Below are 71,331 nucleotides of genomic sequence, written 5' to 3'. Positions count from 1 at the left end.
AATGACCAGGCTCTGCAGCCAGAAAACTGGCTGTGGGGTCCCAGACATGCCACTGTGATCCAACTTTTGTGGGGGTGGGGGGCAGGACATCCCAGGAAGGGAGGCAGCTGGCTGGGGAGTCAGAAGACCAGAGTCTTGGGGCCCAAGCCAGCTGCTGGCTGCAGAAGAAAAGACAGGTGAGTGGCCAGGTGCACTCCTCAGATCTGTGCACAGGAAGGATCCCACTGGAGGGGCCAGAGCTGAGCACCTAACCCAGGCTGCAGGAATCTGCCTCCAGGAGGGCAAGTGGGACATCTCAGTGAAGAATAAACGCCCCTGACACTCCAGAATGATGGCCCCTGAGCTGTGGAAATCCCCTTGGCCTCCTTTCTCCGACTTACCCTCAGGGTCAATACCTCTGAGACCGGAAGACACGGAAAATCCCTGACAACCGGGAAAAGGGGAGGATGCAGGGAGAGGTGAGGCGGGGACGGTGTACCCAAGGGCTGCCTACCTGGGCATCATTTCGTGCTGATATAAGGACAGGCCCACCCAGAGAGAAGGAGCATCCCATCTGGGGAGGAAAGGAAGGGCTGGGAACAACACCCCTCCAACAAGGCAGGAAAGGAGAAGGAGAGCCCCTCCGGCTGGGTGAAGGATGCCAGGGAGGGGCTGAACCACGGCCTGCTGGGAATCATGGCCCTTCCTTTCCTGGGACAATCTTGCGGTCTGGCACTGGAGCTGGTGCTGACAGGGATGCTGGCCAACAGAGTGGTATTTTTCACCCAGGTGATCTGAGCTGCTGGCAGGTAGGGGGTGGGCTGGGGGAGGTGGGTGGGGACTGGTGGTAGAGGAATGCAGCCCAGAAGGGACTGAGCATTTGCCCATCCTTGCTGGCTTTCAAAAAATAAACAGTAAAAATAAAAGTCCCATGAACCTTATGGCTCCTGTACTTCTGTGAAAGGAACGAACGGCAGGAAACTGGCTGTGAGGTCCCAGACTTCCCAGCTGTGGGGCCTTCCCCGAGGGCCGTTGTCTAGTCTCCTGGGGACATTCGTGCTCTGACAGGTTGCACAACACAGGTTATTTGAAACCTCACTGGTAGATGCCAGACACTGTCCCCAGGTGCTGAGAAACCCAAGATGAATTTTATGGGGTCCCTGATCTCCAGGAATTTATAGCCTAGTGGGGAAAATGATCTGTGTGGAGAATTGGGTATCATAAGAAAAATAAGGAGGGAGAGACTAGAAGAGCTAACTTTAACAGAACACCTGCTAATTTCTCCCCTGTAGAATGTCTGGATTATCGCTGACCCCACAAGAAAACTAGGCAGTAGATATCATCTTCAATGCATGGTGGAGAAAACCAAATCTCAGAAAGTTCCTAAACCAAGTCACAGAAGTGGGAAGAGGCAACCTCAGAGTAGATCCCAAGGCCCTTTCAGCCACTTCCTTGGGTTGTGAAGGGCACCCTTCAAAGCCTTTTCTGTCAAATGAGAGGCTAGAACCAAAAGTAGTTTAAGGCCCTCCAACTTCAACAATCTATGCAACTAGCAACTAGGCTTGACCCCTTTGCTCTCCCAAGAAGTCCATCGTCCATCCTTGGACCCCCAGGACAGGTGAACCTGGCTCTGGAACCAGCCTGAGAGGGGATGAGGGTGGAGGAAGACCCTAGCTAGGAGCATCTCAGAAAAGTGGCGCACCCACCTTTCCTAAGACCCTTAGTGGAACTGGAGGACAGTGGGGAACATGACCAGAAAATGCAGAATGTGTGCAAACTTCCACCCTCCATCTGTGAAGATGCCCAAGCTCAGGTGTCAGTCTCTTCCCTTGGAAAGCGGAAAGGAGAAAAGAAGGGAATTGAGCCCAATCTCTGTGTGCACACTGAGAAGCTGTGCTCTGTCATGGGTGTCCTGAGTGGGTCCTACAGTGGCTACAGCAGGAGAGGACCCTAGAATTCAGCACAGGCTTCAAAGAAGAAAAGTCTCTGTGTCCCTGGGAGGCTCGCGATTCACTGAGTGCTGCAGGCAGGAAAAGGCTATCACACAGCCCAGGTGCGAAGTCACCAAGCAGGTGTGGAGGAAGATGCCAGTGACATAAAAACTGTGTTTACTTATCTTTTTCTGAAGCATGCTGTAATCTTAACTGCTCTATTGTAGCTGTAATTCCGGCATGTCTGATTCAAGTCGTTTGGGGTCAATATGAAATCAAGCCTGGGGAAAGTTTTTCCCAGGAGACATTTGCTGAGCTAAACAAGACCTCCTTCGACCTCAAAGTTCTGGGTCACCTGCCACTGGAACCTTTAGCTAAAAGACGCCAGCTTTCCAGGCCGTTTCTTCTAACTCTACGCTGCCTTTCAGGTACTGCCTGGACATAAGGCCAAGCACAGGAGAGGCACTGCCTCTCATTTCCCTAACGATCATGCTGAAGCATATTCAAAAGACTAGATTTGGAGTTCAAAGGAGGAGAAAACTCAAAGGTGGATGATCCAGATTCCCAAGGGTGATTCGAGATAAGTCTGGCCCTCTGCAGATATACACACGTGTGAATGCATGTGCATGCCTGTGTGTGCACACGTGTGTGTGTGTATTACTTGAGAGAACACAAGGCTATTTCACTTCGTCCATCATAAAGAAATCATAAGCCGGCCGGGTGTGGTGGCTCACACCTGTAATCCCAGTACTTTGGGAGGCTGAGACGGGTAGATCACTTGAGGCCAGGAGTTCAAGACCAGCCTAGCCAACATGGTGAAACCTTGTCTCTACTAAAAATACAAAAATTAGCTGGGTGTGGTGGTGAGTGCTTGTAGTCCCAGCTACTCAGGAGGTTGAGGTGGGAGAATCCCTTGAACCTGGGAGGTGGAGGTTGCAGTGAGCTAAGATTGCACCACTGCACTCCAGCCTGGGTGACAGAGTGAAACTGTCTCAAAAAAAGAAAAGAAAAAGAAAAAAAAATCATAAGCCATAGGCTCCACTTTTATCCCTGCTCATAAATAGAACTTCTTGTATATTCTGGGTTGAATTAACAAACATACAAAAAGCAACAGAACTTTGGAAATGCATGCTCCCTGCAGCTCCTCTCTTACCACATTACAAACTTTTCAGAGACAAAAGGAAAGAAATTAAGTCCCATGTCCATGACAGCTGTGGCGTCTGCTCTGACAGGTGGCTCCATGGGCTCCACCAAGTAGGGACTGATTCTGCCATAGCTGTCATCTTTGTGGCTTCTGCTATCAGCAGGACCTGGGATATGTCTTCAGCAGGTTGGGGGGTGAGGGTGGATGGATGTCCATGCCTTACCAGGCTCACAGTGGCCATATGCTGATTGTAACAATCAGAAAGAAGACAAAGAGGCCAGGTGCGGTGGCTCACGCCTATAATCCCAGCACTTTAGGAGGCCAAGGTGGGCAGATCACCTGAGATCAGGAGTTGGAGACCGGCCTGGGCAACGTGGTGAAACCTCTCTTTACTAAAAATACAAAAATTAGCTGGGCATGATGGTGGGCACCTATAATCCCAGCTACTGGGGAGGCTGAGGCAGGAGAATCGCTTGAACCCAGGAGGCGGAGGTTGCAGTGAGCCGAGATGACTCTACTGCACTCCAGTCTGGGCAACAGGGCAAGACTCCATCTCAAAAAAAAAAAAAAAAAAAAAAAAGGCGACAAGGTGCTGAAGTCCCACTTCTGGTAACCCCTCCTCATCCTCAGGTCACCCCTAGGTTTTGACCCCTGAAACTGGCTGTCCCTGCAGCATGGGTTAGGGGAATGGAGTCAGTTAGATAGGGGCTTAAACCACAGCTCCACCACTCTTCGTATCATTGGGCCAGTTACTTAACCTCTGAACCTCAGTTTACTCATCTGTAAGATGGGAATAATTCCACACACCTTGCAAGGTTTCTGTGCTATTAGAACTAACGCATGAGCCGGGCATACACAGACAGTAAACAGTAGCCCTGTATTATTCAGAGAGGGCTTTGGTGTGAGTGTCGGTGTCCCCTCCAAAATTTACATGTCAAAACTTAATTCCCAAGGTGATAGTATTGAAAGGTAAGGCCTTTGTGAGATGATAAGGCCATCAGGGCTTCATCCTCATGGATCAGATTCCTGCCCTTATAAAGGGGCTTGAGGAAGTTAGTTCGACCCTTTTTGCTCTTCCATCCCTTCCACCATGTGAAGACATAGCACCTTGGAAGCACAGACCAGGCCCTTGCCAGACACTGAACCTACCAGCACCTTGATTTTGGACTTCCCAACCTCCAGAACTGTGAGAAATAAATGTCTATCATTTATAAATTACCCAGTCTCAGATATTCTGTTAAAATGCCACAGATGGACTAAGATGAAGGCTGGCAGTCCTGAGTTTGAATCCCCACTTCACAAAGTAGTAACTGGGCTGCCAGGACTGGTTAGTTAAGCTCTTCAACTCCACTGTTCTCACCTGTAAAATGAAGGAGATAAACCACTTCTGTAAGACAGATGAGACGATTCAAATGGAATCATGCACAAAGCATAGAATGGTGCAGGCACTTAAACATTGGCACACTCACACTCTCTCCTTCCTCTCAAATTCATGCCACCAGTAAGCGGCAGAGCCAGTTCTAATCTGGTCTTCTCAACAATGGGACAAGCTGGTCCAAAATCACAGCTACCCACTCCTGTAACAGTCCTGGCAAGTCAACTACTAGCTGGGAAGCTACGGAAGGACTCAATGAGTGACCAGATTAGTTTATCTGCAAGCCCCTGAGATCTGAACTCTAGAGTAGGGGTCTGAACAAGGTGCCCAGGGCTGAATTCAGCATGCAGATGTGTTTATTCATGGACCAGTGCTTTTATAGAAACCGTAGCTTGCCAGGTGCGGTGGCTCATGCCTATAATCCCAGCACTTTGGGAGGCCGAGGCAGATGGATCACCTGAGGTCAGGAGGTCGAGATCAGCTTGGCCAGCATAGCGAAACCCTGTCTCTACCAAAAATACAAAAATTAGCCAGGCATGGTAGCACACGTCTGTAATCCCAGCTACTTGGGAGGTTGAGGCAGGAGAATCACTTAAACCTGGGAGGCAGAGGTTGCAGTGAGCCAAGGTCGCACCACTGCACCCCAGCTTGGGTGACAGAGCAAGACCCTGTCTCAAAAAACAAAGAAAGAAACTGTAGCTTGCCTCTAGGCAGGATGAGCCTGGCCCAGTAAGTGACCCACCATTTCCCATGTCCCACACCTGGGTTCCACAGCAACATCACCTGTCTGGCTCAGGCAGGTGTTTGAGTCTGTGCACCTGCTATAAACCTCACTATGCAAAGAAGTGGTCCATGCACAGAAGCAGCAGCCTCCCTTGGGAAATTTTAGAAATGTGGTGTTTCGGGCCTTATTTCAGACCTCCTGAATCAGAATCTGCATTTCAACAAATTCCCTGCTGGTGTGAGGAGATCCAGAGCAGACATGTCTGTGTGCACATGTGTGGACAGCACCCCTCTTCTCAGACACAGTGCCTGGATGCTATCGTTTGGATATTTGTCCCCGCCATCTCCAATGTTGAGACGTGATCCCCAGTGTTGGAGGTGAGACCTAATGGGAGGTGTTTGAGTCGTAGGGGTGGACACCCTCACCAGATGCTCAGTCTCCCAGCCAGCAGAATAATGAGCCAAAGAAATCTCTTTTCTTGGCCAGGTGCGGTGGCTCACACCTGCAATCCCAGCATTTTGGGAAGCCAAGGTGGGCAGATCACCTGAGGTCAGGAGTTCAAGACCAGCCTGACCAACATGGCAAAACCCTGTCTTTACTAAAAAATACAAAAATTAGCTGAGTGTGGTGGTGGGCACCTGTAATCCCAGCTATCAGGGGGCTGAGGCAGGGAGAATTGCTTGAACCCGGGAGGCGAATGTTGCAGCAAGCTGAGATTGTGCCACTGCATGTCAGCCTGGGTGACAGAGTGAGACTCCATCTCAAAAGAAAAGAAAAGAAAAGAAACCTCTTTTCTTTATAAATTACCCCACCTTAAGGTATGTCTTTATAGCAATGCAAATGGACTAAGACACTGGCCCAAATTGGAGGCTCAATGAAAAAATCGTTAAACAAGTACAGATAGGTATGCGCAGATGAGCATGGGCAACACAGCTGGAACTCGACTGTGAGCAGAATAAGGAAAAGCTTCTGAGGACCAGAGGGCAGCTGCCATAGAGTCCATGCAATGCTCTCCCAGGTAAGGCCAGGAGATTCAACAGGTGCAAGACTAGACTCCGAGGGTCCCATCAGTGAAGACACAGGGAAGCAAACCACTAGCAGAGGCTGAAGGAGGCAGAAGGAGGAAGCCCAGGAGTTCAGCCTCTGATAGCACTGAAAACCCAATCCAAAGTCAGAGGACATCACAGGGCTCCTGTTTAGAATGAGGCTCCACAGTAATTGAGATTAGCTCTGTTTTTTTTTTTTTTTATCTTCTGCTTCAAATGGCCAGGACAGCATAATATTCTAGAAGATTTTCATTGGAACATTATCTTGCTTAGAACAATTCATTCACCCTTGATAACGTGCAGATAAACAAAATGGTACCAAATACATACAAATCCTGTAATCACTGTTGGATCACATCATTTCAGCTTGGTTCTGAGATTGGGCTGGGAGTTTATGGAGGAATCTAACACAGGCTTCTGCTTGAAAGGATTTCCCATCATCCCAAGGCAGAGGTCCTGGGAACGAGGCTAAGAGGTTCCCTGTGGTCATCTTGTCCCCAGGGCCTGGAGCTCTGACAGGACCCATCTGGCATCAGACCAGGCTGCTGAAGAGGTGCTTGTGTGTTCCCTATAATGCAGAAGGCCCAGGTGCAGGGGAGACTCCAGCACCTTCTAAGAAATGGGCTCGACTGGGTGCGGTGGCTCACGCCTGTAATCCCAGAATTTTGGGAGGCCGAGGTGGGTGGATCACCTGAGGTCAGGAGTTTGAGAACAGCCTAGCCAACATGGCGAAATCCCATTTCTACTAAAATTACAAAAATTAGCTGGGCGTGGTGGCGAGCACCTGTAATCCCAGCTACTGCGAAGGCTGAGGCAGGAGAATCGCTTGAACCCGGGGGCGGAGGTTGCAGTGAGCTGAGATCGTACCACTTCACTCCATTCTGGGGGACAGAGTGAGACTCCATCTAAAAAAAAAAAAGAAAAAGAAAGAAAAAAGAAATGGGATATTTCTATTAATAAATGCCTCACATTCACGCTTTTATCCTCCAACAGCTGTGCATGATTAACACCCCCATTTTCCAGATGAAGAAGCTGAAGCAGGCAGGTTCACTGGAGTGCCCCAGGCCCATGGCTTCTCAGTGGTGATTCAGCTCCACTCCAAAGCACATGCTTTGTGCCCTCACCACACTGCAACGGAACAGCCAAGCCTGCCCCACTCCTGCTGCTACTTTCTGCAGACATTTATTAAACATTCACTATGTGCTAGGCACCGTTCTAGGTGCTTTACTTAGCTCGTGTAATTTTCAAAAATCCGTATCAAATAGGCACTACTATTACACCCACTGTCTTGCCAGGACATGGCACGGAGAAGTTAAGTAAACTGTCCTAAGTCACACAACTTAATCCCGGAAGACAAACCCTGAAGCTCCCGCTCTTAACCACCATAAAAACACCATAAAAAGGGAGAGGAGAGAAGGCCTGTTTGAATTAAGGCTGGGCTATTGAACTGTTTAAAAGAAAATGAAGGTCATATGTGCTGTAAATGAAAATCTATGCAATCAACATTTGAGGTCTGCCTTTTGCCTTGCTCTGTGCTTAGAGCTGGGGATAGTGACAAGGGCGAGCTCCCTACCTTGCTGACCTCACAGTCTAGAGGACTGCACCAAGAAACGAAGGGAATGCAGCTGCTAGTGCTCTGAGGAATGCCTTCACCAGGCACAGAGGGACCTGTGGGAGGCAGTGGTTAAGAAGCAAGAACATTAAGTAATGTACACTAGCAATAACGCGACTCACAATCGATCCACACAGCACCATTCTCACCAAAAGCATTATATCCTTTAACATATAAGGATTACTAAACATATTCTTTAACATATAAGGAGTACTAAAATAAAGGTAAGTGTTTCAGTAAGAATCATCGTGTCTACATTACCTAAAATTAAGAACTCATAGAATTTCAATGAGACTATATAGTATATGAAAAGCCATGACCAAATTCCCATTTTTAACAACATACTAATATAACTCACTAACATACTAACAATATACTCACTATTACAAGCTGAAGTTTTTCAAGACACTTCCTTATACATTATTATTTTTTTGAGACAGAGTCTTACTCTGTGCCCAGGCTGGAGTACAGTTTCACAATCATGGCTCACTGCATCCTCTACCTCCTGGGCTCAAGCAATCCTCCCATCTCAGCCTCTCCAGTAGCTGGGACCACAGGTGCGTGCCACCACGCCCAGCTAATTTTTTGTATTTTTTGTAGAGACAGGGTCTCATATGTTTCCCAGAATGGTCTCGAACTGCTGGGCTTAAGTCGTCTATCTGCCTCAGCCTCCCAAAATGCTGGGATTACAGATGTGAGCCATTGTGCCTGGCTGTCTTGTACATTATTTTTTGTTTTATTAAAATGTTAATTATAAATTGATGGTTTATAATTGTGTATATCTTGGGGGTTTAAAGTGATGCTATGTTTATGAATAGAAAGTGGAATAATTAAATTAGGCTAATTAACAGATCCATCACCTCAAATAATTATTATTTTTTGTGATGAGAGCATAGAAATTTAGTCTCTTTGCAGTTTTGAAATGTACAATACACTATTATTAACTATATTCACTACACTGTGCAATAGAGCTCAAATAAAACCTCACTCCTGGCCTGGCGCGGTGGCTCACGCCTGTAATCTCAGCACTTTGGGAGGCAGATCACGAGGTTAGGAGATTGAGACCATCCTGGCTAACACGGTGAAACCTCATCTTTACTAAAAACACAAACAATTAGCTGGGCGTGGTAGTGCGCACCTGTAATCCCAGCTACTCAGGAGGCTGAGGCAGGAGAATTGCTTGAACCTGGGAGGTGGAGGTTGCAGTGAGCTGAGACCATGCCACTGCACTCCAGCCTGGTGACAAAAGTGAGACTCTGTGTCAAAAACGAACAAACAACCAACCTCATTTTTCTTGTCTAATTGTGTGGGAGACCATCATCTCCCCACTCTCCCAACCCCTGGTCTCTGTAATTATCACTCTACTCCCTGCTACTGTGAATTCAATTGTCTGAGACTCCACATATGAGTGAGAACATGTGGTATTTGTCCTGTGATTGATTTATTTTACTTAGCATAATGTTCTTCAATTCCATCCATGACGTCGCAAATGACAGGATTTCCTTCTTTTTTAAGGCTGAATAATATTCCATCGTGACATATACCACATTTTCCTTATCTACTCGTCTATGATGGATGGACACAGGTTGATTCCAAATCTTGGCCATTGTGAATAGTGCTGCAATAAACGTGGGAGTGCAGGCATCTCTTTGATATATTGATTTCCTTTCCTAATAGGCGACTGCTGGATCATATGGGAGCTCTGGTTTTAGTTTTAGGAATGAATCTCCATGCTGTTTTCCATAATACCTAATCTAATTTACATTCCCACCAAGAGCAGATAAGGGTTTTCTTTACTTTACATCCTCAATAACACTTGTATTTTTGATAATAGTCATTCTGACAGGTGTGAGGCGATAGCTCATTGTTGTTTTAATTTGCATTCCCTAATGATTAGTGAGGCGGAGCATTGTTTTTTTCATGTCTCTTGGCCATTTATATGTCTTATTTTCAGAAATGTCTATTCAGGTCCTGTGTCCATTTTTTAATCGTGTTGTTTGTTTTCTTGCTATCAAAGTGTTTGATTTGTTTCGGGGGGTTTTGTTTTGTTTTGTTTCCTGAGACAGAGTCTTGCTCTGTCACCCAGGCCAGAGTGCAGTGGTGCAAACTCGGCTCACTGCAACCTCTGCCTCCCAGGCTCAAGCAATTCTCCTGCTTCAGCCTCCTGAGTAGCTGAGAATACAGGCACCTGCCACCACGCCCAGCTAATTTTTGTATTTTTAGTAGAGATGGGATTTTACCATATTGGTCAGGCTGGTCTCAAACTCCTGACCTCAGGTGATCCACCTGCCTCAGCCTCCCAAAGTGCTGGTATTACAGGCGTGAACCACCACGCCCGGCCTATTTGCAATTTTTTTGTCCCAGTCTATAAGTTGGCTTCTTACTCTCGTCATCATTTCCTTTGCTATGCAGAAGCTTTTTCATTTGATATGACCCCATGTATCTATTTTTGCTTTTGTTGCCTGTGCTTTTGGGGTCAAAGCCAAAATATCATTGTTCAGACCAATGTTGTGCAGTTTTTCCCTTATGTTTTCTTTTAGAAGTTTTACAGTTTCTGGTTTTACATTTAAGCCTTTAATTCAGTGTGAGTTGATTTTTGTATGTGATGAGAGATAAGAGTCTTATTTCACTCTTCTGTATGTGGATATCCAGTTTTCCCAACACCATTTATTGGAGAGGTTATACTTCCCCCATTGTGTGTTCTTGGCATCTTTGTCAAAAATCAGGCTGGGCACAATGACTCACGCCTGTAATCCCAGAACTTTGGGAGGCCGAAGTGGGCAGATCACTTGAGGTCAGGAGTTTGAGACCAACCTGGCCAACATGGCAAAGTCTTGTCTCTACTAAAAATACAAATATTAGCTGGGCATGGTGGTGGGCACCTGTATTCCCAGCTACTCGGGAGGCTGAGGCAGGAGAATTGCTTGAACCTGGGAGGTGGAGGTTGTGGTGAGCCAAGATTGTGCCACTGCACTTCAGCCTGGGTGACAGAGTGAAACTGTGTCTCAAAAAAAAAAAAAAGAGTAATTGCCCATACGTGTGTGGGATCATATCTGGACTCTACTCAGTTCCATTGTTTGGTGCTTCTATTTTTATGCCAGTACCATGCTGTTTTAATTACTACAGCTTTGTAGTATGGTTTGAAGTCTGGTAGTGTGATGCCTCCAGCTTTGTTCCTTTTGCTCGTGATTGCCTTGGCTATTGAGGATTTTTTGTGGTTCCATGTGAATTTTAGGATTTTTTTTTATTTCTATGAAAAATGACATTGGAATTTTGATAGGGATTGCATTCTTGAACATTATTTCATAATTCTCAGACCAGCCATCCAGTTTTATTCCTGATTTGCAGATGAGAACACTGAGGCATGCAGTGCTGAGAAGACTTTTCTGAGGTCAGAACTCTAGTAAGTGTGAGGTCTGGGGCTGATACCCTGCCCTCCAGCTCTCATCTAGATCTGTGTCCACTCCCCAGGTGTATAAAGGCCTGAAGTTCCAAGCTACAGTGAACACAAGAGGATGAGAGGAAGTCTTCTAACCAAAGGCACGCTGATCAAATGTGTTCCAGTTCATTTTCACAGCAAGCATCATATTTAGTGGAGTGGTTCCTGCTGCTTTGTAGCTGGCTGCCAGTATTCCTGGATGGAGCAGATACCCCTCAGCCAGCAATGTTCATGTAGGCAGCTTCCCAACCCGCCTGATGACCAGACTAGTCAGACACAAAGACCCCATAGCCAGCAGGGATATTCAGACTCAGTGGGAGGTGGGAGGGGAAGGGAGGGGCAGCCTAGGAAACTACCCGGTTAACAAGCGCCCCAGGGACTTGCGACGGAGGCATTTCGGAAAGTGATTTAAAAAAAAAAAAAATTAAAGTTCTGGGATACATGTGCTGAACGCGCAGGTTTGTTACATAGGTATACATGTGCCATGGTGGTTTGCTGCACCCATCAATCTGTCATCTAGGTTTTAAGCCCTGCATGCATTAGGTATGTGTCCTAATGCTCTCCCTCCTGGGAAAGAGTGATTTTTAAAGCCCAATTTGATTTCAATCCATATGTTTTGGTTCTCCCTGCCCCCTATGGAGTTGTCCATATATGATCTAAGTTGATTTCTGTAGTTTTTCCTTCTTCCCCAGATGATAAAGATACGAATGACCCGGAAAGGTGGCAAGGGTGAAAGAGCAGGGACAGGCCCAGGCGTCCTGCTGCTCAATGCCCGCGGAAAGTCTTACGGAAGAAAACCTTCGTAGGCTCTTGGGGTTTAAGATCGTGTTTATTTATTTTCTCAAGAGACCCTGCTTTAGCAGAATTTGCTAAATTGCTGCTGCTCAGTGCTGGAAAGAAAGCAACGCCAGCCTTACAATTCTAGCATGGCTCTGCCTGAGAGCTGGCACTTCTGTTTGGTGGAGGCCTGCTGTGTCTGGCTGCTTGTGGCATGGCCTTGTCTGCCTCCCACCTGGTGAGGGGGTCCTCAGGAGATCCTGGCAGTCCCTGGATCTGGAACAGCCTGCGACTGGGGCGACTCCACCCCTGCACCCGCTTTCATGATCTGCCACCGGCTGTTCTGCTGAGAAGAGAGGCTGTAGGGCTTCTTCTTGCCCTATTCAAGCTGTGCTAAACCTACAAAGTCACAAGGCAGAAACGGCTCTGATCCAATCTTATTGCTACATCACTCACAGGCCCAGGAGTCCCCTCCCTTTAGGTCAAGGGCATCCTTCGTGGCCCTGATGCTCCTCTGCCAGCTGTCCCACCTCCGAAGCCCCAGCTTGTTCTCTCCAATGCTATCGTTTACTCTTCAGAGCCATAAAGCAAAGACTGATCCCACATTTGACCTTGGCCTTGGGCACAAATGGAGGGAGGATCTGGTTTGCACGGGTGGGAGGAGAGTTTCCGGTGACTGGCAGGGGCAGGGGTAGGGGCAGGGGTAGAGGTAGGGGCAGACTGACTAGGGACCCCATTTGCAGGTCTGTTGAGAAGTTCTCCTTGTCAGAAATAACCCCAGGGGCAGGACACAAAAAGCCCACATTCTTTATCCAATAACTCCTTGATTCTGTTGCTGCTAGGGAAAGGTACCAGCGCCCAAGGAGGAGCCGTGGCGTTGGAAGCAGAGTGGGGAGGCTGCTTCTCCTCCCACGTCCAGCAGCCTGCAGCCTCCTTCCCTCCTCCAGCCCAGAAGGCATGTGTTCCAAAGCCCCTCATTAGGCCGCTCTTAGCAAGCAAACAAGTATCATTAATCTTGGTAAAGTTAGTGAAAGCACATTCACCTGTCCAAGCAAGAGAATTAATGTTGTGTCAATAGGAAATCAGTGTTTACCCCTGGCCTTTCTCTCTTCCCTTTACTACAAAAAGCCCAGGCAGGGTGGAACAGCCCCAATGCCAGACCACAGCCAGACGAGGGAAAAACAAAAAGCCAAAATGCAGGGGTCGGGGTGTGATGGAGCTGGGAGGACAGGGGCAGGAAAGGCCCTCCTGAGGGTGAGCTCTTGGGGGCAGAGGACAAAAGCCCTCAACCTCAGACAAGGCGGCGGGGGGTGGCGACCACAGGGCCTCGGGGTCAGAGGCTGACATTGGATTGTGGGTCCCTAGGAGGACATGATCCCCCCAGCCCAGTCCTACAAACAGAGGTGTCAGCAGGAGATTCCGCCTTTCCAATGCACATGCCTGTGGCTCTCTCTCTCCATGCCTGCAGTCACATGGAACGGTTACAGGAAACAGGTCCTGATCCAGACCCCAAGAGAGGGCTCTTGGATCTCTCACAAGAAAGAATTCAGGGTGAGTCTACAGAGTAAAGTGAAAGCAAGTTTGTTAAGAAAGTAGAGGATTAAGGCCAGGTCCGGTGGCTCACGCCTGTAATCTCAGCACTTCGGGAGGCCGAGGCAGGTGGATCACTTGAGGTCAGGAATTCAGGACCAGCCTGGCCAAAAGGTGAAACCCCATCTCTACTAAAAATACAAAAATTAGCTGGGTGTCATGGTGGGCGCCTATTATCCCAGCTGCTCAGGAGGCTGAGGCATGAGAATCGCTTGAACCCAGGAGGCAGATGTTACAGTGAGCCGAAATCACACCACTGCACCCCAGCCTGGTGACAGAGTGAGACTCTGTCTCAAAAAAAAAAAAAAAGTAGAGGAATAACAGAATGGCTACTCCATGGACAGAGCAGCCCTGACAGCTACCGGTTGCCCGTTTTTATGGTTTTTTTTTGATGATGCGCTAAACAAGAGATGGATTATTCATGCCTCCCCTTTTAGACCATATAGGGTAACTCCCTGACGTTGACATGGCATTCGTAAACCATCATGGCACTGGTGGGAGTACAACAGTGAGGACGACCGGAGGTCACTCTCGTCACCATCTTGGTTTTGGTGGGATTTGGCCGGCTTCCTTACCACAACTTGTTTTATCAGCAAGGACTTTATGACCTGTATCTTGTGCTGACCTCCGATCTCATCCTGTAACTAAGAATGCCTTAACCTCCTGGGAATGCAGCCCAGAGGTCTCAGCCTCATTTTACCCAGCCCCTATTCAAGATGGAGTTGCTGTGGTTCACAGGCCTCTGACAGAGCTGCATGGGCTGAGTGGGACCAGGCAAATGACAAAGGAGCTGCTGCTCGTTCCACCTACCAAGTGCCAGGTGCTGTGTGGGGCCTGAAAGCAAATCTCCAGGAGTCCTACAGGGCGGGTATCCACTCTACCTTTCTCTCAGATAAGGAAGAGATATTACTGTGCTGAGACACTAAATAGGCTAGCCACGAAGACATACATGGAGGAAGCAGGTATGAACCCAGGCCCCACCCAAAGCCAGTGTTCTCCAGTGATCATCCCAGACGCACACACATTCACTCCGGGAAGGATCGGCCCCAGCTCAGGAGGTCAAGTGTAAAGCAAGCCCCCCCGGTCATTCCCTGCTGCCCCCTTAAGCCCGGGCAGGCCTGGCTGTGGGAGGCTCCGGCAGAGGCAGGGTTGGGACTGTGCATGCCTGTGTGCCCCAGGAAAAGAAACCCAGCAGGCCGATAAGATCTCCGTTTCCAGAGCAAAGCACCAATTAAACACAAGGCAGATGTGAGCAAATAAAGCTGTGGCGTCCAGAGAGAAAATCAATACTAGATTATATGTCCCGGCCCAATCATATACCAATTAATACCAAGCGGGTGGGGCGAGGGAGATAAGTCCAGGGCCAGAACCAGGGCTGGCTGTGCCGGCCCCCGAGGCCCACACCCTCCAACTTTCCAGAATGTGGGGCGGGGGGCAGCCGGCAGCCCTTCTCAGCAGGGACTGGGACCCCTGAGTCTCGAGGGCCTGGACCTTAGCTCTCTGGGGAGCCCCGTGAGTGGGAAGCACATGGGAGGGCAGGAAATGTTGTCTGCCTGCATGGGGCCCACTGGGCCTGGACACAGGGGCAGGGGAGCAAGGGCTGCTGTGAGAGGGTGGTGCCCCTGGGAAGCAGCGGGCGACCCAGACCCTGTGGACAGTTTGCAGGATGGTTAATGCACCCCGGAAGAAATAAGGGACTTGCTCTTGGGAAGTGATAGGAAACTAGGCAAACATGGAAAAACTAGAAAACACAGTTCTCACCCCAAGAAGTGAGGCTGAAGTCTCTGGTTGTTCCGTCCATATTTTATTGAATGAGAAGTACAGTCAAGCAGTTAATAAATCATTTTCCAGAGGGGTGACAAAAGACAGGCAGTGAAGGCTTGCAGCACAGGAGCCAGTGACAGTTACGGTGGGTGTGGAGTGGCACTGCCCAGGACATTCTGTGGAAGGGCTTCAGGCCCATCACTGAGTGCCGGGGAAGAGGCAGCATGACACCCCGTCGCCCGCCGGCAGATGGAGTGTACCCAGCACAGGGGGCCCCTGCCCCAGGGAGGTGGTTTCGGCATCGTCAGATGGACAAGCCAAAAGTGCTGGTGTCCCAGGGAGGGGAAATCTGGCTGTGGGCTCGGGGGCCAGACGTTGGGAGGTTTTGTGGAAAGAGACGCTTGCTCTAGACCCTCTGTCCTGGCCCCACAGAGCAGTCATAGACCGTCAAATCCCCTTCCACAAAATCTCCCAAAGTCCTTGGGGAAAGCAGACCCCGGATGTGCAAGAAACAGAACAAAGTGGAAGGAAAGGTGGCGAATGACTGATGAGCCAGGCACCTGCGTCCAGTGTTGCCCTACCGGAAGCCCCTGCCCGGAGCTCCTGCAGTGGCCTGAATACTCCCCGCACACGAGTCCCGGAGGTAGAGGCCCTTCCTGAGCGGGAGTTTCATGGGCCGTGGGCTGCTGCATGCGAAAGAAAAGGGAAATTTGCTAGCTGAATATTTTTTAGACATTTTGCAAGATGCACGGCCTCCCTGACAATTTTTAATGTACTAACTGCCTGGTCCAGTGAGCTGATTAATTGTTGCTGGAGAGATCAATAAAAAACAGAAAATTAAAACAATTTTAAAGTGATTAAGTAGTTTAACACCTGTCTCCCGTCACGTCAGCGCAGGAAGAAAAATAAAGCAGGTGTCGAAGGGGCCTCCTGAACCAAGAGAAAACAGCGCCTGCCTGGGAGAAATGACAAATCACAGCTGGCGGATCAATCTGCGTACGCGCAGCCCTTCCCCAAGCCCACGCCGAGCAGCAGGAACCGGGACCCCGGCCCGGGGCTGGGCCCTCCCAGCCTCTGTTTCCAGCCTCTCCTGCAGAGGCTGAGCAGGGCCTCTATGCCCCCCACCCAGTCCTGACTCCTTAGCAGGGAGAGGCAAGGTGTTCGTTTGTATTTGGAACACAGGGCAAGAGGGAACAGAGGGAGCCTCCGAACATCTGCCTAGAACTCTAGATGGATCAGAAGGGAAGGCACCAGTTAACCTCTTGATCTCACATCCAGCCATCCACAGCTGAGTCTGTGCGTATGGAGGAGTTCGAATGCACTGAAAGTACATTTTGGTTGCCCAGGCAAGGTGTGTCACACCTGTAATCCCAGCACTTTGGGAGGCCAAGAAAGGAGGATTGCTTAAGGCCAGGAGTTCAACATCAACCTGGGCGGCATGGTGAGACCCTACCTCTACAAAAAATTTAAAACATTAGCTCAGTGTGGTGGTGTGCGCCTGTAGTCCCAGCTACTTGGGAGGCTGAGGCAGGAGGATTGCTTGAACCCAGGAGCCCAAGCTGTAGTGAGTCATGAACATGATCACACCACTGTACTCCAGCCTGGGCAACAAAGTGAGATCTAGTCTCAAAATAACAACTGGGCTGGGTGCAGTGGCTCATGCCTGTAATCCCAGCACTTTGGGAGGCTGAGGCGGGTGGATCACCTGAGGTCAGGAGTTCAAGACCAGCCTGACAAACATGGTGAAGCCCTGTCTCTTCTAAAAACTACAAAAATTAGCGGGGCACGGTGGCACGTGCCTGTAATCCCAGCTACTCGGGAGGATGAGGCAGGAGAATCACTTGAACCTGGGAGGCAGAGGTTGCAGTGAGTCGAGATCATGCCACTGCACTCAGCTTGGGCAACAGAGCAAGACTCTGTCTCAAAAACAAACAAACAAAACAACCAATAAATGCATTTTGGGACCCGTGGGTTCAAGGGAAGGGAGTGCAGTCATGGCTACTCTTGGAATTACCAGGTCTCCTCTTTTGCTCTCGAGGGAGACAGAGCCTCCTGACATCCGCCTTGCTGTGGCTTCCCGCTGGTGACATCAACAGGTGGTGCAGGTACCTGCCGGGTGATGGCCCAAATCCCCTTATCCCATCTTTAGCCAACCTCACTCCTCTGGCCCCCATTAGCAACTGTAATGGCAGCTGCCAAGCAAGAGTCATTCCTTTCCCAGTTTAATGTATTTGACTCCTGCATAGGAAGTAACCTCACGGAGTACGAGAAAGCCTGAGATCATTCTTTAGCCTCCCCAGCAAAGTGCTCCTAACAGTGCAGTGGGATGGGTGTGGGCACGGGAAGTGAGGTGTCGGGGAGCCAGCGCACTGAAGCCCTCACTGAAACGTTTCAGAAGTGTCCTGCTTAACCCCGAAAGTGGACTTGAAGTCTGTACGTGTTAACATGCAAGGTGCGCTGGGAATCCACATTCATGGTGTCCCCCGGCTTCACTGGCCAGCCTGGCACATTCCTGGGGGCAGGGCTGGAAGTCTTTGGAAGAGAAACTAGGTCCTTGACCAGCCTCCTGCACGTGGGCACAGCCTGGACCACACTCCTGAAAACCACTCTATTAGCATTCGCCTGCTCTGCGGGACACTCAGACCTGTTTTCTGCCGTCCAGTTTCCTAACCACCTTCAAGGTCCCCTGAGACCAGAAGAGAAAAGGAAATCCTAACAATCCCAGAGAAGGCCCACAGCCTCACTTCTTTTTTTTTTTTTTTTTTTGAGACGGAGTCTCGCTGTGTCGCCCAGGCTGGAGTGCAGTGGCCGGATCTCAGCTCACTGCAAGCTCCGCCTCCCGGGTTTTTACGCCATTCTCCTGCCTCAGCCTCCCGAGTAGCCGGGACTACAGGCGCCTGCCACCTCGCCCGGCTAGTTTTTCGTATTTTTTAGTAGAGACGGGGTTTCACCGTGTTAGCCAGGATGGTCTCGAACTCCTGACCTCGTGATCCGCCCGTCTCGGCCTCCCAAAGTGCTGGGATTACAGGCTTGAGCCACCGCGCCCGGCCACAGCCTCACTTCTTACCGAGAGTCCTGCTGTCAAAAGCCCTTGTGTGTTCCCATCCGCTCCACTAAGCATGAATGGGAGGGAAGTCCGCAGCAGCAGCCTGAACGAGGGAGGGTCAAGAAGGTGTTCCAACTATTCGCCTTAATAAAAACGTTTATTAGAAACACTAGAATAGAAAGTGTTTTCCCTTTCCTACAACCTCCCCCTGGGTGAGAATTCTGGTCGCATCGTCAGTGGTTGGGTTACTCTACGTAAGACCATCTGTTTGGGGCCATATTCGTCTCGATGAAAAGTGCCAAACTCTTTACAGCAAACTCTATGCCAATGAAAATCTCACAAAATGGCATTTCCAGTCTTCAGCTATTGGCCCACACTTAAAAAAATAATCCACACAGCCTGACTGCTGCAAAAGACTGTCTCCTGGCACATCTTCCTGCCACAGGTGACTCTGGTGGCAATTTGGCCAGGAAGCTAAAGGGTCCTGCCATACGAGCTTCTCTTGTTGATGCCAGATGTCTGCTGGCAAAGGGTGCCTGCCCCAGGGTGCATCCCCAGCTGGGAGAGGGCCAGTAGGTGCCACCCCAGAATGCAGCCCAGCAGGGGCATCCAGCCCTGGCACCTGGGCACTCTTGGAGACCAACACAAAGTTCTCAACTCGGCGCCCTCCGGCCTGCGGCTGATCCCTGCAGAGTAAGCCTCAGGCTGACGGAGATAAAGTTTCCCTGGGCCCAAGTTCCAAACTCGGCCGTTTTGTTTCTGTTAAAATGCAATTGTTTTTCTCTGGAGTGTGTGGTGACTGCTCTGCGTCAGGAAGATGTATGAAAACCTCCACTTCAATTCGGCATCCCTTTTCTCCCAGACAAACGCGGTCGGATTTTAATAAATCAAAGAGCCACACTGTTTAATAAAAATTTATTGACTTACAAGTGATTATTTATCAAAAGACCATTAATAGCAGGTACTGAAATGATGTGTTACTGGGTGGTGCTGGGAGACTAATAGGAAATCAATGCAGCTGGCCGGCCAGAATGCATATGAGAAGCCCACCCCCCGGCAGCCAGTGCAATCACCCCCACAACACACGCCAGGCGCCACCCCCGGCGCAATGAAAAGTTCCCCCTTTTTATTTATCGTTTACAAATGAAATGATCAATACTTTTAATCTAGAGCAAAATTTATTAACTTTCCCATCGGAGAGAGACATATTGACTGGGGGGGGGAGCGGGGTGTGTGTGCTGTAGAAGACGGATGGCCGCGTGCCCGTCTCTTAACCTGTCTGCGAGGCAGTGCGCCTGCAGCTGCCCTTCCAGCCCACGGGCCGGGCCACCCAGGACAAGTGCACCTGGAGAAGCCAAGTCTGGCTACCCGGGATGCACAGCAGGCGGGTGGGACCTATGACACGGGGGGATCCTTCATGCATCAGGGGACAGCAGCAAGCACTAGCCCAGACAATCAAGTTCCTGGCCAATTCCAGGAAGGAAACGGCAGGATTCAGGGACCCAGATTTCCACAGGACAACAGGGTTAGTGCCCACTGTTTGTTCTGCCGTGAAGGACACATGATGGCGCCCAAAACTGCCTGTCACTGGTCTGGGATGGACATTCAGGGATCTGGAGCACTCCCCTGACCCCTCACACATCAAGCCTCTTCTATCTCTGAAAGGCAGCAGCAGGGACTGGATTCTGACACAGTGAAGCATCAAGTCCCAAAGCTGGTTCTGCTGTCAAGGGAATCCCACTAGCTTTATTAAAAAATTCCCTCTTGGCTGGGTGCGGTGGCTCATGCCTGTAATCCCAGAACTTTGGGAGACTGAGGAGAATCACCTGAGATCAGGAGTTTGAGACCAGCCTGACCAACACGGTGAAACCCAGTCTACTAAATACAACAAATTAGCTGGGTGTGCTGGTGCATGCCCGTAATCTCAGCTACTCGGAGGCTGAGGCATAAGAATCACTTGATGGTGGAGGTTGCAGTGAACTGAGATTGTGCCATTGCACTCCAGCATGGGCAACAAGAGTGAAACTCCGTGTTAAAAAAAAAAAAAAGAAACAAAAAGTTCCCTTTCTAACTGGTGGGTGGAAGGTCTCCTGTTTGAGTAAAAAAGGCTGTCCGAGATCCACAGAGGACACTGCCCAGCCTGAGAGCAGTGTGGCACCAGCCCCACGGCTGCCTAAAGCCCTTGAGGTCACCCTCAAGTGGGTTAGTTCCTCTAGCCCCGATGTTTTAGAGAAGCAATGGATTCAGAGCTGACCTCCCATATTTCCAAACCCAGAAGGCTTCAGAGATCAAAACCAAAGTTTGAACTATGGGCTTCAAAATAGAAAATTCAGATGTGGACGGGGTCTCTGAGGTCATCTAGCCAAGTCCCTAGTTATGACTCAGGAGACAGACGCAGAGAAGTGAAGATGCAGCAGGCTTGGAGGGGGGTTAGCAGCTGGCCAGCACTTGTTGCACTCATTACACTACTGGGTGTCATTCCCAGCTCAGCCCCACCCTCACTGGGGTAACAGGAGGGAACACATTCTTTTGTACTTTGCATATTTCTAAGTGTCTTGAGGTTTTGTCCCATAAGACCAACTCAAGTCATCTCAAACCAGATACTCTATGGGTCACTTGGGGCCTGCAGGACCCCTAATTTAAAAGGATGGAGCAGTCACCTGGATGACGATAGAAGGCATACACAGAAAGGGGAGGCTTTGTTTCTGCAGGCGTGAGAGTCAGTCCTCTCCTCACTGCTTGTCCTGCACAGGACTTCCCTCCACAGCGCTGACTCCACGTGACTTCACACCAGGTGTGGCCATACCTGCCGGCAGGGGCTGCAGACAGCTGTGCTGAATGTGAGACAAACAAAAGCAAAACCTGTGTGTGTATACATAAATACCTATGCAAACCACGAAAGTAACAAATCATAGTTTCAGATGAACCTTTTAAAAGAGAACCTGATCTTTAAGACCAATTACTGATCCCTCCAGTTAGTTTACAAACACTGTAAACATCACCTATAGAAGCTGAAAATCACTTTTTATTCTTAAGCATTCTGTAAAACAGTTCCTAAGAGACTGTTACTAGTCATAACACTGACTTTATTTTTTCAGTCTTCATTTCAGAGCAAAAAGAGGATTTCCCCTGGGCTGGCAACAAGGTAGGTGAGGAAATGGGAGGCTTTCCCGGGGAGGTCACAGGTAGGCGCAGAGAAAGGGAGACTGCAGGGCCAACCCAGCAGGTCCCCACATGACAAAGTGGATCCGTCTGCAGCCCCACGAACACGGCTTCACTCCCACCCCTCTCTGAACCGCAGGACAGAGGGCAACCTTAGGGACATGACACTTGGCACCGTGGCACAAAATCCTGAGAGGCGTCATGACTGTGCCACAAGGGAGCGTGGGTCCCAAGTGAGGGCTAGTGGCACATGAATGGGGGGGCTGAGGGGCATGAAATTGGTGAAATCCCAGAACCCAGAGGGGCTGTTTGGCCTTGGCTCTGCCTCCACTGTGACTGTACAGCAGGCACCAGTGGCCGAGTCTTTTCCCTGTGGTGCCTGCTCTGGCTGTGTGGAAGCCACCATGCAGCACACGCCCTGCCCACCCTGCCCCTCTGCAGCCCTCCCAGGGCCCCTGCTCCTCCCCCGCCCTGGAGTTTACTCATTGCTTCTCCTAGGCCTCACATCAGCACCTCGTGTACCCCCAATCTCTGGAGAAATTCACGTCTGTGCTGGAAATTCTAAATTACCCAAAGATCTGCAAGCATCTGAGACGAGCCCGTTCACCTTCTCAGCTGCAGGCTTCCTCGCTCCAGCAGTCAGGCAGCTTCTCCGCAGCCCCAGGGCCATGCTCCCAGAAGAGAACGGGAATTCTCACGAGAAGCCCGCTACTCAGGGCCACAGCCAGGGGAGAAAGTAAAGGGAGAAGTCCCCCAGTTCATTCACCAGCCAGTTTTATTTACTCACAAGAACAAATCCAAAGCCCAGGGCAGCAGCTCTGAGCTCAGGCCTGCCCTGCCCCGTTTTGTGGGCCTGTACTTGAAACACTGAACGTGACGTGTCCTTCACTCACCCGCAGCACTTTAATCCCCACAACAGCCCTGTGAGGTAGGAATCACCACGCTTCCCCCCGACTCAGGTTACAGATGGGGAAACTGAGACACACATTCAACAGAGCGCGCATCACATGGGGAGTTCAGGGTTAGCCTGGAGTATGAACACATGTTCTCCCCACGGCCCAGTCAGCGGCCCACCTGGCCTCTTCCCCTTCCTTTGGTGACCCCATCAGCAGCAGCATAAAAATCTAACCCTTCATTTTGCTGAAAGCCCCTGCAGATGACAGTTTCCTTTCTATCATGTCTGCAGAGCTCCAAGGCTGGGGGCAATGTTGAGGCCGAAGCCAGCCACAGTGCCTCAGCTGTGCCTTTCCTGGAGAGCGGGTGGCCACCCCCAGCACATCCCTGGCACACAGGCTTGCATAACAGACTCTTGTCCCGCCATCCCTAGCACAAGAACATGGCCACATCTCCCCAACCGCTCAGCCCGCACAGCGTGCACAGGTGGGGAGTTCACTTTAATGGCATTCCTCCAACGACTTATTGTAAAAGAAACAAGGCATCTCGTCCTGGGTCATGACACCCAGCAGCATCCGTTCAGACCACCAAGGGCAGGCTGCGCCGGGTGCACAGGGATCCCGCTGTGGCTCGGCGAAAGCCGGAGTCCTGGGATGCAGAGCAGCCCGGGGAGCCCTGGAGTCTGGAAAGGACACAGCAGTGGGGGCCGCGGCGGCAACTCCAGCTCCGAGCCCGTCGGCACTCCGCACGGTGGCCCCAGCCAGCTGGAGGCAGGCTCAGGAGCGGCTCCTGTCCTCGTGGTTCCCCACGATCATCTTGCTGTACAGCTTCTGCTGCTCCTCCTTGAATGTGTCCTTCACCTTCTCCCTCTTCAGGCCCCCATCCCTGGAGAGACAAAGGCTGGATGTAGTAACAGCCAAGAGGATTCCCAGGCACCCTCACACCATGGGAGATGCACCGTGCTGCCCAAATACCAAGAAAAACCTGCCAGAAACAGGGTACCCCGTGGCACTCTCACCAAGACAACCTCAGGGGATCTGGGGCTCTGGGCTCCCAATATTCACCCTATCTCAGAAGGTCCACTCTTGCCCTGGAGTAAGAATTTACTACTCACATTGAAAGTACTTGGTAACTGCTTAAACCTACCAAGGAGTTTACAATTCTTTCTACTCTAACATTCATCTTCACCTCACAAAGGAAAAGGGAATTCTGGCATTACGGAAGGCAGACATGCTTCCAAAATATCGACTCATAACATATCTGTAATATCGATCTGTAAAATGTCATTTGTTTAATTCAGACCCAGGGATACTCCGAATTCATGCAGAGAGCTAACACAAGGGGTAACGCGCGTTCTGACTTCTTTCATGCTCAAAAAAGAGTGCCGTCAGGAATGGAGGTTTATCTCTGGGGCTGCCTCTCAGAGTCCCAACGTCACTGCCCCAGTGCCTCCCTGCAGCAGCCCCAAACCAACCCACCAGACTTGGGGTTGTTTCGTTACAGTCCCATTCCCTCTTGCCTGCTGGTCCCCTCTGTGCCTACACTCTAGAATTATCACCACCTTCAACAACTTATAAAAATCCAAGCCCGCTTTCAGTCTCTCCACTACACCCTTTAAAATCCATAGCAAAGGCATGGTTTTTAAAAGCAGCCACTCTGTCTTTCTTAGAGATGGGAAGATGGGGCAGAAGTTAAACCTTGAAGCTCTAAAAGTCTGTTAGATGTGGATGCAAAATCTAGCTCCAGTGCTAATGTTATGACTTTGGAAAAAAGTGATTTAACCTGAGTATCAGTTTCTCATCTGTAAAATGGGAACACTGTTTACAGGGCTGCAGCTACTGTGAGGGTGAAAGAGATGATCACACAGGGCCCCAGAAGCTCGGTGGCTGGCACACAGTGAGTGCACAATCCACGCTAGCATTTTTTAAAAGGCCATGATCTGAAAGCCAATCTAATCCCTGAGACTATACAGTTGGGTTTACAATGTGAATTTCTACCCTTTCTTTTCTCATAGATAATGCCCATCTAAGTCAAATGCTCTCCCCAGTTGACCCTTGGCTCTTAAACCTAAGTGACCCACAGAGTGGAAAAGTTTCTCTGAACCAGCATTCACCTCTGGTCACTCTCCTACTGTTTGGGATAAAACTATCTTATACTCTAGTATAAGGGCTGGTCAAATGCAGCCCATGGGCCACATCCAGCTGATACCTGTTTTTGTAAATAAAGTTTTATTGGAACACAGCCATGCTCATTGGTTTATAGACTATCTGTTTTCACACTACAATGGCAGAGATCAGTAGCTCCAACAGACACCATATGGCCTGCAAACCCTAAAATATTTACTGACTACAGAAAAAGTATGTCAATCCTGCTCTATTAGGTAATAAGCTGAATACAACAAACACAACCTTTGCCTTTCTAAGGATGGTTCAATTTTGCCAGATACACTGGGACCAGGGAAAGTCACCCTGCCTTCTTGAGGTTTTCAGATCATAGCAGGTCATGCCCACCCAGAGAAGGACACTGTCCAGGTGTCCTGGAAGACGGGTTCAAACCCCAGAAAGGTACACAGAATCAACTGCTTCAGTCCAGGTGTCCCTGATCCAGGTTCCCCAAGGTCAAGGAAGCACAGGGCACTTCTGGGTTGGAATTCAGGGAGAGTCAAACTGCTCTCTCTAGAGCTGACAAGTTGAATTCTCCACAGCAGGGGGAATGACATGTAAGTGAAGTCAATGACACAGCATCTGCTGCAGGAACTCAGCTGATAAGGCCTGGCTCTAAACTTACCACAGCAGGTCCACCAGTCCTCCCTGCCTGGCAATGGCAGATTTCACCCTATTCGCAAACTGGACAGCATCTTCATCTGCCTGTAAGAAAGAACAAATGAGACCAGTCAGCCCCGGCTTGACGTTACACAGAGCAGGTGCAGATCTGTCTGGGGCAGGCACTCACCTCTCTAGTCATGGGAGGCAGGTACCACACACTGCAGACAATGGCCCAGCTGGTCATCATTCGTAGCAGGTACGTCACCATCCCATACTTGCTGCTGTTCCAGAAGGCATCACCGAATTGAGGGTCATACTGAAAACAATGGAAAACTGAAGGTAAGACGTGAGTAGTTCTCACGTGTGCGAGTCCACAGTGATTGCTCTGAGTGACTCCACTGGGCCGTGCTGGTACTGGGGCGCTGCTCCCTGACCCTGCATGAGTACTGCGGAAGCCCCTCTCCATGTGGCCGGTTCTGACTGCGAGCAACACTGCTCTCCCCCGAGGGACCTGGCCTCTGCTGCAGATCAGTAAGGAAGGCTCCCCTGACAGCCTGCCTCACGCAAATGTCTCCCTCGTTGGTTAGTTTCAGGTCTTACTCATAGGTACATAAAGTTTTCAAACATCTTCAAAACCAGGGAGAAAAGGATCATGCACTCCCATGTACCCATTCCCTGATTCAACCACCGCCAACGTTTCCCACTTGCTCCATCTCTCCCCTCCCAGCATCCTGTCATTCATCTAGTGTACCTCCCCCAAATAAAGATATTTTCTTACACAAACACCAAGTTTTAAATATGATTTCTGGTGCCCAGACCAGGGAGGAAAGGTGGCTCAAGCCTGTAATCCCAGCACTTTGGGAGGCCGAGACGGGCGGATCACGAGGTCAGGAGATCGAGACCATCCTGGCTAACACAGTGAAACCCCGTCTCTACTAAAAATACAAAAACTTAGCTGGGCGAGGTGGCGGGCGCCTGTAGTCCCAGCTACTCGGGAGGCTGAGGCAGGAGAATGGCGTAAACCCGGGAGGCGGAGCTTGCAGTGAGCTGAGATCCGGCCACTGCACTCCAGCCTGGGTGACAGAGCGAGACTCCGTCTCAAAAAAAAAAAAAAAAAAAAAAAAAAAAAAAAAAAGAAAGCTTTTGCATTTACACTTTCAACAAAGTCAGTCGTCTGTTCAGGACACGGCTCTGTGCTCACGCTGACAGCCCCGGGAGGTCTCAACCACATAGGCTGCTTCTACCATGAAGCAGGTATCAGATCCTTTCATTTGCCAGTGGCTCTAATGGAGGCAAAAGGCAGCACTTCAGTGGCGTTTTGCGGAAAATGTGGCTGCAGCTGTGACCCCCATTCTCACCAAACCAGCAGCTGGAGGGGCAGGTGATCAGGGTGGGTAAGCTCCGGAGGAAGTTGCGCAAGGAGCAACAGGAGGACCTGGGCGCTTGAGAACGCCTGGACAAAGTGCCTGGTGCTGCTAGCAAATGTCTGAAGGGATCCTGTACACAAGGCAGTAGGCTGACCTTGTGCAAACACCCAGGACCAGAGTGGAAAAATAAAGGAGCCAGAATTTCAAGAGTTATGCCACACGGCCATGCTGCCAACAACATCAAAAATGCCCTTTTCCTGGGAAAGCCTGAGAAGAAGCCCAGGGCAGGGTCCTGCATGTGAGCATGGGCTGGGGTGGGGTTGAACTCTATGATCTTTTAGGCCTTTCCAGCCTAACTTTTATGATCCACAGTATAAAAATTGGATAATTTTGACAAGACTGTGGCCCTAACTACAAAAATGAAGGTAATTTAGGCTTAATTATAGAAGCTAAGAAATTTAGATTTAACCACAGAAGGCTTAATGAGTTATTATAATACCAACAGAAACAAGGGAAAATAATAAGTTTTTAAAACTAAGCTAATGTGTATGATCAGAAAGAATTTTTTTATTTTATTTTTTTTAATTATTATTATATATATTTTTTTTTGAGCTAAGAGTCTCGCACTGTTGCCCAGGCTGGAGTGCAGTGGCACTATCTCGGCTCACTGCAAGCTCCGCCTCTTGGATTTATGCCATTCTCCTGCCTCAGCCTCCTGAGTAGCTGGGGCTACAGGCGCCTGCCACTATGCCCGGCTAATTTTTTTGTATTTTTAGTAGAGACGGGGTTTCACCATATTGGCCAGGCTTGTCTCAAACTCCTGGCCTTAAGTGATCCACCTGCCTCAGCCTCCCAAAGTGCTGGGATTACGTGCATGAACCACTGCACCTGGTCATGTCGTTACATTTCATAAAGCCTGATGTGGACAGAAGTTCTGATGTCACAAGAGTGTGAGAACCCTTTGTTTCGGGCTGATTCTCTATTCCACACTGGGCAGTGTGTGTGGACAGAGAAACAAGGCAGAAGCTCAACACAGTGACACACTCCTCACATCAGGTCATGGCGGAATTCCGGTGGGAATATAAGAAGAGCCTGGAAATCACTAAGGTTATCCAAGTTTGGTTACCAATAAAGGGTTCACAAAAACCAGTAATCTGTAGACCAGATGTTCTTAGCCATACATGGGCTCTACCCTGTGGACTGAATGGAAATGTATCTAAAATTTATAAGCATTTTACTTTGGAGAGGAGCGGAAACTCCTCAGGGTTCGTGTTTCAACAGCAGCTAAGAGCACTGCTTCAGAACTGTGGCTGCCACAGTGTGGTCCCAATAGGCACCATCAGTGCCACCCAGAACATGTTAGAATAGAAATTCAGAAGACCCAGAGGGGTGGCTCAGGCCTGTAATCCCAGCACTTTGAGAGGCCAAGGCAGGCAGATCACTGGAGCCCAGGAGTTCTAGACCAGTCTGGGGTGAAACTCCGTCTCTACAAAAATTAAAAAATTAGCTGGGTGTGGTGGCGTGCACCTATAATCCCAGCTACCTGGGAGGCTGAGACACGAGAATCACCTGAATGTGGGAGGTCGAGGTTGCAGTGAGTCATGATTGTGCCACTGCACTCCAGCCTGGGTGACAGACTGAGACCCTGCCTCAAAAGAAAAAGAACGGGAAGTTCAGGGTGTGGGGCCCAGCAATCTGCATTTTAACAATCCCTCCAGGCAATGCTAATGCAGCCTAAGTTCAAGAGACACTGTTCTGGAGGGAGCGGTAACGGCTTCCATTCAGCAGCTTCACGGTCACACTGCAAAGCACCTGTCCTCGTTTTGCCAGAATATAGGATGCAGATGCCACTCCCCACTCCCACACCCAAGGCAGACTCTGCTACCAGACTATGTTCCTCTTTCTTGCTATACCCAGACACTGCATTCTCAGGCTCTGGTGAGTCCTAACCTGTCAATCAGAGTCCCCTGCAGGCAATATTCATCTGCCATCCCTGGCCTGGTCCTCTGCCTAAATGATGAACAGTGAGTGGCTGGTAAGCATCTGTCTCACCAGGAACAACACCTCTCCAGTGGCACTGGCAAGGTGAAAAGAAAGTCAGAACCAACTCTACAGAGTGCTCTGCAGACAACCCACAGTCCCCTATAAAAGAAATTCTAAGCGTGAGCCTGACTCATATCTGCTCACCATTTTACCGAGCTCTCAGGCTGCAGTCTAAATACTTTAACCACACTGAGGATGGCCTGTGTTTTGTAGGTGTCATGATGTGAGGCCTCGTGGATGTGGAGAGGGTAAGAGCAGGGAGGAACAAAGTGCAGATGACTGGCTAATCACATCCTATAGCTCTGGGTGTCTGAAGGGTTAGAGCAGCAGTTCCTAAAGCGTTGACGTAGATTAGATAAACTCCCAGGGTCCATCTCATTGTTAGGAGCTGCTGTAGGTCTAAAAGATGACACGACTAAAAGCAGTGAAGCCGTTTCTCCCACTGCGCTGGAATAAGGACCCCCCCATTCTCGCAGCTCCCCCAAAATGCAAAAATCCAGCTTGAAACTACACCTCTGTGCCCTGCAATCAGTCACCTTTCCAGGTGGAGGGGCCTACATTCCAGCTAGGTTTATGAAGGTAAGAAGTGAAGGGCTTGCCATTTCCTGAATAGTGGCGGCAGCAGCATGCAGGCAGGAATCTGGCTGTCCCCCATCCCACACTCCCCAGGCCCTTCTAAGGGGGTGCTGAGTGCTCAGCATCCTCCTCTGGCAGCACTTGATCCACATCAGCCCAGTCCCATGTCACTCTGCTGAGGGCATCAACCACAGACTGGTGACCCCGGCTCCTTCCTCCACCTCCTCCTGCTGCGCTCCACTCACAGCAGCTCCAATAATGACACTGTGTACCATCGGAGGTCTTGTACCTTGATAGCAACAGGGTAAACTGTGGCTCCAATTTCAAAACTTCCCTTTTTGAACATCATCACCGATGTATTATTGATGCAGGTTCCTAAAATGCAGGAGACAATAAAATGCTATTTCTGTTGGCCCTTTACCCCAGATATTAGGTGTTTCTTAAAGACTAAGCACAATAGTCAAAATTCTTCTAATGGTTCCTCCAATAAGATACATCTGTCATCTCCCTAACTTAAAAACAAACACTTAACGAGACAGGCAAGATGGTGCCTCCAATTCTCCTGCTACAGGACCACTTTCCCTGATTCACGCACACAGCCTGGATAAAGCAGAGATGCACAGTGGTCTTAGGAGGACTCCACGAGCTCCATGAGGAGCTGAAACATTACAGAAGAAATTCCTGCATTTGGGGAGTTTACACTATGGCATTCTTAGTTCAAATTCTGAACTTGCCTGAGTTTTTAGTCCTATTTCCAGTCTAAAGGGGACCTAACATTATTCAGTGAAAACAGATAACCCCAACAAGGGCTGAGGGCCTTGGTTCCCACGAAACATCAGCATCACACTCTTGCACTCCTCACAGAAGCGCTTTATGGCAACCAACCCCTTCTTACCTTCTGGGAAGATGAGGATAGGTAGCTTGCTTTTATCTTGCACATGTTCAGTCAGTCTTTCAAAGAGGAAAATAAAATGAAGGATCAGACAACCTTATACACATCATTGTCAAAATATGTTTATAAATAACTTATTTATTTGTGACACTAGTTTCGATTATAAGAAGTTAACAAGCATGATCGTATCCTTTTAAACCCATAATCTAATGCTCATCAAGAAAAAATGTATATGGATAGAGAAAATCAGGTTACTATTTCATTCACAGAACTGTTCAATTCTGTGTGAACATCAGAGCACCAACGATGCCACTCAACCTGGGGGCCACTTGAAGGAGACGCCTGCCACAAGGCCTGGGCATGGCCCCCTCAATAAACCTGTGGCACTAGACTGTGTAACAGTTGTGAGGCTGGGCCCAGCCCTGCTGGCTCAACGCTCTGTCCCTGAGATGTAGCAAAGGGAGTTAGGAGAGGGTTCATCTGTCTCTATGGAAGATAATCTCAACTGTCTTATTTGTTATTTTTTGAGACAGGGTATCCCTGTGTTGCCCAGGCTGGAATACAGTGGTGCAATCACAGCTCACTGCAGTCTCACCCTTCCTGGCTCAAGTGATCCTCCTATGTCAGCCTCCCAAGTAGCTGGGACTACAGGAGCGTACCACCATGCTTGGCTAATTTTAAATTTTTTGTAGAGACGAGCTCTCCCTATGTTGCTCAGGCTGGTCTTGAACTCCCGGGCTCTCAAAGCACTGGGATTATACGCCTGAGCCGCCATGTGTGGCTTGGTCTCAACTGTCTTGATGTCTCTTTCTGCTGCAAATCTCTTTGCATTACTTACACCAGATTCACCATGTGTGGCTTGGTCTCAACTGTCTTGATGTCTCTTTCTGCTGCAAATCTCTTTGCATTACTTACACCAGATTCACCTTCTTAAAGTTTGAAAACAGAGCAGTACTTTGTTCCACTGCCCTAGGTTTCTTTTTATTTGTGATAAATGAATTCATTTTGAGGTTTCAAATAGCAGTGAAAGTTCGTATTTTGTTTATTATGATGGGTACAATGAATAAAAAAAGGTTAAGAAACATTATTAACTTGGTAAATAATACTAGGGTTTCTATACTTTTTTAAAATTTTAAGACAGAGTCTCACTCTGTCGCCCAGGCTGGAGTGCAATGGCACGATCTCGGCTCACTGCAACCTCTGCCTCCCTGGTTCAAGCGATTCTCCTGCCTCAGTCTCCCTAGTAGCTGGGATTACAGATGCCCATTACCACACTCAGCTAATTTTTGTATTTTTAGTATTTTGTATTTTTACCATGTTGGTCAGGCTAGTCTCGAACTCCTGACCTCAAGTGATCTGCCCACCTCGGCCTCCCACAGTGCTGGGATTACAGGCATGAGCCACCACACCCAGCCACTTTTAAAATCTCATGTTTTAGGAAAATATTATTATGAAAGCAGTATAGGCTTATGATAGAAGGCACATAACTACACTGTGGAGGGATAACTCCCTGAAACCTTTTCAGCATTCTAACCGGCCAAGCAGAACAGCAGTGTTCTGTCCATTACCTCTTAGCCACCAGGTGGCGATCCTTCACTTCCGAGCGCTCAAACCAGACGTGTGGGCAGGCCTTCACCATGGCTCTCTGAATCACACCCATGAGTCCCCCGTGCACTTGACCCACCTAAGCGCAGGCACAGGACCCATTAGTAGTGAAGCCATCCTCACACAAATCTCCCCACTCTAGGAAGCCCTAGATCTCACAAAATAAGCAATCCAACCTCTCACCTCTAACGCTTGCTGGTCCAACCTCTTACCTCTAACACTTGCTGGCTGGAGGTTGCTCACTGCCAAGAAACCACTACCAAGACTCCCCAAATCTTAAACTTCTCCTTTTAATCAGTAATACTAGAAATAGGTAATTAAAAACATTAACTGAAACCCCTAAGACAAAATACTAAAGTAGTGCAAATCCCTGTGTAAAAGTGCCCCTCCCTGGGCAGATTCTCAGATGCTCTGGACACAGTCCTTGCCAGCTCCTCCCTCTCCCCATGCTGGTCTGCCTGACTGCCCTCAGCATCCTCTCCAACCACATTCACCACTCACTCTACCCAGGGTATCTCCTATCACAGTCCCACAGAGCCCCCACAGTGACAGTAAGGTGGTGGCCCACGCATAAAAGTGTTTATGTGAAGGGTCCAGGAGCCTCCTAGACCCTCCTAGACCCTCCTGGCCCTGACCAGTCTAAAGCAGGAAGTCTTGCCTCAAGAATGCACCGGAAAGAGCTCTTACCATGGCATAATAGCCATCGCTGGCCAAGATGATCACATCGATCGGTGAGGTATGATTGGCCACACAGATGCCACCATTTCTTGGTCTATTTTCCCTGGGTTTAAATGTATGCAAAACAACCAAAATTAGTGTGAAACAGCTCATGTAACACACCTCTCACCTCACACGCTTCATCTGCTCTAACTAAAAGCTCAGAAGTGTCTTCCCATTTGGCCAAGTATAGGTGGGTGGTGTTTCCTGCAGTGCCATTTCCCTTCCTATTGATACAAAGCACTCTCACCTGTCATGGTAGGTGATGATGGCTGTCAGTGCTCGCACGCAGATCCGGTAACACATTAAGTGAACATGTTTACTCATGAACTCCTTAAACCTGCAACAACAGGACAAGGATTCTGGGTTTTATTTTACATACAGGAAGACAGAAACAGTTGCTGACTTGAACAGTTCAGCAGTCCTTTATGACGGCAAAGTGCTTTTATAGACATGAGCACGTACAGGAAAGCCCTGTGATGCATGACCACCTTTATGTTCACACATGAGGAAAGAAAGAGGGGACACGGAGACTCGCTTACATCCACCCAAATCAGTGGGTGGAGAATTCACAGCCTAGAATTCAGCATCAGCAGACCACCGGCGGGCTGAATTCCGTTCCCCCAGTCAACACCCAGTGGCAGGCCCAAGGCCAGAGGCCAACCTCCTCACCTGCCCAGGCAGAAGAAAGGTTTCCAAGCCCCAGAATTTCCTGAAGGGAGCAAAATATTCTTCACAAACAGACAAAACCTCCCTACATCTCGTATCATTTTAAAAACTGTATTGTCTCACCACTTTATCCACACAGTCAACTGCTCAAAACTAAACAACAAGCTGTAAAATCTGTTAACATCTGAGTCTCGGACTCTACATGTTTGTGGCTTCTCCCTTTTGTCTTTAAAATGGGAAGAACGCGAGGGCTAAAGGACAAAAAGAATAGTCATAGATCAAAATAAAAAAAAGTAAAGACTTTACTGCTGATGCCATTGTTACCATTGGGTTGTTGTTGTTATGATTATTATTATTATTCTTATTATTATTAGAAACAGAGTCTCGCTCTGTCACCCAGGCTGGAGTGCAGTGGTGTGGTGTTGGCTCACTGCAACCTCTGCCTACCGGATTCAAGGATTCTCCTGCCTCAGCTTCCCAAGTAGCTGGGATTACAGGCAGCCGCCACCACACCCGGCTAATTTTTGTATTTTTAGTAGAGACAGGGTTTCGCCAAGCTGGCCAGGCTGGTCTCGAACTCCTGACCTCAGGTGATCGGCCCACCTCAGCCTCCCAAAGTGCTGGGATTACAGGCATGAGCCACCACACCTGGCCACCACTGGGTTATTTAATCCATCTAAGATTCCATGGCTTTGGTTGTGTCCAAAGAAGGGGCCTGGCCTTCGATATCTGAGCACCATTCCCAGAACTAATTGCCCTTTAGGCGTGGACTGCCACATTATACTCACCTCCCATTTGGCAAGTATCCCACCACAGTTGTGCCCACCACCAGAAGGCTAATTCCTGTGAAAGCCAGCGCTATCCTGTAAGAAGAAGAAAAGTTAGAGCACAGCCAGCAAATCCTTGTACCAAGTACAGAACTGAAGGTGTGAAAATCCCACTGGGCATCACAAAAACCACCCCCAAGACCTGCTCATCTGGGATCTGGACCAGAGTTCACCTAGAAATGTGAGCAGGCCTATCAGAACCAGAGATCCTTTTGATTCCAACTGACAGTGAGCCATGGGTCTGGCTCTCAGCCGCCAGCATCTCCTGAGGCCTCGGCAGCTGGAAGGCTGGAAAACCCTAAGCAGGCTGTTCTGCCGCAGGGCTGCTCCCTGCTGCCCACCCCTTCCCTATGGCTGAAAACCCCGGTGGAAGCACAGCTTCCGTCTGAAGCAACAGGAGGTGGAGCTTGAAGGGTATTAGCATCTGGCAAGGCACACTCAGAGTAGCACACGGTGCAGAGAAGCTGAAAGATCAATACTGCCTCTGTACCTGAGAGGCAAGCTTCAGGAAAGAATAAGCCATGTCCAGGGAGGAGTGGCAGAAAGCACACAATGTTCCCTATCCCCGTGTTTGCTGTGATCTAGACAAGCAAGCTGTCTTTAAGAAATCCAACTATTTCTGTCTGATATGCAGAAAATCCAAGGGCCTCTAAAAGAGAATCACCAGTGTACCCCTCCAAAGAGTCACATGGCCTGGCTAGTGACAGTCATTCCCTTCTCCTTTCTAAAACGGGAACACACAGCGGAGCAGGCAGGTGGGCCGTGCACCAAGTGGGGTGGCAGCAGCGAGCCCCACTCCCCACAGGCCCTGCCTCACCTGAGCGGCAGCAGGAAGCAGTACCGAATCAGCACTCCTAACCCCCACAGGACCGTGAGCCGAAGGCTGATGTACTGGAAGTTATAATTGGTTCTGCTCAGCAGGTTCCAGGATTCCAGTTCTTCTGCTGAGAATCTCTTTGTCACCTCATCGTCCATAATGGTCTCCATTCCTTTCCGGCAAAAGTAGAAAATGTCAGAGAGCTCGAACTCTGGAGTGTTGTCCAGAGCCTTACTACTGCCACTTCGACGAATCTCTTTGATCTCTTCTTCTAGTGAAGTGGGATCCTTTGCAATGATTCCTGCAAAAGAGTGTGTCCCTGTCAAGCAGCATGCTGCGGGAGAGCACGTGAGACACACTCAGAGCACACATCCTGCACTAATGCAGGGAAGAGCGTGTGTGGCACCAGAAGCATTGGGGAACACTGTTCTAATGGACCTCTCAGGACAAGGACCACGCCCCCATCTTACCGTTGGTGTAGGGCTTGTAAAGCTGGTGGTTCTTCTCCTTGGCTCCTCGCTCCATTCTCAAGGTAGCCCACTGGGAGGGGAAGGAAGCAAGATACAAGAGCGAGAATGAGATCTGTTTTCAATCAGTGAACACCTCCATTTCTGTTCTGTGAAAGCCTCAGTCCCAGTCACTTAAGACCGTAGCCAAGAAGCACAGAGTCTAGAAGGAAACTCAAACCACCTCTCCCTCGAGAAGCCCCTTCCTTGACACCTGGGACCAAGAGTTAAGTCACCTTAAGCAAAACACTGGGAACTTCAAGAAGCTGGGGTGAGTTCCTCAGGCCTGGTTCCTCACTGCCTACGTCTCTTTGTCTGCGGGCTGTAGGGAGCTCACTTGCTGACAACACAGACCTCACAATTCCTCCTGCACTGCCCCATGGCAGCTACTCAAAACAGCGAAGCCAGACATCCTGTAAACTACTGCCTGCCACCAAATTACTCCAAGAAAGCAGCAATTTTCATTTTCGAGGAGACAAAGAACTTGAGCAATACATATGTTTGGACCGTCCAGTAACAGGAGTAACATTTTAATGATAGAATCCCACAACTTAACATTGAAAGGCCTGGGAGTGGCTTAATAGTGTTAAAGGAGAAAAAGAACACTATCAGGAAACCGAAAAAAAACCAGATTCAATTCCCAAGTTTACACTCACCAGCTGTGTTCATTAAGTAACCCATTCCAAGTCTCTGAATATTGATCTCTTTATCTGCAAAACAGGATTGATACTACCTCAACCTCCTACTTCACGGGGTCACTTAGGATCAAATGAGATCCTGTATGGGACAAAACTGGGGAAATGCAAAGCACTCTGTCCTCATTATTACTGAAATAACACAGATTCTGGAACAGACCTAGGAAAAAGACGCTTTTCCTAGAACCCCTCTTCATTAAAACCGGTTTCGCTGGTATAAGACAGCTGGTATAAGAGGCTGGTTCTCTTCCACTATCAAATGAGAGGTGAAAATGTGGGTGCACTTATCCCCTCTTGGATATGGTATCACTAGAGAGAAAGCTATGTCATGTCCACAGCGAGTCAGAGAAACAGAACAGACATTTCAAAAGCCTCAAACTTCAGCTTCCACGGTTATGCATGGTGGGCACGAGCCTATCAACCCACAGCACAGGAAGATGCACATGGCCCAGGGCACATGGTGCAGATTCTTCTGGCAAAGCCCAAAGGGTCAGCAAGACTGCACCACGTGGTCCAGCAAAGCCGAATGCTGCACACGAGTTTAATCAGTGATCTGACCTCATCTGGAAATCTCAAACCCCATAGTCTAGAAAGGAAGGTGGCTCACAAAGTCACCACGCAAAGAAAGTTCAAAGGCAAGAAAACTCACATGAGTTTCTCTGTTTCAGATATTTGGCCATTGATGTCTTTTGGCTCTAAGCACAGATGAGCTTTCCTTTAAAAATGTTAATACCTAAAATGGAGGAAAGTAAATCTCATCTGGTTTCCTGGAACTAGAGAAGAGGTGAAAAGGGGCAAGAGAGTTCACAAGAATCCTGGCATGCAGAAACACAGGTCGCTCAACCAGAATTTAGGGTTCTACATTTTGGCCAGGCTCTGTTTTGACACCGCAAGAATAATCAGAAGTGAACAACTTGGGGTCAGATGCAGTGGGGCTCACGCCTGTAATCCGAACACTTTGGGAGGCCAAGACAGGAAGATTGGTTGAGCCCAGGAGTTTGAGACCAGCCTGGGCAACATGGCAAAATCCCGTATCTAAAAAATACAAAAAAATTAGCTAGGCATAGTGGTGTGTGCCTGTAGTCCCAGCTACTCCAGAGGCTGAGATGGGAGCCAGGGGAAGTTGAGGCTGCAGTGAGCGGAGATCGCACCGCTGCACTCTAGCCTGGGAGACAGAGCGAGATCCTGTCTCCAAAAAAAAAAAAAAAAAAAAGAGAGAGAGAGAAACTTGATTCTGTACTGACAATTCTGAGACTCCATGAGACTGCAACAGACGGCGAATATATGACATCAGGCCTCTTGTGGATGACTATTTCAGTCTGAGGACTGTTTCAATGTGCAAAATTCAAGATGCCTACAGTCTCTGTCATCACAGGAAAGGGATCTGCTAATTGAGATTCTACATCTCCTAGTTCTGTGGCAGTTCAGTAATAAACATCCCTTTGGCCTCACACTTTTTAACTTCAGGAACATGACAAAACATGTCTGTGTTTAGGAAAGAATTGTCCAAAGTCACAAGGGCAGGGGAAATGAGGAGAGGGCTGAACAGCCTGTTAAGAAATGGCTGATCAGGTGGCTGAGTGCAGTGGCTCACACCTGTAATCACAGCATCACAGGCAGGAGGATCATTTAAGCCCAGGAGTTTGAGAAATGGCTGATCAATGAACTGGATCCTTTTGGCTGAAAGAAACCAAAATATTTCATCCCGAAATATATTTCTTTGTCATATTTCAAGATGACTGTTCAGAAGGACTGGAAATGCAAGAATAACGGAGAAGCTGTCTTTTGCAGGAGGAATTTGCATCTGTAGAGGAGACAAAGTGAAGTAAACAACAGATGCCAATGGGCTTTCTCTGAAGCACCTCCCTCCTTGTCCGAATCTAGAAAGAACTGAGAGACACCTTTAAAGGTCTGAAAGAAACTTAGCATCTACACTCTTGAAGGGCTGCTATCTGTGAGGCTTCGTCTTATCTGTGAGGCTTCATCTACACAAGACCACCTGTGCCAGCCAGGCCTCCTCTTCTCTCCCTCTTGTTACCTACTGCCACCTGATTTACCACCATAGCCTGTTTTTTGGCCATGCTCAGAGCCCCCACTGCTTCTGTAACCTCAAATGCTACAAAAGCATCAACCATCTGGCTATTTCTTTGAGATCTTTGTAAAACTCCTGTGCACATTAATAAATCTGTATGTCTTTTCTTTTATTAATCTGCTTTTGAGAGTTGATTTTTCAGTGAATCTTCAGAGGGCAAAGGATGCTTTCCCTTGGCCCCTACAAACCCTACTGGACCAAATCAAAGGGCCTCTGGGAAAACACTGCTTCTTGCACTATACTCGCACAGCACACTCCTGACACCAGATGTGTGAGGAATGCCACCCCCAAACCCAAACCAAGCAAATCTTCAGCAGGCACCAGCTGGGTGTCCTCTAATTCAATTCAATTCTGAGGCTATCGACCTGGAGTTGGTATCAGATTCCACAAGTTATGAGAGTCAGTCCCGTATGACTGCCCCTACTTCAGATGCAAGTTAAAAGTCTCATGTGACCCATACTTCTGACTGACCAGCTATAAATCAGGGTTCCCACAACCCCTCGTCAGGTTCAATTTGCTGGAGTGACTCCCAAGACTCAGGGTAATGGTTTACTTCCATGTATGGCTTTATGATAAAGGACACACAGCTCAGGAAGCACCAGATGGAAGAGATGCATAGGGCAAGATATGGCAAGCTCTTGCCATTTCTCCCAAGAGGATGCTCTCACCCAGCTGCCTCCCGGTTCATGCCCTGTTCTCTGCACTCCCTTATTCCCTATTGAATTGCTTCCCTCTTGCCTCCCTCCAATCCACCTGAACACATGCTACCACAGTCCAGCCACGTCACTTTCTTGTTCAAAAACCTTCAACGGGCCGGGCGCAGTGGATCACGCCTGTAATCCCAGAACTTTGGGAGGCTGAGGCGGGTGGATCACTTGAGGTCAGGAGTTTGAGACCAGCCTGGTCAACATGGCAAAACCCCATCTCTACTAAAACTACAAAAATAGTCAGGTGTGGGGGCACAGGCCTGTAACCCTAGCTACTCAGGGGGCTGAGGCAGGAGAATCACTTGAACCCAGGAGGCGGAGACTGCAGTGAGCCAAGATTGCACCACACTACACTCCAGCCTGGGCAACAGAGGGAGACTGTCTCCAAAAAAAAAAAAACAAAAAACCTTCACTGACTTCAATGACTTCCCAATGCCTGAAGTTCAGTATTATAACCCACGTCAGTCCCTCCATGTGCCCAATGTTTTTGCTCTACTGAACTATGTGCCATCTCTGAATAAGACTTACCTTTTCGCCTTTATCAACTGTGCTTCTAGAATGTTCTATCCTTTTCCCTTTTAGGATCCAGTTCAAATGTCAAATCTAAGAAATGCTACCTACTCAATTCCTGCAATCAGAATTCACCTCTGCCTGTGTACTTCAACTGGTATCCCATTCTGAATTAGTTATATATGCATATATTTGTCTTTCCTACTAGACTACACACACCTCAAGAGGCAGGAGCCAGAACTTACCCCTTTGTGCATTTCAGCACAGTCTGAGAGAGTGCTTTCCACTTAGTAGGCAGTCACTGATTTAATTTATCAACTCCCAATATTTCTCTCCATCAAGGTCTCCTTATGGAAAAGTAGAACCAAAATGACAAAACCTGGAACTATTTCCTATCATCTTTCCCCCAATTCCTGTCTCCTTCAGTTTGTCCTTTAACCTACTCAAGGCTATGTTAAAATCACACTCCTCATCAGGGTAGGTAGGATGACCTCTTTCACTACAACCATCTAAAAGGAGTATTAATACTCCCACTCTCTGGACAAAGAAACACTGGAAAGTTCAATGCCTTTTCAGAGCCAGTAATGGAAGCCCTGGGATTCAAGGTAACAACTGCCTGACCTAGCACGAATGCCCATCGCCCTAGTCTCTTCAGCTTCTCCTTCTTCACCACTAGTTTCTTCAGCTTCTTCACCACTAGTTTCTTCAGCTTCTTCACCACCAGCCTCTTCAGCTTCTCCACAACTGCCACTGGTTTCTATGACTCTCCACCAACAAGTTCCACCTTGGAGTTTGACACAGATCACATTACAGCTGTCTCATCTTCTCTAACGTGACCTGATCAACTCCTTTCACATCATTTATTCTCATCTTTCTCCTTTACATCCAGGCTTTCTCTTCTCCCCTCTTCCAGGTCATTTTCAACTCAGCTGAGAGTCTACTCCTGGGAATTCTGCTCTTAGTGATACCATCGCCACTGTGGAGAGGGTTCATGTGAAGCACAAACATTAAGCAAACAGACTAAAACCCTTCCAGTCACATGCTGCTCTCTGCACACAAAGATCTTCTGTGACTCAGCATGAACAGGACCTGCACTGAGTTAGGGCTTCCAGGAAAGGGAATAGAAACGACATTGATCCACCCATATCCTCTCCATATTCCTCATCACTTGGCAGGTACACAGATATTTTCTCCTAGTTCCTTTATATCGGGAGAACTAGTCATGGGAAAGGAGCTGTAAGCCAGGGCTTGCTTAGGTCTGCCAAAAGCACAGGTATATGTACCGCATGAACTATTAGGTATCCAGTTTTAGTGATCTTTATGAAGAATGCAGACTGTGGTTGCCAGGGGCTGGCGGAGGGAGGAATGGGGAGTGAATGCTTAACGAGTGTGGGGTTTCCTTTGGACTGATGAAAATGTTGTGAACTGGACAGAAAACAATGTGAATATAGTAAACGCTACTGAACTGTTCACTCTAAAATTATTAACTTTATGTTGTCAATTTCCCCTTGGTTTTCTTAAATGTGAAAAAAAAAAACACATATGCTTATAGACATACTAAGTACCAAAAAAGATAAAACCCAAGATTCAATGACAAACATAAAAATATTTCCCACTATAATGTAACATTTCATATCGCTCACTTAATCTGAGTCGTTTTCTTCATTGATAAAAATGCAGATAAATAAAATGCAGGTTAATAAAATGCCCCGTCTACCACAGAATTATAAGGAATCAAAGAAAAATGATAAAAATTACTCTCAAAACCAGAAGATACAATATGGGCCAGGAACGGTGGTGCAGGCCTGTAATCCCAGCACTTTGGGAGGCTGAGATGGGCAGATCACTTGAGGGGTCAGGAGTTCGAGACCAGCACGGGCAACGTGGTGAAACCCTGTCTCCACTAAAAACACAACAAAATTAGCCAGGTGTGGTGGCATGTGCCTGTAGTCCCAGCTACTCAGGAGGCTGAGGCAGGTGAATTGTTTGAACCTGGGAGGCAGAAGTTGCAGTGAGTCGTGATTGCGCCACTGCATTCTGGCCTGGGTGACAGAGTGAGACTCTGTCTCAAAAAAAAAGAAAAAAAAAAAGATACAATATGAACAAACAATGTTGTATTATTTTTACTACTGTAAGTGCACTTCTCAAATTATACATGAATCCCTAAAGATTTGGTGACTACTAAAAACAGACATTACAATTAAATCACCAAATCTGTGCAGAGGTATTTAAGTCTTATGGGAGAGAGCAACTTCCAAAAAACATCACTTCTCACCCATTTCCTTACAATGTGACCAGTTTGGTATAATTCAACGGTCAGGTAAGTTCTGATATATGTTTAGAAATGTATCCTTCGCCTTTAAAGAAAATAAAACAATTCCAATGCCCTTTTCTGTCCATTCTTTTAGTCTGAAATGCAAGGACCTACTTAGAATAAATGACTGGAAGAGAAGAGGCTTTCCCATGCTTCTCAAGTGAGGGAATATGCCTGCAGCAGCTTTGAGCTATGGCATCAGTTATGTAAGAAGAGACAGAGACTGGCAGTGCTTTTCTTTAATTCTAAGCCCCATTCTCTTTGAAATAAACAGGCGACATGTGCAGTCATGGCATAGGTCCCTCAGCTCAGCATAAATCAAACATACAAGTACCTTTCAAAAGTACACGTTTAGTTATTCTTCTTACTCAAAAAGCCACTTCCCATTCTCCCAACTTTCTCCCTGTCTAATAAAGAGATAACAATAGGCCTGTAAGAATAACTCTTTTTGCTAAATGCACTTCTACCCTCCCCTGTGAAGCAACCTTTTGTAACAGCACAACTTACCGCAAAGATTTTTAACAAAGTTTTCATGTAGAGTTTGCGGATACCAAAGGAGACTCCAAAAATGGCTGGCACTATGATAAAAACGAGGAGGAGGGTGAAGAGGACAGTCAGGGAGATGCCCAGAAGGTTGACAATCAGGCTATCAAAAGGCAGCAACAGGAACATGGTGGAAGATCCAGGCCAGGCCAGCACCTGCCTCCCCAAGAGCAAACTGTAGCCTTCAGATGGTCCTTCCCGACAGCACCAGCCAGGGAAAGGAAGCAAGTTCCCGAAGAACAGCAAACCCCATTCCAAAGTCCACACCCCTCAACCGCCTGAATAGAAGGCCTGGGAAGAGAAGGACAGGAAAACACGGCCACAGGAGGCAGCTGCAAACGCCAGGTCTCCCCAGAACGGATGGACTCTAAAGATGAATGAAGCTCGATGGGTCTTCAGTGAAAGCATCCGAGTCCAGATGGAATTTCTGTGCAAGTGAGCAGTGAGGGCAGGGGCTCTGCTCTGCTGTCCTGATGCTGCTTCCAGAAGTTTTACATGGTTTTCCTGCTCAAGAGCATTCAACAGATAAATCTGTCCCTGTCACTGCCAGAAGTACCAAGAAGAGTTCAACTTGGTGCCAGAAAAATCCTGATAACTTCTGTGGAGGGGTAATCACTGGCACTTTACACAGAAGGCTTTTGAACTTGAATATGTGGAAATTAAATAATTGTTTTACTTAAAATTCCTTCATAAGCTGAAAACCATGTTCACTGTAGAGAGTTCATTATCTGGCCCCATCCTCCTCTGGTGAGGCTCCTGGCGCTCACAGCTTCCAGGACCCTCCTACCTGGAGAGCTACAGTCTTTGCCAGCAGGAAAGAGATGCTGGCACACAATGTCTCATAATGCAAGTGCTGAGTGTAACTCCAGACGCATCTGGCATTGGTTTCCTCTTGACACTCTTCTCCCTAAGGCTCCCTTTCTTAGCGGTGACCTGGGTTCTTGGCAAATAGCTGCTTACATGCTGCCAAAGCTGGGGGAGGGAAACAGAAACACTGTCAGTCACACAAATCAAGAGGAGAAATGTCAATATGCTGGGGACCAGGGGGACTGTTTCAGGGTAAGCCTAAAACTGTCAGTGTGGTCAATGCCCACTTTTCAAGTCATCAAGGTCAAAGAGACCAGGCAGAGCCAACAGGTGGCAGACATGAATGTGGGAGGGAAACATAGAGGTTTCAGTTTTCCACCCAAATGATACGACCTGTGGTCAAACTTTCTGAATAGAAAATACGTGTATATGAGACACATTTGAAAGATAAAAAGCATGTGCTATGGAAAGTACATCTCCTTACTACCTGTCCCCCAGGTATTCAGAGTGCTTCTGCACAGATGCCGCCAAAGGTTGTAACCACCTTTGTGTTCTTCCCAAGACATTCTGTGCTTAAACAAGGAAATCACAATGGTTCTCCATCACCACTGGCCCCCAGGCTGCGAAACAACCACATATTATTCTTCACCTTGCTTTTTGTTTTTGTTTTTAGCTTAACACATCTCAGAAGAATGTCCCATCAATACACATAGAGTTCCCTCACTCTGCAGGTGCACAGTTTTCAACTTAAGAATGTGCCACAACTTAGTTCACCAGTCTCTTAAGGTTAAACACTGATATTTCTACTTTTTTTTTTTTTTGTATAAATAATGTTGTAAGGAATAACCAGGTACATGCGTGACTTAGTACACAAAATGTGCTTAGAAAATATATTTTCGGGGTAAATTCCTAGAAATGGAATTGCAGAGGAAAAGAAAATACACATTTTTAAATTTGCAAGATCTTGTCGTATTTTCCATATAGAGATGAACCTCCTCCAGCCTCTCCCCACACGGGTCACCCATTGTGAAATTCCACTATTTCAAATATCTCACAAAAGTATTCCAATTTTATATCACACATTCCAAATCCCTGAACTTGGGAGTATCCTATCAACTCTCTCTGGCAAACATTTTGGCTTCACACCAATCACCCTCAGGCTGTTCCCAACACTTAGAAGTTCAAGAAACTAAACAAATTAACAAGTACTGACTTCGCCTTAAAATCTGCTCAATGTTTTAAGGGAGGAGACCACCCCTCATATTGTCTTTATGCCCAATTTCTGCCTCCAAAGAAAGAAGAAGTATAAAATCTAAAAGGCAGAAATGGAATCCACAGACAGACAGCCCAGCATCACGCCCTGGGCCTGGTAGTTAAACATCAGCCCCTGACCTAACTGCTTATGTTATCTATAGATTCCAGACATTGTATGGAAAAGCATCGTGAAAATCCCTGTCCTGTTCTGTTCCCTTCTGATTACCGGTGCATGCAGCCCCCAGTCACGTACCCCCTGCTTGCTCAATCAATCAGACGCTCTCACGTGGACCCCCTTAGAGTTGTAAGCCCTCAAAAGGGACAGGAATTGCTCACTCGGGGAGCTCGGTTTTTGGAGACGTGAGTCCTCTGATGCTCCCAGCTGAATAAAGCCCTTTCCTTCTACAACTCGGTGTCTGAGAGGTTCTTATCTGCGGCTCATCCTGTTACAGTTCTAGAGAACAAGGCCGTTCCCTTGTTACCTCGTTTGTTTATCCCCAGCCCATCAATCTGTATGATTTCCATTTTACACATCAGGAAGCTGAAAGAGGTAGTTGCAGACCCAGTTCCTCTGTACGACTCCATGACATTCACACGTCTGAGGACGAAATGCTCCAGTCTATAAGGACATGCTAATCAGTGGCGCTGAGTCATGAACCCTAGTTCCTAGTTCTGATGGCCACTTCTTACGTTTTCTTCCACTTTCACATTGTCACTGCTATTGCCAACATTGACTGAGTGCTTACAACATGCCAAGCACTGCGCTAAGGAGCATTTCACATACACCACCCTCACGTAATCCTCACGATGGCTGTACGCTGGAGTCATTGTCATCCTGATCTACAGGTGAGGACGCTGAGGCTGGGAAGATTAAGGAAGTCAAGTCACCCAGGGTTGCAGAGAGTTGGAAGCAGGACAAGAGCATCCGTCTCCAGGACCCTGCTCTGTAACCCCTACTCCTTCCTATCACCCAAACTATGTGCTTTAAAATGAAGTAGCACTGGCCAGGTGCGGTGGCTCACGCCTGTAAGCCCACTTTGGGAGGCTGAGGCAGGCGGATCACCTGAGGTTGGGAGTTCGAGACCTGCCTGGCCAACATGGCAAAACCCCATCGCTACTAAAAATACAAAAATTAGCTGAGCATCATGGAGCATGCCTGTAATCTCAACTACTCAGGAGGCAGGAGAATTGCTTGGACCAGGGAGGCAGAGGTTGCAGCGAGCCGAAATCGCCGCCACTGCACTCCAGCCTGGGAGACAGAACAGGACTCTGTCTCAAAAAAAAAAAAAAAAAAAAAAAAGAAAGAAAAAAAGAAGAAGTACTTCCTTCAAGCCAGACTGCTCTACAGAACTTCTTGTGATTAGACAAAACCATCAGGATCTGGACTCCAGTATTAGAATTTGGTCGTGTTCTCAGAATACAGACATGCTCTTGTATTTTCATAAACACTCATACACGCCAGTTTTCTAACCGTGTTCTAGAGGCAGTTCAGGCACCTGAGCTACCAAAGTCCTCAGGCCTATCCAGGACAACATCTCCTTTCCTCCTTCATTGCTGTCTCCCCACTCCCCGTGGACAGGACTGCCATGGGAAAGAGGCAGCAAGGGTCTCTGTCCTACTGGTCAGGGTTACCCTGAGTTCCACAGACCCAAGGTGACTGACACCAGGGTCACTTTGACCCCCATGCCAGAGTGTAGATCACTCCTCTAAGGATCACAACTGAAAATTCCCAAGGTTATTCTGGGTTCATGTCCCCAAACCAGTAAACACGTGTAGCAATAAACCAATTTCTTCACCTAGTTCAGGGGTTGGCCAATTATAGCCCACATCTGGCTACAGTCTTTTTCACAAAGGCTCATGAGTTTTTACATTCTTAGACTCTTTTAAACAGATGCAAAAAACAACGAAGATTTGACAAAGACCATGGCCTACAGACCCTAAAATACTCACTATCTGCCCCTTATAGGAAGAGTTTGCACTCATGACCTTGCTGGTCTTTCCTCCACTCAGAGGCCCCCTGCTGGCTCTCCCAGTCCCATCCCATCCCACCCCATCCCACCCCGCCACACCCTACCCCGAGTTCCTTTTGCTGAATGCCAGCCTCCAGGACAGAGAACACCAAACTGGCCGAACAAGTTATTAGGCCAACACTAAACAATACTCACACAAATTCTTAGAAGTAGAGGAAAGAGCAAGCCAACTGAGTTTATCGAATCGGTAGTGTTTGGAAACTGAAAACTCATTAAAGCCAGAGGGAACTAGTGGCTGAAGGTCCCCTTAATACAGACTTTGATGTGTGGAAATATCAAAACTGTTCACATCAGAACTAAATCCAACCACAATTTCTAGATAACCGTTCATTTACGAGAGGCTATGACTTTGCCTCAAGTAAATATAAGCATGACCTCTTAAGAATGTGAGCTGGGGAAGCCATTCATTCACAGGAATATTCACTTATTCTCTCAACATCCACAGCTGGGTTCCAACCAAACTCACCCAGAATCATCAGGGCCAACGTTCCCCAACAGGCCAAACATTCCAGAGAATCAGCTAGTTCTGAGCCTTTCAGGAAGGAAGCTGCCTCCATTCCAGGAAGGCAACAGAGCCCATCACTAAGCTAACCTAACTCTTCAACCCATGGAATGGCAAATCCGGGCCTTTAGGCCCCCTAACGGCCTGTTCTTGGAGTGACTAATTCATTCATTCAACAAATACTCACTGGGCACACAGTGTGTGCCAGACAGTACACCATGTGTTAGCTGTTGTTCAGTGGTGAAAAGATATGCCCATCCGGAAACAAGCACACAAAAAGTCGTAATTTCAAACTATGATGACTGTAGACAAGGAAAATAGACTCCTGGAAAAGAAAAGAAAACAAAGGAAAAGAAGAGAAAAGAGAGAAGAAAGAAAAGGAAAGGGAAAAGGAAAAGGAAAAGAAAAGAAAAGGAAAAAAAAGAGAACAAAACAGAACAGAACTTAATTTAAATCAAGGCATCTACACCAATTCCGTCCCAATCATTGGACTGGGACTATTATCACTCCTAACTGCAGAATCAAATACTTTTCAGTCGGCTCTCTGTGACATATCCCAACTCAGGGACTATAACTGCTAGAATATGTGCAGACAGAGGCCCAGTGCCAACCCAAAAGGTAAAAGAAAGGCCACTTTATTAATACATGCTTAGATCACACAAGAATGCACATATTTTTAGAGCACACCAAGCACAATGCCAGTCACATGTTAGATCTCAATGAATGGTACATATTATCATTTCATTAGAATCAGAAGAAACTTAGTCGTCAGCGCTAGGTACCAAACTTCAAGAAGGCTTAGAGAGGAAGGCATTATAATGTATGACACAAAATACACAGGCCAAACAACACAACTTGCCTAGCAAGCAGTAAGTGTTCAATAAAAAGGTTAGCCGTAAAACAGAGAAATTCAAACTGAAAGTACAGTGAGATGGTAAAGAAATTCTGATAAACCACTGTACTGGTGAGAATGAAAAAATATCCTCAAATACTGCTGGTTGGAGTGTAAAATGGGTTTAACCTCTACAAAGAACAATTTAGCGACTGCCATCAAAATTTTAAATGTACATAACCTTAGATCCAGCAATTCCACTTCTAGAAATTTATCCTAAGGATAAATCAGACCAGTGGTTCCCAACCAAGGATGATTTCTTTTTACCCCCTTGGGGAGCATCTGGCAACATGTGCAGGGATTTCTGGCTGCCATGACTTGGGATGGGAGTGCTACTACTGGCATCTAGTGCAGTGCACAGGGCAGATATGATGCTGCACATCTTACAAAGCACAGGACAGCTCCCACACAATGAGGAACTGTTCAGCCCCAAACGCCAGTAGTGCAGAAGTGTATAAATCCTGTATTTTAAAGCATGAGCAAAGTGATAATATGTGCTGTGTTACTGACTGCAGCATAGTCTGTAATATCAAAACAAACATCAGTGTCTCCCAATAGAGGATATAATGGAATACTATTCATCTGAGCCCCTGTCACTAGGAAGGAGAAGGGGAATTTGAAGGTATTTCCCAAGAAGTAATGACATTACACTAATGGGGTTTTCAACTACCACTTTTGCCTAAAGGTGTTTATATGCCTCTAAAATGGCTGGAGCATGCTTTCTCATTCAGAAAGTGCACACGGCCTGACAGGGAGGCAAACACTGCCACAGTCAGTGTCTGCAGAGCATACTGGGGGCAAACGAGACTCTTCAGAAAACAGGAACACAAATGCTTGAGGCTTCAAGATGGCACTCTGTGTAAACGCATTAGTAAAAAAATGAGACTCTCACAGTAATTCTGAATCAGGACAGCTGGTATCCATGCACAGATGGCAGGGGCATGAGCCACGTGGGCCCTCAGAGACCCAGACAGAGCCATCCCCTGGCCACTAAAGGCTGCACTGGTTCTCTACCCAGGATGCTCATTTGCATCACTGGGCCTCAGCCCAGATGAAGTATATTAGAATATCTGCAGGTACAATCTGGATTTGTTCTTACGACACTTGAGCGATTCTAATGTGTAGTCAGTTGAGACTACCGGGTTAAGGGTTCTTACCAGTTAACTGAGAAAGGACAACTGAAACTGAGAAGACAACCATCTCTGAGCACAAATTACCCACAAGTAAAAGGCATCTAGTTCTCTAAAAAAAGGAGGGGGATCACATTCATAAGAGAGGTGGTGAGGATCTAGAATGACAACCCAGGACATGAAACCCAGTGGAAGCCCTTCAGTACTGGAGAGCACTCAGAAGGTCAGATCGGACTGGCTGTCACCTAGAAAAAGTGGATTTGCTTGGGACACCTGATGCAAGGGAATTGGTTTTACAGTTGGCAGGTATGGGATGCAAATTCTAGCTCAATACTAAGAATCCAACCCTCATGCTTTTATGGTTGGAATGTAAGCTAGTGCAGCTCGGAGAATGGTTAAACAAAGTTACCATGTACCTCGCAATTCCACTCCTAGGTATATACCCAAGAGAAAGACAAACTGTCTACACCAAAAAAATTGCACATGAATGCTTACAATGGCATTAATCAGAACAGCCAAAAGACAGAAACAACCAAAATGTCCATCAGCTGATGACTGGATAAACAAAATGTGGTGCATCCATACAATGGAATCTTTGGCCATAAAAATGAAGAAATGATACATGCTATAACATGGATGAATCTTCAAAACATCATATTAAGTGAATAAAACTCATCAAAAAGACCATATATTGATTCCACTTATACAAACAGGCAAATCTACACAGAAAGAGATTATTGGTTACTTTAGAGCTGGCGAGAGTGGGGAGATACGAGAGTGACAGCTAAAAGGTCTCTGAGGTGATGAAAACGTTCTAAAACTATGTTGATGACTGTACACACCTGTGAACATTATAAACCCCAATGAACTGGATACTTTCATTGGGTGAACTGTAAGTCAATAAAGCTATTTTTAAAAGAATCTAAGATCGAATTGTTCAAAAAGAATAGGCTGTATAGGGAGACCTTCACCTACATCCGCATTCTGCCGAGTGGCAGATAAGTTATGGTGGCTACACTGGATGTTTTTTAAAATTCCTTCCTGAAACAAGTTTTTTGTCCTTACGTCTTTATTTAAAATTGCATAATGTGAGGGAAGCAGTAAAGCATGATGGCCAAACATACAGGGAATCAGACAAGCTACATTCAAAACCAGGCTCCCAGGCCGGGCAAGGTAGCTTAAGCCTGTAATCTCAGCACTTTGGGAGGCTGAGACGGGCGGATCACGAGGTCAGGAGATCGAGACCATCCTGGCTAACACCGTGAAACCCCGTCTCTACTAAAAAATACAAAAAAAAACTAGCCAGGTGAGGTGGCGGGCGCCTGTAGTCCCAGCTACTCGGGAGGCTGAGGCAGGAGAATGGCACAAACCCGGGAGGCGGAGCTTGCAGTGAGCTGAGATCCGGCCACTGCACTCCAGCCTGGGCAACAGAGCGAGACTCCGTCTCAAAAAAAAAAAAAAAAAAAAAACCCCAGCCTCCCCTACCTTCTGACTGTCTGACCTCAAAAAAGTCACATTCCATGCTTCAGATTTCTCATCTGTAATATGGGAATAATACATATCCTGTGGTATTGTTGTGAAGATTGAACGTGATGCCTATCAAGTTTTCAGTGTAGTGCTTGGCACAAAATCATCTATAAATAGAAGCTTCTACTACTAATCATCACTATAAAGCTGGAGGCAATAATAAAAAAATGATGACAAAACCACAACTTTATTAGTTAATCTTTCAGATTTCTAGTCCAACCTCTTCATTTTATGGCTCAAATAACTGAGCCTTGGAAGGGTTCGATGACAGGGACAAGTTACAAAACTGGCGGTAACAGAGGCAGGACTAATGCCCATCTGATACCCAGTTGAGTGCGCTTCCTACTCCCCAGGCCGACTCCTCACTTGCTTTGGGGTGGGTTACAATTCAGAGAAAAGCATCCATTTCTCCTAGTTTACTTACTGTCAGAACATAGGCCCATCAAATGCCCCATCTGTGATGTAAACAAACATGCACACACAGGCACGAGGAAATGTATGCTAGGCTGAATTTAATGTCGAGTGTATCAGGACTAGTAGAGTGTTAAGAAATTTGCTTGAATAGGATTCTGCTGCTTAGTGGGGAAAGTGCATAATGTTTCCAAAGAGGGTAGCTCTCAGAGCGACTCGGTTGACATGAACCTGAAGTGCTGAAAACCCAGAACACACACAGTTGGCATCAATCCTGGATAAAAAAAATCACTCAAGACAAAGCCAGGATCCAACCAGCCAAAGGATGATTCAACTCACAGGGAAGATAGAACATGGTCAGGTTCAGGGCCTTGGTTTTATCTAAGATCATTATGCCCTCCAGAACTTTCTTGAGTTAGAACTGGCACTGGTACCAAGTTCACCCCAATGTAACGGAACCATCTATTGAAGCTGGCAAAACAAAAAATAGAAAACAAAACAAAAAAGACAGAGTATATTTTAATGAGGACAATTTGATTTGCTGGAGGTTTAAGACCCAAGACAATTCATTATTCGACCTGAACACTGCTCTGATGGCTCCATTTCAATACCAGTTCTTGACATCTGAGTACTGTATATGTAATTAGCAGCAACTTCCTGGCCTTTTTCTTGTTTAAAAAATCTTTTTATCCAGTTTATTTCACTCAGCATAATTATATTGAGAACCATCCACGTTGCTGCATGTGTCAACAGTTTCTTTCTCTTGATTGCTAAGCTGTATTGCAGTATATGGATATACCACAGTTTCTTCATCCATTCCCCTACTGATGGACATTAAGACTGTTCCAGTTTGGGGCTATTACAAATAAAGGTGCTATCTACAAGTCTTTGTATGGACATATACTTCATTTCTCTTGGGTAAATACCTAGGAGTGGAATGACAAATTCCAAAATGAGTTGTACCATTTTGTATTCCCACTAACAGCGTAGGAAGTCCCACTTGTTCCACATCTTCACCAATACTTGATATGGTCAGTCTTTTAAATTTAGACATATCACTGGCCAGGCGCAGTGGCTCGCACCTGTAATCCCAGCACTCTGGGAGGCCGAGGCGGGCAGATCACTTGAGGCCAGTTCAACACCAGCCTGGCCAACAAGGAGAGACCCCATTTCTACTAAAAAACCAAAAATTAGGCAGGCATGGTGGCTTACTCCTGTAATCGCAGCTATTTGGGAGGCTTACGTGGGAGGATCACCTGAGCCCAGGAGGCTGAGGCCGCAGTGAGCCCTGATAGTGCCACTGCACTCCAGCCTGAGCAACAGAGCAACACTCTTGTCTTAAAAAATGAAAGCTTTTCATCACAAATGCACAAATTTGTGACATCAGACTTTTTTGTTCATCTCTCTGCAAATTCAAAATACTTCTAATTGTGCAAAGAAAAAAATCACTAAAACAGGAAAGAAAAAAACAATGACGACAACCACAAACTCTAACCTCAGACCTGAACATTACTAAGCAAAATAAAACGTTCCTTCATGTTCCACTGACAGTGATTCTCTGCAGTCCAACAGAGCAGCCACTAACCATGTGTGACCTTGGAGTACTTGAAATGTGCTGTGAATGTAAAATACACACTGGAGTTCCATGACTTCGTACGAAAAAACGCATGTAAAATATCCCATTAATAGTTTTTATATTGATTATGGATTAAAGTAATATTTTGGATAAACTAAGTTAAATAAAATATATTGTTAAAATTATTTTCACCTGTTTCTTTTTACTTTATAATTTTTTTTTTAAATTTAAATTGACTTTCATTTGTAGGAGCTAAAAATGAGGTCATGGAGGTAGACAGTAGAATATAATAGATACCAGAGGCTGGGAAGGGTGGACGTTGAGAGCTTGGTTAATGGATAGAAAAAAAAAAACTTAGATGGAACAAATGAGTTCCAGTATTTAAGAGCAAAGTAGGATGACTATAGTTAACAATTTCTTGTACATATATATATATATATTTTTTATTTTTATTTTTTATTTTTGAGACAGTCTCATTCTGTAGCCTGTGCCAGAGTGCAGTGGCGCAATCTCTGCTCACTGCATCCTCTGCCTCCTGGGTTCAAGCAATTCTCATGCCTCAGACTCCCTCATATCTGGGATTACAGGCACAGGCCACCACACCCAGCTAGTTTTGTGCTTTTAGTAGAGAAGGGGTTTCATCATGTTGGCCAGGATGATTTCAAACTCCTGACCGCAAGTGATCCATCCACTTCGGCTTCCCAAAGTGCTGGGGTTACAGGTATGAGCCACCACGTTGGGCCAGTTTCTTGTGTATTTTAATTTCAAATGTTAAGTAGAAGATTTGAAATGTTCCCAACACAAAGAGATGATGTATGTTTCAGGTGCCGGATATCCTAAATCCTCTGATTTTATCATTACACGTTCTATCCACATGGGCAAATATTACTGTACACTATAAATATGTAAAATTACTGTTCCTCAAATTTTAAAAAATTGATACATACATTTACATATTTATAGGGCACAATGTGATGTTTTGAGATACACACACACACACACACTCTCTCTCTCTCTCCTTGTGGAACGATCAAATCAACCTAATCTATTTCCTTGTGCTTTTTAAAAAAGCATCACTATAAAATTTTAAATTGTATATATAGCATATATAATATTTCTATGGGACAGCACTGATCAAAAATTTTTAAAGGAGACTCTGAAAATAATATACCTTCAGCCGGGCGCAGTGGCTCACGCCTGTAATCCCAGCACTTTGGGAGGCTGAGGCAGGCAGATCGCGAGGTCAGGAGATCAAGACCATCCTGGCTAACATGGTGAAACCCCGTCTCTACTAAAAATACACAAAAAAATTAGCTGGGTGTCATGGCGGGCCCTGTAGGTTGAGGCAGGAGAATGGTGTGAACCCGGGAGGTGGAGCCTGCTGTGAGCTGAGATCCCACCACAGCACTCCAGCCTGGGTGACAGACCAAGACTGCCATCTCAAATAATAATAATAATAATAACAACAACATATCTTCAACTGGCAAAGAAAGAAAGACATGTGTGCGTGTGTGTGTATATATATATATACACACATATATATATAATTTCCCACCCTATTTCTCCGAGAAGAAAATGGTACAGCAGAGAGGGCTTAGATCTGGAACCAGGACTACTCTTAGGTTCCAGGCACAATTCTTACTGTCTGGTCTATGTGTCCTTGAAGAAATCATTCAGCTTCAGCCGCGTGCAGTGTCTCACGCCTGTAATCCCAACACTTTGGGAGGCTGAGGCAGGTGAGTCACCTGAGGTCAGGAGTTTGAGACCAGACTGGCCAACATGGTGAAACCCCGTCTCTACTAAAAATACAAAAATTAACTGGGCGTGGTGGCGCACGCCTGTAATCCCAGCTACTCGGGAGGCTGAGGGAGGAAAATCATCTGAGCTCAGGAGGTGGAGGGTTGCACAGAGCCGAGATCTCACCACCACACTTCAGGCTGGGCGACAGAGGGAGATTCAGCCTCAAAAAAAATTAAAAAAAAAAAAAAAAAAAAATCACTGAACTTCCCTTAAGTTTCCTGACCTTTTTTTTTTTTTTAAATTCAGAAAAGTCAACAAAGGCCAGGTGTGGTGGCTCATGTCTGTAATCCCAATTGTTTGGGCAGCTGAGGCGGGAGGACTGTTTGAGCCAGGGAGGTTGAGGGTGCAGTGATCCTTGATCATGCCACTACACTCCAGCCTGGGCCACAGATCAAGACCATCTCCGTAAAATAAATAGGTAAAAGTCAAGCGCAAACGAATTACACTCCTGTTTTACAAAGTATTTTTCCATTACGGCAGATCTTCAGCTTACAAATTAACTGGAGGTGGGATCCAAACATACTAAGATTATACAAGGCAAAATGAAGAGAGCCCTAGATGAGCCTCTGTGTTTGTGTGGCATGCGCACGTGTCTTCATGTGTTTTAAAGGTGAAAGAGTACACTGAAGGACTCAGGGTAAACTCTAAGCACTTAGAAGGCTCCTTCTAACTCTAAAATTCTATTCTCTTAAAAAGCCTTAATCATACTGTACGCTACTACATGGTTTAGTGGTACACGGAACAGATGATATTCCGTCAAGTTTTCCCGGTAAACACAATGACACATTAGGAAGTAAATGACATGCCGTAATGAGGTTCTACTTTACCCGAACAAAAAATTCTGCAGTACAGTTCAAGTTTAACCAGGGCAAAATTACCTTCAGATAGCTCAGAGTTTTGTTTTGTTTTTAATACAAGCTAACTTTTGGTGACAAGCACACACAAGAAAAGTGGATTTTTCTTTAGCAGAAAACACTTAGCAAGTTAGGCTAGCCTCCGAAGAGACTAGCCACAGCACTCCTCACACGAAACACAAAATAGACACAACAGTCTCCTCCTCCTCGTCCCTCCTCTATCTTTAGGGGTAATGATATACCATGACACTCAAATGCTGTTATTGCAGTGGTACTTCCATAAACTGGACAAACATGACAACTATTGTATTTAGGTCACAAACTCACAAAAGAAAAATCCATTCTGAAAGTAAGTTGACAACTATATCATCATATAAATAACCTAAACTTCCATGAAAACTCAAAGATCCCTAACATGAGGAATTGCTTGTTTCCAGTATTCCTTGTAGAGGTAGAATATCCCCATTTTAAGGGTAGGAAAATTGAGGAACAAGTACTGAATTCACAAGTCTTCGCTGAGATAAGGAAACGTAATAGCATAAATTTTGCTAGGAAATGTATATTATGGTTTTGTAAGAAAGTCTAACCCACGGTCCAAGAAGCCCAGATTTTTTTTTTTTTTTTTTTTTTTGAGACGGAGTCTCGCTCTGTCGCTCAGGCTGGAGTGCAGTGGCCGGATCTCAGCTCACTGCAAGCTCCGCCTCCCGAAGCCCAGATTTTTATCTGTTAATGGCATGAAAGGCTTTCTGAGAGGATTCTATTGTTCTCTCAGAAAAAAAAGAGTAACAGTTCCAAGTCATTCTGGTTTCCCTTAGTAACTCTTTCTTAAATAGTCTTGAATGTTATCTACATAGTTTATAGCTTGTTCTTATTCTCAAACTGGTATACCAGTTCTAAGGTCAGAATTTTATCATGCTCCCTAAAAACTACTATCAGAACTTCTCATCTGTCCCAAGTTGATTTTTAAGAAATAATTTAAGGCATTTCTTAAAATTCTGGAATTTGGTGGAAAAGCTCATGTTTGCCTATCCAAACCCTCCATGAATGTAAGCGTTTTCATCCACAGCCCTCCTACACATTTCTCTTTCCTGAAGGCAACCTAAAGGCAAGCAGTATGGGTCAGTGGAACCGCAGCCTGGAGGTAGAGGCGGGATTTCCAGCCTCTGGACCTCCAAGGGCTCAGAAAAAATGAAAACATTGGACAGGACATTCCAAATGCTCTCATCCAGATCTGAAATACTTTTTTTCTTTTTTTGAGACGAGTCTCGTTCTGTCGCCCAGGCTGGAGTGCAGCGGCCCAATTTCGGCTCACTGCAACCTCTGCCTCCCAAGTTCAAGCGATTCTCCTGCCTCAGCCTCCCAACTAGCTGGGATTACAGGCACTCGCCACCACGCCCGGCTATTTTTTGTATTTTTAGTATAGGCAGGGTTTCACCATGTTGGCCAGGCTGGTCTTGAACTCCTGACCTTAGGGTGATCCGCCCGCCTCAGCCTCCCAAAGTGCTGGGATTACCGGCATGAGCCACCGCGCCCGGCCACACTTTTTCTTTTAACCTGTTCGATCATGTTAAGACACCCTTTTGCTGTGCTCTTTCTTCAACTCTATTGTGTGTTTCTTAAGACCTCATAAGAGTGGCCTGTGTTCCAAAACAAAAAGTACATTACGACTTCGTAGGGTGGTTTTCATTATGGAACTGAAGCTACTTTTGACAGACTCACCTTGCATCAAGTTCTCCCTGAGACAACGGGAGGGGAAATGTGTGGGGTGTGGATGGAACAGGAATAGCCACAGTTAAGTGGCTGAGGAGGCCAGACCAAGTACAAAGTACATGCTGGTTCCCTATTCCATCTATTTTCCTGTGTCTGAAATTCTCCAAAATACAAAGTTTAAAAAAAAAAAAAAAAAAAGCACATCTCTTTCAAAGAGAAAGAAGTATACTCGATTGGCATTATTACAGGATTTTGTCTGCAGACTTTGGTATGGTATAACTGCTCTTCACACCATTTCCCTTGGATTGAAATAGAACCTACAAGACATGAAACTAATCAGAACTCCTCAAAGCTCAGCCAAAATTAAGGAAAACGGACCAGAACCAAAATTCCTCAAATAACCTCAAGGTTATCAATGAGAAGATTCATGGTGATACTTGGCAGAGGATGGAACTCATTTCCATTGTGCTACACCGTATGTCTCCTATAAGCTATTTTCCGCACTTCTGAAGAGCTAAACTTCAGCCTTCTGTGACATGGAAAGCGAGGAAATAAACAAGCCCCAGTGAGAGGAGGATGCCTCGGAGGGCGCTGAAATAAAAAAGGAAAGACAAGGGATTTCGGGAGTTAAGAAATCCTAAAGAAAGAAAAATGGGAGCATGCATTTGGAGAAAGAGAGGGGAAAGACAAGCATCTCAGGGCAACCAGAGAACACAGGAAGGGGAATGACAGGGGAAGGCGCTTCCTGGCGCTCCAACGCCCTGCAGCCCTCGCCACCCACATCCCCGGACTCCCGGGGCGGGAGGGCTGCGGACACCTGGGACTCGGGGGAGGCGCGGGGCTCCGAGGAAACGGGCTCGGAGGGCAGGGGAGCGGAGAGGCGGGCAACCGGGGCTCGGGGCGGGCGCGGACCGTTCCATCGGGGACGGGGGGCACCCGCTCCACCCGCCGGGGATCCCCGGGGCGCGGCGATGGTGCCTCCTGACGCCGGCGCGGCGTCGCCGGGGCGTCCCAGACCGCAGGCCCCGCGCGGCCGCCCGAGCCCGGCCTCCTCGTCCCGCTCTCGGCTCCCCGGAGGCCGGGGACTTTGAAGGAAGGGGCCAGCTCTTTCCTACTTACCGACCGCGAAGCTCAGCAGCTCCAAATCCCGCCGCGACCGGTACCTCCCGCCCTTGCCAACGCCGCGGGCCCAAGCTGCGTCAGGACGTGCGCGCGCCCGCCTTTGTCTACGCCGCCCAACGTGACCTTGCGCCCACCGCCCCGCGCGCTCCCGCCGGGCGCGCGCGGGCCGGCAGGGCGGGGGCCTAGGAAGAGGCGGGTGCCGCGTGGCCGGGCCCGCGGGGTGGGCGCGCCCGGGAAGCGAGGAGTCGCCCCCTGGCGGACGAGGGGCCACTGCCCGGGGCGGGGCGGGAGCGGGAGAGGCCGGGCCCTGGCCGCCCCTCCGCTGGCGCGTTCCTGTCAGATAAGCGGAGCGCTTCCCTGCGTCAGGACCCGATACTGGCTCCCTACCCGGAGGTTCGCACGTGCGTTCCGGAGAGGGTGAAATCAACCCTGCACCGCGGGAAGAGGCTAGAGTCACGAAATCACATTGTCTTCTTGGGGCTACTGTCCGTGTGCAGCGACATTCTGCCCGTAGAGGACTCAGCTCAGGGCCTGGTACGCTCAAGATCTGTTAGCTGCCAGCACCATCACCCCCATCATCACCACGACCACCGTCATCACCAGCAGCATCCCTTAATCTTGTCTGCCTTGCTTCTCAAGCAAGGTGCTCCAGGAGTGGGTGTGGGCCACCTTTGCCCTCCCTCGCAGATGCAACTTGCCAACTTCCACCTCCACTTGGACCTGCTGTCTCTACTCAAGTCTAGCTGGTGCCTGCTGGAGTTTCTTACCATATCTTCTGACTTCACACGCCTAACCCAAGCTTATTATCTCCCCTAATATTGGACCTCTTTAAAATATATATTACCTTTCTCTTTCCTGTTCTGAAAAGACAGTTTGCCTTTAGTGCCAAGCCCTCTCCGCCGGTTTACGCTGTACACTGCTGTCAGATTGTCATTCCATGCTAAATGCATAATCTGATAATGAAATCTTTAGGGTAAAGTCCACATTCTTAGACCTCAAAATCTCTGTAAAAATAATGGGCAGGGTATGGTAGTTCATGCCGGTAATCCCAGCGTTTTGGGAGGCCAAGGCAGGAAGATCTCTTGAGGCCAGGAGTTTGAGACTAGCCGGGGCGACATAACGAGACCCCCATTTCTACAAAAATTTTTAAAATTAAAAAAAAGAGTGGGGGGAGCGGGGCGCAGGTAGCTCACGCCTGTGATCCCAGCACTTTGAGAGGCAGAGGCGGGCAGATCACTTGAAGCCAGGAGTTTGAGACCAGCCTGGCCAACATGGTGAAACCCTGTCTCTACTAAAAATACAAAATTTAGCCGGGGCTGGTGGCTCGCACCTGTAATCCCGGCTACTATGGAGGCTGAGACAGGAGAATTGCATGAACCCAGGAGACGATGTTGCAGTGAACTGAGATTGTGGCACTGTACTCTAGCCTGGGTGACAGAGCGAGACCCTATCTCAAAAAAAAAAAAAAGAAAGAAAGAAAGAAAGAAAAGAATAACCACTTTGCTCCAAAACACTGGACTACTCATCTCCACCAAATATAACTAAATGTTACCCATTTGGAACTGATCACATATTTATTAACTCAATCACTTATCCATTCATTGAGCCCTTGTTACTTGCCCAGCTTTTTTGGGGATCCCAATTCAAGATTGAGTAATGCATGGCCATGTCTAATCTTCAACTACATTAAATTCCATAAGAGGGCCGGGCGCGGTGGCTCACGCCTGTAATCTCAGCACTTTGGGAGGTCGAGGTGGGCGAATCACGAGGTCAGGAGATCGAGACCACCGTAAAACCCCATCTCTACTGAAAATACAAAAAATTAGCCGGGCGCGGTGGTGGGTGCCTGTAGTCCCAGCTACTCGGGAGGCTGAGGCAGGAGAATGGCATGAACCCGGGAGGCAGAGCTTGCAGTGAGCCGGGATCGCGCCACTGCACTCCAGCCTGGGCGACAGAGCAAGACTCCGTCTCAAAAAAAAAAAAAATCCGTAAGAGAAGAAACTACCGGGCGCGGTGGCTCACGCCTGTAATCCCAGCACTTAGGGAGGTGGAGGCGGGCGGATCACGAGGTCAGGCATTCGAGATCAGCCTGACCAACTTGGTGAAACCCCGTCTTTACTAAAAATACAAAAATTAGCCGGGCGTGGTGGTGCACACCTGTAATCCCAGCTACTGGGGAGGCTGATGCAGGAGAATCGCTTGAACCTGGGAGGCGGAAGTAGCAGTGAGCTGAGATCGCACCACTGCACTCCAACCTGGGCGACAGAGGGAAAATCCATCTCAAAAAAAAAAAAAAAGAGAAACCAGACATCATACATTTTTGTGTTCTCCACAGTGCTAGGAATAGGGATTTAAAGTGGCCACTAGGATCTCAGCTGCTCTTTGGAGTCTTATGCCTGGTCTCGTTTTCTGCCCCCAGAACCAGTCTTGGAAGTAGCCCACTCATCTGCTCTACTCTGTTTGTGTTCTCATGATATTTTGTCACAATTCTCACATCTACTAGTTCTTTGTACACAATATTGAAATCTTCAAATATTTCACACGTATTAGAAGCTCAAGAGAAAATGGTGTTGATTCTTTGCCCAAGCAAATAGTAGGCTCAATTGTTGGGTATTGACACCGGTACACACACACCTTGTGAGTGTGCACATTCACTGGCACATTCTCTAAACTTCTCAAGTGCAGGAAGGCAATCAGACTTCCCTCTGAGCGGGAAGCCAACATGAACTGGGTAAATATAGTTCCTGTAGGCACCAAAACTTTTATCACATTCGTTTCTAGGTACAAGGAATATAAATGGGGCAGATGAAACAAGCAAGTCATGCTTGAAATGCTTGACACAAAGCAGACCTAGCTTTAGAGAAGGCCTCCTGCCCATAGCATGACCGAGCTTGTAGCCAACACTGAACTTCTTGTCGCTGTGAATATGGGCTGTCCTTAGGTTATTGTTGGCAGTATTTTCACATTCTAGAATGAAAAAACTCATACTACAGAAACTATAGGAGTAATTTTTAAAACCTGATGAAAGGTAGTCCTTTAGAAGAAAGAGATCACAAGATTTAGATCCTACCCCATACTAACTTTGAATTCATTCATAGTATGAGGGCATTTCCCCAAAATGCGTGTTTGCTCTGTACATGGTGCACAGTACTGTGAGCCTAGGAAGGACTCCTTTTCCCAGGAGAATACCATGCCTGTGCTGTACAACTTATCTTTCTTCCAAAGTCAACCTTAACCTCTACGAAGACTTTGCCATTCATTAAGAGGTGAATCTATAACTGTTGACTGCACAATCAGCAACATCAATGCTCATTTCCAAGCACCAAAAGAAAAAGCCAAAGAAAGCAAAAGAAATATTATTTTTAAAAAATGTTTTAAATTACGGTAAAATCAGTAGAACCGAAAATTTATTATACCATCTTAATCAGTTCTTTTTTTTTTTTTTGACAGAGTTTCACTCTGTCGCCCAGACTGGAGTACAGTGGCGCAATCTCGGCTCACTGCAACCTCTGCCTCCTGGTTCAAGCGATTCTTCTGCCTCAGCCTCCCGAGTAGCTAGGACTACAGGTGCGCGCCACCACACCCAGATAATTTTTGTATTTTTAGTGGAGATGGGGTTTCACCATATTGGGCAGGCTGCTCTCAAACTCCTGACCTTACGTGATCCACCCACCTTGGCCTCCCAAAGTGCCGGGATTACAGACATGAGCCACTGGGCCTGGCCCATCTTAATCATTTCTAAGTGTACAGTGCAGTGGTGTTAAATATATTCGCATTATTGTGAATCTTCAGAAATTTTTCATCAAGGCTGGGGGTGGTATCTAATGCCTGTAATTCTGGTTATTTGGGAAGCTGAGGCAAGTGGATTGCTCGAGCCCAGGAGTTCAAGACCAAGCCTGGGAAACATGGGGGAACCCAATCTCTACAAAAATGAAAGAAAGAAAGAAATTTTTCGTCTAAAAAATTGACATTGTATACCCACACACACAAAAAAATCATTTCTCTTCTCTCTAACCCCAATAAAAACCATTCTACCACTCTACATTCTTCTAATGGGAGTTCGAGTACTATACCTCATATAAATAGTCAGAATTTGCCTTTTTGTGGCTGGCTTATCTCACTTAGCACGGTGTCCTCCAGATTCATCCATGTTGTAGCATGTGTCAGAGTTTCCTTTTTTTTAGGGCTAATATTCCATTGTATGTATGTACGTATTTATTTTGAGACGGAGTTTTTGCTCTTGTTTCCCAGGCTGGAGTGCAATGGCATGATCTTGGCTCACTGCAACCTCCGTCTCCCAGGTTCAAGAGACTTTTCTGTCTCAGCCTCCAAAATAGCTGGGATTACAGGTGTGCGCTACCATGCCTGGCTAATTTTTTGTTGCTGTTGTTTTATTTTTAGTAGAGATGGGATTTCACCATGTTGATCAGGCTGGTCTTGAACTCCTGACCTCAAGTTATCCACCCAATTCAGCCTCCTAAAGTGCTGGGATTATAGGCATGAGCCACTGCGCCTGGCCCCATTGTATTTGTATACCACATTTTCTTTATCTGTTTGTTGATGGACATTTGGGATTGATCTTGCTTTCAATTATTTTGTGTATCTACCCTGAAGCGGTATTGCCCAATTGCACGGTAATTCTACTTTCAGTTTTTTTAAGTCTGGAGTTGGGAGGAGAGCTCTAGCTAGTGATATAAATTTGAGAGTCAGGCTGGGTGTGGGGGCTTATGCCTGTAATTCCAACACTTTGGGAAGCTGAGGCAGGCAGATCGCTCAAACCCAGGAGTTCCAGACCAGCCTGAGCAATATGGTGAAACCCTCTCTCTCTAAAAAAAAAAAAAAAAAAAAAAAAAAAAAAAAAATTTGCCAGCCATGGTGGCAGGAGCCTGTAGTCTTAGCTACTTTGGAGTCTGAGATAAGAGGACCACTTGAGTCCAGGAGGTCGAGGCTGCAGTGAGCTGAGATTGCTTCACTGCACTCCAGCCCGGGCTACTGGAGTCAAACCATGTCTCAAAAAAAATAAATAAATAAAATAAAAAATAAAAATAAATAAATTTGAGAGTTATCAGAATATGAACAGATGAATACAAGAAAGCCCAGACTTAAGGCGAGACTTGGCAGTTAAGAGCAAAGTGAAGAAGACAGGTTGTTTCAGTCCAGATCTATAGCATAGTCTTCAATTTGAAAGTAACATGCTCTGCCGGGCACAGTGGCTCATGCCTGTAATCCCAACACTTTGGGAGGCCAAGACAGGTGGATTAGCTGAGGCCAGGAGTTCAAGACCAAGGCCTGGCCAACATGGAGAAATCCTGTCTCTACTAAAAATACAAAAATTAGCCAGGTGTGGTGGCGGTTGCCTGTAATGCTGGCTACTGGGGAGGCTAGGGCAAGGGAATTGCTTGAACTGGGGAGGCAGAGGTTGCAGTGAGCCGAGATTGCACCTTTGTTCTCCAGCCTGGGCGAAAAGAGCGAAACTCCGTCTCAACAACAATAACAACAACAAAAAACAAAAAAGAAAGAAACACACTCTATTTTGTCAATTTATAATGAATTGATTGTGACAAGTTGGTTCAGAGACTCAAACCAACAAAGGACACTGATACAAAAAGGTTTATTTATTATTTTGGGAGGATTGAAAATGCAAAATTAACTGGAATGATAGAATTAGTAGGTCAGCTCATACTTTGAGCAGTAGGAAAGTCTACATACTTGGAAAATCAAATCAATATCAGTTGATTGTTTACTATAAGGTTTTTTTTTTTTTTAAAAAGAAACGAGGAAATGTGTGGCTCTCAGGGCTCTCGCAATGGGCTCTGCTCGCAAAGTTCTGCTTGCACCTGCCAAGCAATGGATAAAAGCTGGCATAGCAGACCATCCTCTTGGATGACTATGATATACTATTTCTCTTAGCCCAGCTCCCCACTTTCTGAAATTCACTCCCACCTACCATTACCACCTCCCGTGAGACTATAGTTCCCTTCCTGGGGTTCCCACGGAAAGAAAACAGGAGCTTGTACATTATTTTAACAATTCAAAAAGTCTAGTAGAAATCACACATTTACCTGAAATAAGGATACTTAAATGGACTAAAATGTAATTTTTTGCGGATATCCACTCATATTTTAGGGACTCACTTCAGACATCAACCCCAACAGAAAGTTTTCTCTGATTCCCCCAGGGGCTCATTCTCTCTCTTTGGGTGCCTCTAATATTGTTTACTTTCATCATTTATTCACATGTCTGTCCCCCAACCAGACCATAAATTTTGATTTATTCATCCTTCTGTCACCAATTGGCATATATAGTAGTTGCTCAATAAATGTTTGTTGGATGAGTGAAAATACATGATGACTACCAGAAACTACTAGACAAATTATGCATACATCTGATGAATAAAAGTATAAACTAAACTAGTACTTAATACGCAAAGTTTGATAGAAAATACTTTAGGTATGTGAGAAAATGAAGATGTGTTCTTTTTTTTTTTTTTTTTTTGAGATGAGTTCTTACTCTGTCACCCAGGCTGGAGTGTAGTGGTGCAATCTCAGCTCACTGCAACCTCTGCCTCCTGGGGCTCAGGTGATCCTCCCACCTCAGCCTCCCAAATAGCTGTAACCACAGGTGTGCATCACCACACCTGGCTATTTTTTTTTTTTTTTTTTTTTTAGAGACGGGGTTTCTCCATGTTGCCCAGGCTGGTCTTGAACTCTTGGACTCAAGTGATCCTCCCACCTTGGCCTCTCAAAGTGCTGGAATTACAGGCGTGAGCCACCTCAAGTGGCACAAAGGAATTCTTAACAGCAAAAATATTGAGCTTATTGAGTTTTGTTTTTTTTTTTTTTTTTGCGACAGAGTCTCACTCTGTCGCCCAGACTGAGTGCAGTGGTGCAATCTCTACTCACTGCGAGCTCTGCCTCCCAGGTTCATGCCATTTTCCTGCCTTAGCCTCCCAAGTAGCTGGGACTATAGGTGCCCGCCACCACGCCTGGCTAATTTTTTTGTATGTTTTATTAGAGACGGGGTTTCACTGTGTTAGCCAGGATGGTCTCATCTCCTGACCTCGTGATCCGCCCGCCTCGGCCTCCTAAAGTGCTGGGATTACAGGCTTGAGCCACCATTCCCAGCCCTGCTTATTTAATATCCACTCATATTCATACATTTATACATATTATACATACATATTAAAACATTACCTAGATGGGAAAGGTTGTAATAAATCAGACCAGTTTATCTTCGTCTGGACCTTTCAGAGGTCAAGGGAGCCCTTGATCACTTTTTATTTTTATTTTTTGAAATTATTCCTACATTAAAAAAAAAAAAGAATTACAGGATTACAATTGTGGCATATGGTATCTGTGTATATTTCCAAAACTGACAATTCACAATTGTGCTGCTTACAAGATAAAGCTTTATAAAAATGTCAAATATTATTTCAAAGTGCAAAGCAGGCAACATGAGATACATCTCTGGCTATGAGATGCAAATGTGAAATTTGGAGGTGAATGATGAGCAGCATTCATCTTTCTTTTTTTCCTTCCTTCCTTCCTTCTTTCTTTTCTTTCCTTTTTCTTTCTCTTTCTCTCTTTCTTTCTTCCTTCCTTTGTTTTCTCCTTCCTTCCTTCCTTCCTTCCTTTCTTTCTTTTCTTTCCTTTTCTTTTCCGTTCTTCCTTTCTTCCTTTCACAGAGTCTCACTCTGTCGCCCAGGTTGGAGTGCGATGGTGAGATATCAGCTCACCGCAACCTCCACCTCCTGGATTCAAGCGATTCTCCCACCTCAGCCTTCCAAATAGCTAGGATTACAGGCACTTGCCATCATGCCCAGCTAATTTTTGTGTTTTTTAGTAGAGACGGGGTTTCACCATGTTGGCCAGGCTGATCTTGACCTCCTGACCTCAGGTGATCCACCCACCTCTGCCTCCCAAAGTGGTGGGATTACAGGCAGGAGCCACTGAGCCCAGCTGAGCAGCATCTTTTTTCAATCCTGTTAGTTCTCTCTGTAGTTGTATGTGTAACTTAATTTGGAGATAATATCAAAAGTCTAGGTCCCAGGCCCTCTCTAAATGTGACGCCTGGTCCACGTGGTCTCCCAGCACTTCCCCTTTCCAGTGCTAGGCCATGATGATGAGATGGATTTCAGAAACTCTAATGTCATAAGAAATACATTACCACACATCTTAGGAGTACGTCACTTCTACAGCTGGCTACTCATCTTTTCTGTTGATTTTCACTAACTTGAATTTGAAAGCAACCCCCAACTCTGACAGCATGCTCTGTAAGTCCACCTGCCCTATTCATGATCAACCCTTAATGGAGTCAGGCCTTCCAGAAGGCAAGGGGGAAACAGTAGCGATTGCAATAGCTCCCCTTATCAGATGAGGAAGCTGCAGCTGTGTCCACACTGTTCCTGGAAGCCTGTGTGTCTGGCTGCTTCTGTCTTTACCCTGTTATCCGCCTGGCAGGGCACCGTGTCTGTTTTGTTTCAGAGTCAGGCGGGACAGGCCCTTTAGGGAAAAAAATAAAGTGGCCAAGTGGGGCGCCTCACGCCTGTAATCCCAGCACTTTGGGAGGCCAAGGTCGGGTGAATCACCTGAGGTCAGGAGTTTGAGACCAGCCTGGCCAACATGGTGAAACCCTGTCTCTACTAAAAAGACAAAAATTAGCTGGGCATGGTGGCAGGCACCTGTAATCCCTGCTACTTGGGAGGCTGAGGCAGGAGAATCACTTACCCGTGAGGCAGAGGTTGCAGTGAACCAAGATAGTGCCACTGCACTCCAGCCTGGGCAACAGAGCAAGACTCTGTCTCAAAAAAAAAAAAAAAAAGAAAGGAAGAAAAAAGTGAATGTTGCTTGCTCAGCCTCAATACCTGCCATTGGCACAAACAAATGTAGTCCAAGTATCAGAAGAGATAAAAGTGTACACAAAGAAATTTTTTATTTAAAATTTGTCATCTATGAATAATAATTGAAGAATGAAGAGTCCCCAGAAAGACGTTAAAGCCTTCCAACATCTAAAGCTCTCAGAACATTGTAAATTGAAGCTAGAGGCACACTTGGCACACATTCGCATATATTATTCTAATCCATATGTTCTGAGCTCCAGTGGGGTGGCCAGCCTGGGGCTGGCTGTGTCCAAGGCTGACTTGTCCTTGCTTTCTCCCATCCTGGGGGAGGCAAACACTTCAGTGGACGCTTTGAATACTGGACCATCAATACATAACGGGGAGCCATGAAGGCCGTGGGAGCAAAAGTCAGGCTTCTGGGTCTAGGTAAATTGGACTCAAAAAAGTAGTAGCGGCCAGGTGTGGTGGCTCAGGCCTGTAATCTCAGCACTTTGGGAGGCCGAGGCAGGAGGATCACGAGGTCAGAAGTTCGAGACCAGCCTGGCCAACATGATGAAACCCTGTCTCTACTAAAAATACAAAAAATAGCTGGGCATGGTGGCAGGCGCCTATAATCCCAGCTACTCGGGAGGTTGAGGCAGGAGAATCATTTGAACCCAGGAGGCGGAGGTTTCAGTGAGCCGATATCACACCATTGCACTCCAACCTGGGTGACAGGGTGAGACTCCATCTCAAAAAAAAAAAAAAAAAGGGAGTAGCCAGGCACCATGGCTCATGCCTGTAATCCCAACACTCTGAGTGATCCTTAGACAGGATGACCATTTGAGCCCAGGAGTTCAAGACCAGCTTGGACAACATGGCGAGATTCTGTCTAAAAAATAATAATAATTAAAATTAAAAATTAAAGTGTACTAAGCTACTGAAAATAAGTGTTTTTAAAAGTACCCGTATTTTGAAATGAACAGAGACAGAGTCTCCCCCCACTCTTATATGATGAAGAGGGAGAAAAAGTGTTTATTATATCAACTATTGAAGATGCTTTAATGAACATTCCTTTTGGCAAAAGTTGAATAAGCTGGACTATTTCAAGTTACCAGGAAACTAGTCCTTCCCAGATGGAGAGGAAAGTAGAAGGGCAAAGTTCTGTGCTGCATCTCTCCCATCTTTAATGTAAAGAACCCCTCCCCAACCTCTGCAATACACACACAAACATACACACACACACACGCACGCACGCACCGCGCGCGCACACACACACCACCCGCGGTCCTTAGACACTCTCTGCTAAGCCCTTTCAATAATTACTTATAAGTGCTTTATTTACATTTCTTCCGTTGCCCCACTCCATTCCCAGAATCTTCCTAAAGAAAACCTCATCCCTTGTAGTCAGGAAGTGAGAGAAGAATGCGAGGCATACGAGGCCTTCTGCAGGTACTAGGAGTTGAATCAGTCCTGTTTCCCCATTATGAATTCAGGAGCAAGAAAACAGACTGAGCAAAGTTCCCTGACATAGGAAACACGCACGTCCTGGACGAGAAATCACGCTTTGCCCAGGTGGAAAAGGCAGGAGTCAGAGGGCTCAACCCGTCTGTCTGTGCGCCCTCACAGAGCCTGGCTTCATTCTGATGAGCAGGACCGCGAACCCAGCACCCAGCTGTAGTTTTGCCTTTGATTACTGTCCCCAAAAGGCTGCTGAGCACGCTCTAAAGAGAAGCAGAACTGGACGATGGCCCGTGGGGCCAGGAGACTCGGCGGCAACATCACCTGGAAGGTGAAGCTGACCCTCTCACCTCCGCGGGGACCCGGCGTTCCAACACAGGGCTCTTGTTGGAAGGAGCCCCAGGCATCCAGGGGGTGCGAATCTGCATCGCCTGCTGGCCCCCACCTGCGCGCGCGGCGCCCCGCAGGAAGCCCCTACAGGGCGCACGGCTGCTCGCCCCTCAGAGTGCAGGGACGCCTGAATATCCCCTAGTCCGTCCCGGGGCGCAGCAGCCCGGGGCGTGGGGGGCTGCTCTGCAGCAGGAGGAGGCCAGGCCGGGGAGGCTGCACGCGGGACACCCGCCCTCTTCAGGCTCTGCCCGCATTGGCTTCAAACCAGTGCACCGATACCAACGACAGCCCCTTTACGTCTGCAAACACAACTTGCTTCCTGGGTCGCCCCAGTCAGAGGCGGGACAGCCAAGGCCGCGGCGCCCCTCGGGGAGGCCGCTGGGGCTGCGGGAGAGGTGCGCTGCGGCAGAGGCAGAGGTGCATAGGGAGGCGCGCTGAAGGTGGCACGGGGACCTTGGCAAAAGGGAAGGAAGCTCTGATGAGGGCGCAGAAGGACCGTACATTCCCACCTGCAGCCCAACCCGCCCTTCGCTGCGCTCCCCCTGGCTCGCACACCCCACGGTGTCCCCTGAAACTGGAGAAGAAGAGGCACTGGCAAGAAGAGAAGTGCAAGAAGAACCATGTGGCACCGTGCTTACCCTACTCAGCTCCAGGCGGCAGGCGTGGCAGGGGTGTCGCTGCTCCTGTCTGAGAAACAGCTTTCCTGCGGGAATTATTTATTTGCTCCCAACCCGCGGCGCTGAGGCACTAGTTCCAGGAGGCGGCCAATCAGAAGAGCCTTTCATGATTAACCAGTGAGTTGGAGAAAGGAAAAGGATGTGGCTGCAAGTGTGACTCAGTAGGTCCCAGCTACTCAGGAGGCCGAGGTGGGAGGCTCGCTTGAGCCCAGGAGTTAGGAGACCAGCCTGGGCAAGATAGTGAGATCCCGTCGAAGAAGAAGGAGAAGGAGAAGCAGAAGAGAAAGAAGAGGAAGAAGAAGAGTGTGACTCAGACACTTTGCCTCAGGCCACCAGCACCTCACCCGAGGCAGCATTTGGGATCACTCTGGGGTGGTCAGTGATGGGGGTCTGTGATCAGGACAGGAGGGACAACAGGGACAATGTTGAAACTGGAAATCCTCTCAGCTGTGGAACAGACGGGATTTGTGTTTGTTTGTTGTATTTATTTTATTATTATTATTATTAGAGATGGAGTCTCGCTCTGTCACCCAGGCTGGAGTGCAGTGGCCTGATCTCAGCTAACTGCAACCTCCGCCTCCTGGGTTCTAGCAGGTCCTGCCTCAGCCTCCCTAGTAGCTGGGACTGCAGGTGTGTGCCACCACACCCGGCTAATTTTTTGTATTCTAGTAGAGATGGGTTTTCACAGTGTTGCCCAGGCTGGTCTCGAACTGCTGAGCTCAGGCAATCCACCCACCCCGGCCTCCCAAAGAGCTAGGATTATAGGCATGAGCCACTGTGCCTAGCCTGTTTGTTGTATTTATTTACTTTAATTATTTTTCTTTTAATATAGAGACTTGGTCTCACTGTTGCCCAGGCTGGTCTTCAAATCCTGGGCTCAAGTGATACTCCCACATCAGTCTCCTAAGGGCTGGGATTACAGGCATGAGCCACCGCGCCCAGTTCCACCAGTAGCCTTGAAAAGTTGCCCTTTTGGCCAGGAGCAGTGGCTCATGCCTGTAATCCCAGCACTTTGGGAGGCCGAGGCAGGTGGATCACTTGAGGTCAGGAGTTGGAGACCAGCCTGACAGCATGGTGAAACCCTGTCTCTACTAAAAATACAAAATTAGCCGGGTGTGGTGGTGCACACCTGTAATCCCAGCTACTTGGGAGGCTGAGGCAGGAGAATTGCTTGAATCCAGGAGACAGAGGTTGCAGTGAGTTGAGATTGCACCATTGCACTCCAGCTTGGGGTACGAGAGCAAAACTCTGTCTCAAAAAAAAAAAAAAAAAAAAGTTGCCCTTTTCCCATATCTTCACCATAATTAAAAACGATCAAACTTTAAGATATTTGTCAATATGACAGGTGTAAAAAAGCATCTCATGATTGTTTTGATTACATTTTTAAAAGAAAATGGCAAGTAGGATTTTTTTCATATATTATTGGCCATTTCCATTTCGTTCTCAGTGAATGACATATTCAAACCTTTTGCCAAGTTTTAAATTAAGCCATTTGTATATTTTCAATAATGTAGGTATTAGTAGCTCTTGGTTAATTAATGATATCAATTGGTTCAAACCTGTGCACCAATGCCAACAAGAGTCCCTGTGCATCTACAAACACAACTTGCTACTTGGGTCACTGGGGATCAGGAGGTCTTGCCAGGCAGGGGTTAATGATATCAACTAAGTGGATTATCTGTTTGGAAGAGAATAAGAGTGGACCCCAATCTCACAACAAAAATAATTGAAGAGCTTAATAAAAAAATAAAACTGGCCGCGTGTGGTGGCTCACACCTGTAATCCCAGCACTTTGGGAGCCGAGCCGGGTGGATCATGAGGTCAGGAGATCGAGACCATCCTGGATAACACGGTGAAACCTGGTCTCTGCTAAAATACAAAAAAAAAAAAAAAAAAAAAAATTAGCCGGGTGTGGTGGCACGTGCCTGTAGTCCCAGCTACTCGGGAGGCTGAGGCAGGAGAATGGCCTGAACCCGGGAGGTGGAGCTTGCAGTGAGCTGAGATCAGGCCACTGCACTCCAGCCTGGGTGATAGAGCGAGACTCGGTCTCAAAAAATAAATAATAAAAAAAAATAAATAAAACTGTAAATTATAAGGAAGAATTATAGGATAATATTTGCATAATTTGGGGGTGGGAGAAATTATATATGGCATGATAAACAAAATCAACAGGTAAACAAAAGACTGGGGAAATGTGTTTTCAAAACACCAACCAACCAAGATGATGTTACTTCTTCTTGAG

The 71,331-nt window shown here is 47.2% G+C and overlaps 1 protein-coding gene across 2 annotated transcripts; it reads right to left on the bottom strand.

The window, feature by feature from the left end:
- Positions 1-22,346: 22,346 nt before the first annotated feature.
- Positions 22,347-57,866, bottom strand: GPAT4 (glycerol-3-phosphate acyltransferase 4). Of its 2 annotated transcripts, XM_025394636.1 has the most exons (14): positions 57,741-57,866; positions 51,021-51,152; positions 42,093-43,100; positions 35,232-35,301; positions 34,762-35,062; positions 33,906-33,980; positions 32,699-32,788; positions 32,419-32,512; positions 31,695-31,810; positions 30,130-30,185; positions 29,524-29,609; positions 25,436-25,564; positions 25,271-25,350; positions 22,347-23,368 (listed from the first exon to the last, which is right to left on the bottom strand). In XM_025394636.1, the coding sequence occupies exons 3-14, from the start codon at positions 42,255-42,257 to the stop codon at positions 23,260-23,262; spliced, it is 1,371 nt and encodes a 456-aa protein (XP_025250421.1). In that variant the 5' UTR covers positions 42,258-43,100; positions 51,021-51,152; positions 57,741-57,866; the 3' UTR covers positions 22,347-23,259. The 2 variants fall into 2 exon arrangements, with proteins under 2 accessions (XP_025250421.1, XP_025250420.1); XM_025394635.1 differs by lacking the exon at positions 51,021-51,152.
- Between the last annotated feature and the right edge of the window lie 13,465 nt (positions 57,867-71,331).

This window comes from Theropithecus gelada, chromosome 8 (assembly GCF_003255815.1).
Source record: "Theropithecus gelada isolate Dixy chromosome 8, Tgel_1.0, whole genome shotgun sequence".
NCBI classification, from domain to species: Eukaryota; Metazoa; Chordata; class Mammalia; order Primates; family Cercopithecidae; genus Theropithecus; species Theropithecus gelada.
The sequence above is the reverse complement of the archived record's forward strand: the minus strand, read 5'-3'. Positions and strand labels throughout refer to the sequence as shown.

What these genes read in the sequence shown, in the direction of transcription:
- GPAT4 (XM_025394636.1), bottom strand. Translation starts at nt 42,257, where the DNA reads ATGTTCCTGTTGCTGCCTTTTGATAGCCTGATTGTCAACCTTCTGGGC. An exon ending in ATCATCACCTACCATGACAG is followed by an intron (nt 32,513 to 32,698) that starts GTGAGAGTGCTT and finishes ATTTAAACCCAG; the next exon opens with GGAAAATAGACCAAGAAATG. An exon ending in TGCCTCCCATGACTAGAGAG is followed by an intron (nt 25,351 to 25,435) that starts GTGAGTGCCTGC and finishes TCTTTCTTACAG; the next exon opens with GCAGATGAAGATGCTGTCCA.